This window comes from Nelumbo nucifera, chromosome 7 (genome assembly GCF_055504915.1).
Source record: "Nelumbo nucifera cultivar China Antique chromosome 7, China Antique-T2T, whole genome shotgun sequence".
In the NCBI taxonomy this organism is placed as follows: Eukaryota; Viridiplantae; Streptophyta; class Magnoliopsida; order Proteales; family Nelumbonaceae; genus Nelumbo; species Nelumbo nucifera.
Window position 1 is genome coordinate 24,151,221 of NC_142655.1, and position 72,089 is coordinate 24,223,309.

At 38.4% G+C, this 72,089-nt stretch overlaps 4 protein-coding genes and 2 pseudogenes across 7 annotated transcripts in view; 4 read left to right on the plus strand and 2 right to left on the minus strand.

Moving 5' to 3' along the window:
• The window catches only part of UBA2A (UBP1-associated protein 2A), a 9,557-nt gene extending 5,010 nt beyond the window's left edge, over window positions 1–4,547 (plus strand). For both annotated transcript variants that reach the window (XM_088891828.1, XM_088891829.1), the window contains exon 2: window positions 4,190–4,547. The gene's annotated coding sequence lies outside the window, so the exon portion shown is untranslated. The remainder of the gene's footprint in view (window positions 1–4,189) is intronic.
• An 8,940-nt stretch (window positions 4,548–13,487) lies between these two features.
• On the plus strand, window positions 13,488–15,124 carry LOC148790276 (ornithine decarboxylase-like; annotated as a pseudogene).
• A 12,669-nt stretch (window positions 15,125–27,793) lies between these two features.
• LOC104593501 (uncharacterized) lies at window positions 27,794–30,533 on the minus strand. Its single transcript, XM_088891830.1, has 2 exons — window positions 28,178–30,533; window positions 27,794–28,030 (listed from the first exon to the last, which is right to left on the minus strand). Exons 1-2 carry the CDS (start codon window positions 29,961–29,963, stop codon window positions 27,918–27,920), a joined length of 1,899 nt encoding a protein of 632 aa, XP_088747956.1. The 5' UTR covers window positions 29,964–30,533; the 3' UTR covers window positions 27,794–27,917.
• Window positions 30,534–40,473: 9,940 nt separating this feature from the next.
• On the plus strand, window positions 40,474–45,268 carry LOC104593502 (uncharacterized). Its single transcript, XM_010253378.2, has 2 exons — window positions 40,474–40,600; window positions 42,976–45,268. Exon 2 carries the CDS (start codon window positions 43,008–43,010, stop codon window positions 45,138–45,140), a length of 2,133 nt encoding a protein of 710 aa, XP_010251680.1. The 5' UTR covers window positions 40,474–40,600; window positions 42,976–43,007; the 3' UTR covers window positions 45,141–45,268.
• Window positions 45,269–61,676: 16,408 nt separating this feature from the next.
• LOC104593500 (putative disease resistance RPP13-like protein 1) lies at window positions 61,677–66,527 on the minus strand. 3 transcript variants are annotated; one of them, XR_016078224.1, is made up of 3 exons: window positions 62,868–66,527; window positions 62,606–62,753; window positions 61,677–62,130 (listed from the first exon to the last, which is right to left on the minus strand). XR_016078224.1 is itself a non-coding variant. In XM_088890914.1 (2 exons), exon 1 carries the CDS (start codon window positions 66,306–66,308, stop codon window positions 62,883–62,885), a length of 3,426 nt encoding a protein of 1,141 aa, XP_088747040.1. In that variant the 5' UTR covers window positions 66,309–66,527; the 3' UTR covers window positions 61,677–62,109; window positions 62,868–62,882. The 3 variants fall into 3 exon arrangements, 2 of the variants coding, with proteins under 2 accessions (XP_088747040.1, XP_010251678.2); XM_088890914.1 differs by lacking the exon at window positions 62,606–62,753 and having other exon boundaries at window positions 61,677–62,109; XM_010253376.3 differs by lacking the exon at window positions 62,606–62,753 and having other exon boundaries at window positions 62,868–66,526.
• Window positions 66,528–68,264: 1,737 nt separating this feature from the next.
• On the plus strand, window positions 68,265–69,473 carry LOC148790277 (ornithine decarboxylase pseudogene; annotated as a pseudogene).
• The last annotated feature ends 2,616 nt before the right edge of the window (window positions 69,474–72,089 follow it).

A 72,089-nucleotide genomic window follows, 5' to 3' on the forward strand; every position in this document is an offset into this window, starting at 1 on the left:
AAAAAATAAGAAAAAGAAAAAAATTCCAGATTTGATCTTCCATTTGTTCTTTTGCTTGAGATGGAGCAAATCTCACTTTGAACTGGATTTTTATATTTTGGAGTCAGTTCAGCCACATAAGGAATCCCTGCTAGCGCCAGATTCATGTTGGTCATTAAATTTAATTGGTGTTTTGTTGGTTGGCTAATACATGAAGTTGACAAAGGTATTATTCCCATCCTTTTCTCTTAACTTTTTTTGCTAATGATGGTCCTTAAATATGCTTCCATAACCGTCTTTGTGAGTTACCATGTGTTGTTAATGATGTCCGTTTTTGCCTAACATTCTCTGGAATATTGTTTTTATCAGTTGTTGACGTCCTTGGTCCTTGGCCAATTTTCTTTTCAAGTCTACTCTTAATTTACCCGTTTGTGAGGGTTGTGCTACAAAGTGAAGAAATCTTCCAAGTTATTGCTAGGATTTGCTTGCAGCACTATCTTCATCAAATGGTTAAGTAGGCAACTTCTGGTATGGAAGGTAATAAAGTGAACCAGTAATTCGTTTGGATGCTTTAATTGATACTGCTTTGAAGCTGTTGTCCTTGGATAGATAAACGGGACTTTGAGACGAGAGAAGTGGGACTTGGAAAAGTGCCATTTCAAGTACATATATCTTTCAAATTCTTTAGTCAGCTAGAATAAAGTTCTTTGGCAGCTAGGATGTGTTATGCAAGGTAATGTTTTGGTTGACTTATCAGTCCCACCTGAGCAAAATAAGTGCCATATACATATTATAGTACATTCAAATGGTTTTGGAGAAACTACTATTAAAGAAATAGTAGGCCTAAGGTGTGAAATTGAATGGTTAATTGTGATAGTGATGGGAATCTAATCTCTTTGATCATATGGGCCCATCCTGATCTATAATTTGTTTGGCCTGTAAGAGAATTACTTTGAAGGGACAATGGCCTGAGATATCAAAAGAAAAGTCAGTTTTGGTGGAGAGAGATATTGATATTCCTTCAATCTTTTGCCTGGTCATTGATAAAAAATGAGTTTTCAAAGTTATTGAAACCAACATATTTTCACCCCAAAATTGTGATGGTGAAGACAATTAGAAAAGTCAGTTTTGGTGGAGAGAGATATTGATATTCCTTCAATCTTTTGCCTGGTCATTGATAAAAAATGAGTTTTCAAAGTTATTGAAACCAACATATTTTCACCCCAAAATTGTGATGGTGAAGACAATTAGTTGCTTTTCCATTAATTTGGCTTCTAAATTTAGGCATGTATTGCATTTTCTTCTTGGAAACGGTTCACAGACAAGCTTGACCTTAATAGAGATTTGGACAATGTAGATTTGCTAGGATTTATCAATTTGAACAGTTAAATAACCCTGACGGGAAAAGAGAACTTTTTTATGCTGAAGGTATATGATGAGAATTGCTAGTCATTGGGATTTCAATTTGGTTATGTACCAAATGAATAATTTTCTAGTATGGTTATGTTTTCTGAGTCGAAGTTCTTTTGCTCTCATTGGACTCTTAACTAGTAAGCTGGCCATGATATAGCTTCAGTGATTTAGTGGCTAGGACTTAAGAGTCAGCCTTTTCAAATTTTCTCGAGGAATATATATGCTGAACTTCTTTCGAAATAATAATCTTAGATTGCTTCCCTTTTAATTATGATGTTATGAATTGATCTACACTAGGAAAAAGAAATTGAAACTGCATTGATGGAGCAATTTACTGTTGAAAATTAAGCTGATGAAATTTGTCTGTTGAGAGGACTGCGGAGGCTGTGCTGCTTGGAAATTTGGTTTGATGATGCCATGTTGGTTTTGTCGGGGTGTATGCTTTTTGTTAAACAGCTCGGTGGAGTGAGGGTTGGCTGTTTGTTCCTTTTTAAGAGAGTTTGGCGGGATGTATGTTTTGGTAGCTCTGCTTGTTAATTTGTTCATGAATCTAAATTGATATTTTGTTGTCTTGGTCTATCCATTGGACCCTCTGTTAGGGTATGTTGCTAGGGTAAGAATGTTAATAGAACATTTAATTTTGATTACTTGGATTGGGGTGATAATTGTTCTGTGGTAATAGTCAGCCTTCACCATTTAGTATATGTTCGTTTTTTTTTTTTGTCGTAAATATTTAACCATTTGATTTGAGCTATGAATACCGTCCAAACATTTGATTTGAGCTTTGAATACCGTCTAAACATTTGATTCAACTGTGCCTTTTTTATAAGATTTTGAACTGATTGTGGGTCCGGACAAACGGAATCTAGGGTCCTTGGACTTGTTTTGGGCCTTATAGACGTAGGCCCTCTGCACTCGGTCCCAATCTTTTGTCGGTGAGATATTTTCCCCAGATTCATCCCTCTTAACCAAGAGAGACCGAACTTTATGCTGTTTTTGTTACTAATTGAGTTTATTTGAAGGACTGTTTTGAAAATGTAATTCCTTCTGTCGATTTTCTATTAATCCATGTGATATGTTGTAATGATGATAATATTCTCCCCCCATTCTCTCCCCTAAATGTCTGTATTTGGAGACTTCTCCGTATGTATGAATTGAAGAACCTGCCTATTGGTGGGTCTTAAATGGTTTAATGTAGGATATCTGTAGGAAATCTTTGTATTTTCTATGCGTGGGTCGTGGGAGGCAGTACATTGGTCTGTAACTTCAATCAGTGGATGGGATGTGCTTATTCGAATTTATTATAAATTCTAGTTTAATTGCTGCATTTGGCATTCCTTATTTTTTTAGGACTTTATCACCTATTTGCATTAAAAAACCCAGTGTGGGTATTTTAACAACCAAAAAGTCTTTGAAATAAGGAATGCCAAATGCTACCTTAAAACACCTATTCACTCTTTCTTTTTTATACAAAGGGAAAATCACGAATCACCTACTCGCTTTACTAACAATGTCTTTTCGATACCTCCTAGAGACTTGTCCGAACGCTTTGTCTTGAACGTATCTTCTGCGTCCGTGGCTTCACACGATCCCCAATGAAACATGGATGCATCAGCTTTCGAAATAAAAATTCAGTTATGGTGGTGATATTTTGAATTTATTGGTTATTGCTAATGCTGGTTTGGGATTTTTTTTGGAGTGTTACAGGGGAGTACTGCGACCATGGTTGTAGATGTGAACTGAAAATCAAACCCTTCTTTCTGACCCTATTTTTTTTTTTTATGTTAATTAATTGCTGAAGACCCCCTCATTACAGTAAAAAACATCATTTACAACCCTTGTATTGGTTTCTTGTCTTTCCCTTCCTTTTCCCAACTTTTCCTTCAAACCAAAGATTAAACTTTTAACGGGTTTCATGTCTTGTAGTTGTAGGAAGGATCTTTACCTATTGGACTCATACCGTATGGAGCGTTATGGTATGGGGGATGGGCGACCTTGTGTATAGGGTGTAAACGTATTCAATTCAAATCGAATAAATCATAATTCAATATCTGAATGATACGCCGGATGCGCAGGTTGGGGTGTATTGGGTGAATTGATACTTTTTTCTTATTTTTGTTGAAACTGGTTAGGGGGGCTGGTTTAAGTTTCCTCCACCCCCTGAACCGGTCAGACCCCGATACACCCACTATAGGGGTGTATCTGAGGGGTTCCAGAGTGATACTTATCGGCCAATATGGGCTGATATGTGTTGATACTTTGAACCTCTGAATATCTGAGTGATATGAAAATGTAATATCTGATGAAATTGAATTTGTTTTGTGTAAATATTATCAATATCTGAATTCGATTATTATGAATCCCAAATTTGAAATCTTATTTTTGAATGCCATTGAGAACCCAAGTTTTGTAGCCCCTCTATAAAAAACTAACTCTCCCTTCACGGTTTCGTTAATCTTATGACTGAGGAATTCTGAAGTCCACATGTTCGAATAGGCTATGTGACGGCAATATTGGAATGAACTTCTGATGCCACAATGTCATTTTTTCTTGATTTAAGATGACCGAAGCAGTGGGTTGGTACTTGGTAGCCTTGTATACTCAATCCCGTTGATTAAATATTACATTAAAAAAGGGTAAAAGACTTGCCTTTAAGACCTCCCTTCCGTGAGGTAAAGAATTGGTTTCATGCAAGTTCGTGTGCCGTTAAACTTTATTGATTTTTTTTTTTCGAAAACCCAATGTTACCCCTCTAAGGCTTACTAATGGTTTGTGTTTGTAATGCTATCTGAAACAGGGCAAAGAAGGGGAGAAAGAAGAACGAAGAAGGAAAGAAAAGAGTGGAGAGGAATGAAAGGAAGAGAGAAAGAGGTGGAGGACAGGGTCACTCTGGTCTTAATCGGGAGATTGAAGAAAGTAGGTCAACAATTGTGCGCCCTGCTATGGTAATAACAACTTTTGTTGGTCAAAACTACAAAAGAACAGGTTCTGATTAAGAGGGGTAGTGATTCAATCAATGTTCTGTATGCATGTCCATTTGTCAGTAGAAGTTTTATTTTATTTTTATCCTGATTTGAGTGTCATGGAGTGTATGGGTACTTTTTACATTTTGAATGAGCATCCTTTTTTGGATAATAGTATGGAGCTTAAGTTTTCGCCACTGTTCTACAATGATGAGCTTGCTGTTGCTACAATGACTGAAGTTAAGATTTCAGGGTTTTAGAAATTGAACCTTTCAATGAAATGATTGATAGTTTAGAACAAGCCAAAACCTTAGGAAAACAATTAAGACAGATTTAGTTTCAAAGATATTTTTATAACTGTTTCTTTGCCATTGTTGTTATAGCACAAGTAGCCAAGGTTGTCTTTTGCATGGTTTCATAGGGGAAATCTAAAATTTTCATTCTCTAACAACCTCCCATCTACCGAAGGTTGTGATTTCACATCAAATTACCCCAAAATGTTCATAAGATCAACTTTGTGAATGTGTGAGCAATAATTTGAAAGAATTTATGTAAATTCAAACCCAATCAACCCACCCAAACTTGACTAACTCGACCTGGCCCAAGCCAAACTTGAACCCAACCTAAATTGTATTGGGTTAAGCTCAGGTTGGGCCTGAATTGATAAATTTGGGCTTAACATCAAGTTGGGTCAGACCTGAGCCTGAAATTTGTACTCAATCTGATCCAACCTGCCCGAATTGCACCCTAGCTCCCTAGCCACCAACTTGCAGTCACAGTTCTGAGACAGGACTAGGGGTGTCCCAAACCATACATACTTGGTGTGCTCGTAGTGAAACAATATGCACTCAATCTTCTCAACTTCTTTACTGCACATACAGAGCATAAACCATCTATCTCGAAAGACTCCGGCTGATGCTTCCTTATAGGAATCGCCCTCGCTATACCTCCCAAAAAATCATTAGACCCTTGATGGAAGCCCCTTCTGGCCCCAAATAGTCTTCCAAACTACCATGTAGCTGCAGGTTCATAGAGTTTTATTATACGAGGACTATTAGGAATGACAACAGGTGGGTTTGGAGCAAGGATCATATTCCTCCTTTCTGACTTTGGTCCATTATGAGATAAAAGTTGTCCTTCATCCCTGATTCCCAATGAAGACGGGTTATATATATATATTCGGGGTTGAGGCAGGGTGGAGACTTCATTCCGCATCCCCTACCCCGACTGGCCGACCCCAGTTGGGGATATATAGGTGCTTTTTGACTTTTTAGAGGCACTGAATAGAGAAGGTTGTTTGTATTGGACCAAACCTTCAGTATATGAAATTCTTTAATTTTACTATTTTACCCCTAAAACAGATTATTTGATAAAATTGAGTTCAATTTGTATTATTTCATAAAAAATAATTTATTAAAGTCAAAATAATATTAAAAAATATGAATAAATTATAAAAAATAAAAAAATATTTATTAAAATAAGAATAAAATTGAATTGATTTATGCTAAATACTAAGACTTCCCCTTTATTTTCAAAATTGACTAACACCTCCCCTATTGGTTGACGTCATGGGAGAAAGACCTCCCTTCAATGAGGTAAAGAATTGGTTTCATGTGAGTTCATGTGTTGTTAAACTTCATTAATTTTTTTCAAAAACCCAATATTACCCCTCTAAAGCTGACTAATGGTTTGTGTTTGTAATGCTTGCTTAAATAAGGGAAAGAAGGGGAGAAAGAGGAATGAAGAAGGAAGAGAGAGAGAGTGGTGGAGGGGTGAGATTGAAGAAAATAGATCAATAATGTTGCGCCGTGCTATGGTAATAAGTTAATAACAACTTTTGTTGGTAAAAAATACAAATGCATTGAACGACAAATGACAAAAGAACAATAAGTTCTAATTAAGAGGGGTGGTGATTCAATCTATGCTTTGATGGGATCTATAGTAACCTAGTAGAAGTTTTGTTTTTATTTTATCCAGGTTTGAGTGTCATGGAGTGTATGGGTACTTTTACATTTTCAATGAGAATCCTTTTTTGGATAATAGTATGGAGCTTATGTTTTTGCCATTGTTCTACAATGATGAGCTTGTTGCTGCTAAAATGACCAACCAATGACTTTGAAGTTAAGGTTTCAGGGTTTTAGAAATTAAACCTTTCAAGAAAGCAATCAAGTTTCAAAGATATTTTTATAAGTTTAAATTTTTAAACTATCCTTATGGTTTAGCTAATTGATTAAGTATACCCCTAATGTTTGACTATTGTCTAATGCTATCCCTACTGTTTAGGAAAATTACCATTGTTGGTAAAATATTGACGGAAGGGCTGGAATGTCTATTTTGCCCTTAAGTCAAATTGGAAAATCCTCCGGTTGTTCTTCATTTTCCTCAATCTGTCTTTGCTGTCTAAACTCAGTTTGGAAGGAGTACAAATACAAATATGTAGAGTACTCCAACCAAACTGAGCCCTAGGGACAAATCTGAGTAGTTCCATGATCTGAGATGAGGTGGGCAGCTACGGAGGAGCTTTGAAGATACAGATCTGAGCGGATCCCCCCTCTTTTCTTATGTAGCTTCTAGCTTGATAGAAGCTCATCCTCCTCCAGCATCCAAGGCCCTATCTTCAGCCCCACCTTACTACAACACGACGTCTTACTTGTACTCGACACTGCCAGTGCCGAACTTGGGTTTCTCATCTCTCTCTCTCTCAACGCACAACGATGACCCAACTCCGCTGAAGCCTGTGATATACACGCTTGTGCCTCATACCCAACGCACAGTGGTGACCCAACTCCGTCGATGCTTGTGATATACACATCCGTGCCTCCAACCCCTTCATGTCTGTGCCTATGCCTCCACCTTCAACAACCTAAACGACCCCTCCTGATTCGTCTTCTCACCACCTTTGGGTGTTTCAGATAGGGCATCTAGTCTAGCAACACACCGTCCATCTGGTACAAGCTTGAGTCATCAGACGGTAGTGGAGGCTGCTCGATGTTGATCTTGAGCGAGTTAGAATTGGTAGCAGGTTTAGTTTCGAATAGAGAGAGAGAAAGAGAGAGAGAGATGGAGGGGGCTATTGCTGTCCATTGCTGAAAGGAAGAAGATGATGAAGGAGGAGAAGAAGAAGAAGGGAGAGGGAGAGGGAGAGGGAGGCACGGAGGATGAAGGGTAAAATTGGGTTTTAAAAAAATTATATGTCGCGTGTGATGGAATATTAACGGATGCTAACGGTAAGGGTAGAATTAGTCAATTGTTAGAAATAGTAGGGGTAGCGTTAGACAATAGTCAAACAATAAAGATATATTTGATCAATTAGTGAAACTATAAGGGTAGTTTAAGAAATTTACCCTTTTTATAATTGCTTCTTTGCCATTGCTGTTCTAACACAAGTAGCCTATATTTAGTTTTTTGCATAATTTCATAGGGGAAATCTAAAATTTTCATTTTCTAACAACCTTAAATCTCTCTTGAGGCTGTGATTTCATATCAAATTACCCCAAAATGTTCATGAGATCTCAACTTTGTTGATCAACAGTTGTGAGCAGCCCTCAAAGTGACTGTACAAAGGTTGAGTCAAGCTACAACAATTATTCTTATTTCAAAATGATAAATCTGATGGTACTCTTTGAAAATTTGAAAGATAATAAAGGATAAAAAGTGTCTATTTATAATTCTGTCAAAAATAACGCATTTCATTAATAAGGGAGGTTTAAGTCCTATTAGAAATTAGAGGGGAGGTGTAAGTATTTATGGTAAACCTCAAGGGAGATTTAAGTGTTTTAGGTACCCCTAAAAAAATTGAGGTGACAACAACAGAATTATGGGAGTCAATTAAATGAAATGGGGGTTTTTGGCTTTTTTTTCTTTTAAGATGGGGTTTTAGGCCTTTTCGCCCAGAGTTTATTATTGAATTATAAATTATAAATTATAAGTTTATATAAAAGTAAGGTTTAACATGTATGTATTGAAAAGACAAATATATCTAGATATGCTTTGGATACATAGGTATGCTACAAAAGTTGAAATACCGATTGCCAACTCAGTGGATTCCAACATTGGATGCTCCGGATTTATGGCTGTAATGGCTTGTTGGGACTGTGCGTTGGGACTAAATCCGAATTTGTTCATGTGTGTTTCGATCCTAATTTTTACACTTGGAATAAAAATACAGTTACAGATTTTGCACTGTACATGTCCCAAATTAGGGCTTAGTTTTGATTTTTTGGAATCGAACCAGTACTACCGGTTTTTGGAAAACTGATAACTGGAATCGAACCAAAGTCAGTCGGTAAACCGGTTGACCGGTTTGATTAACCGTCGGTTTGGTTCGTTAGGTTTTTGGTTTTTTAGTTTTTATAATATATATTATAAATATATAATAAAAAATTATGAATATATATAAAATATTATATTTTAAATAATAATTAATATATTATAAATATATATTTATATATAATGCATTTTTATTAATTTATAATATATATATATATATATATATAATATAGAAATATATGTATACCAGTCGGTTAAGTTAACCATTGGTTTTCTATATTAGTTAACCGAAACTGAACTAGTACCTTTAGTTTTTTAAAAACACCGAACTGAAACCAAATAAATCGATTCAGTTAACTGATTTTTCGGTTCGATTTCAATTAGTTTTTTTGATTGGTTCAATTTTTTGGTTTTTTTGCTCACCCTAATAAAATCCAATAAAAAATGACTACATGAAATATATACATAAATTATTTCAAATCCAACAAACCCTAAATCCTGTTGGGATAAATGTTATCCCCGATCCGACCCAGGATCCCTTTTAATCCCCATCCCCACCCCACCAATGCGGTTGGGGAAGTCGGGTACATGACTGGGATGGGGATAATTGCCATCCTGCGAACTACCCCCACTTTTTTGTCTATCTTTTGCTTACATGCTCAACTCTGTATTCTAGGTCTTTTCCAGCACTGTCCACCGAGTCCAGATCTCTTGTCCACCAGCTCTAGCAGACTTTGTTCTTTATTTCCTCCGGGACGTCAACTCTGAAATTAGAGATGACTGTCCAGTTAGACCATTAATTATTTTTAATGACCAAAATTAATCATGATCAATTGTTTAAAATAACTTAAGTAAAAAACAAATAAAATTCTTATTTTATCCTCCTCCAACCCAAACTTGGATGAAGAGGTTGAACTCCGAAATCTCAGATAGAGGGGTAGTATAATAAATTTCACATATAATTTTCATTCATGGCAAACTCAAATGGAGGAATGGTTTAAAAAATTTACAGACCCTTCATCTTCTGGACAGATCCATTTTGAGATGTGCATGTTGGGCACACTCTGTGGGGAGTCAGTCTGAACTCTTTCACCATCCAAAAGAGTACATAATAAAGATTTTGTTTAGAGAGATTCCATTAATTTAATGTTGGATCTTAAGTTTTTATTTTTTTTCTCTTTTTTTATACAATAGTTTCATTTTTGAACTTTCAGTGGTTGATCCGACTCCTTCAAGATTTTGGTTTGTTTTTGTTTAGCGTTTTGGTTGATCTCAGGCTTAAGCATTCGAGTTCAAATCAGCCTTCCATGACATTCCACAGTACATCCCGGTCATGTATTGGAAACATCTCTTGATGATAATATCAAAATGATGATGTCATTATTGGGAGATGTTCTCAATACACAGGCGGGGATGTGTTGTGGGATGTTGTGGGGGCTGATTCGGTCTCTAAGCAATCAAACCATTTTTTGTTATTTATTATTTTATTTTTTAATAAGGAAAAATACTTAATATAACCAAAAAATTACAATTATTTAGGTCCAAAAAAGACTGAGGCCTCCAGAAAAGATTTAGCCTTACAACCTAAAGAGTGCGCTAAACTATTAAGATGACCAAAAATAAGGCTGTCAAAGGGTTAGGACCAAACAGAACCGGTTTTGTCAATTTTAGTTCCAAGTTTTGAACCATTGGGTTGGTTTCGGTTTTAAGTCCTATGTCCCAATTATTATTGGGTCGGGACTGGTTTTAGCTATACCGGATTGACTCAGACCCAAACCGATTAGATATTTACAATAATTATGATATCACATGGCTTATTATTTAATATTTATTAGAATAGATATATGAAAGTGTAATTTGGGTGGATAGAATATAAGACAACCTTTGAAAAAAGGGGTAATAGCATATAGGGGCAACTTTTAGGGTTTAATATCAATAAAAGTAATATTTTAAAAAATAAAAAAATAGGTTAGTTTTTTAACAATAATATCAATAAAGGGCAAAAATATTATTCATCATATTATTCTTGCCATTTGTTCACCAGCACCGCTGTCCGCTACCGCCTCCGGCAACATTGCCGGAAGTGGCCAGAGGCAAAGGTGGCAGTGGCAGCGCTGGTGGTCATTCCTCTGGCAACGTTGTTGGAAGCGGAGGCGGCGGCGACACCGGACGGTGGTGGCGGGTGACGATGCTGGTTAACAAATGGCAAGAAGAAGATGATGAACAGTGTTTTACCCTCTATTGATACTATTTTTAAAATGTTAACCTATTTTTAATTTTTTTTAAATGTCACTTTTATTGATATTAAACCCCTATTATCCCTTGAAAAAAAGGGAAAAATTACTCTACAATTCACTGCAGAATTTTGAATTACAGCTCCCATATTCTATTAGTAGTGCCCCCCCACCGTATCTTGTCCATAAAATTGACATCAATCCACAGGATTCATCGCCCCTGTACAGTGGGGCTAAAAAATTATGAGTGGGCTGATTAGTCATTCTCCCTTGAAAAAAACCCTCTTAAAATCAATCTCATCGTCTTCTGTAGTTATGTTCTCTGGGGGAGGCCAGGAAGCACGGAAACCAAGACAAAGAGTGAGGCCTTGCCATTTTTATCCTTTTGTTTTATAAAGCATGGCCATTTTTTATTATTTTATTTTTGGGCTTGAATATGATGCCAAAAGATATGATACTATGAAAATTTATAAACAATCAACTGGAACCGTGATCTTTTCTTTTCTTTTTGTTTTATTTTAATGTGTTTAATAAAATGTGAAAAGTAAATACCAATTCCCCTTTTCTGAAATCGGATTCAGTCGGTGCAACGCCCGTTTGAATAGCCTTTATAACATCTCCTATACATAGATGTTCTCAATGCAAGGCTATAAACCAACAGCATTCATGGGTCTTGCACTGATTGAAGCATCTCTAGCTTTGACCTATTGTATAATGAATGGAGGAAAAATCCCTTAAGATGTATTTGGTTGTGGTGCAAATTTATTTGTATCATTGTAAATGCATGGGAGTACAAATATAAAATATGCAAATTTATTTGCACCATTATAAATGAAACAAAATAAACTAAAATTTAAAACAAAAATAAATCAGAATTTACACTCAAATCATCTGCACTACTATAATTTTATATCAACATAAATTTTTTTACATTGCAATCAAACACAGCCTTAGAGTCCAAAGGCAGTCAAATGGACGGTTATCAATTAGGTGCTGCATTGAAATTAGGTGGCATTTTAACATGAAAAAATTTTAATTAGGCGTATTATATTTATAAAGCCTATAGGTGGCAGTGGTCCCACCTAATAAATGACTTACAATAGTACTTCTAGCACAATAAATGGCAGTGGTCCACAGTAAATACATGTTCATTCGTGATATGTTGGTTGTTGGGTTACCTATCACGAGTGAAAACGCTAGTGTTCAATATAAATGGGCCCAGACCGGAAACATCTCCATTATTTGGGTTGAAGATGTAAATTCCCACGTGTGTTTGGTGTGCATGATTTTGTATCTAATTCATCCCGACTAAAGGAAGGCACAACTACCAGATCTTCGGTCTTGATTTTCTCAATCTTTGGGCGCCTGAAATATCAAAATGATGTTCAAATCCAAAATTTGTAAAAAAGTCTATTTGGTTGTTGGGTTACCTATCACGAGTGAATACGTAAGTGTGTCACGGGGTGGTTTTACGGTGAAAGAAACACATGTGTGTCACGGGGTAGTTTTACAGTGAAAGAAGCACATGTAGCGTCCAGGCTAAGGTAGGACAGGACAAGCTTTTATGTGCTTAGAGGCTAGGAATTGCCTGATGGGATGGTTCTACCAAAGTCAGTAGTACTGGATCATGACCTCAAGTTCAATGGCTGGGGCACTCTGCTGGCTCAGACCGGTCCATGGGAGGCGCCGCTTACGTGCTAAAGGGGGACGACCATAATGCAAGGCGACTGTGCACCGGAGAGGTGACTGGGCACCGATGTGATGGGTCTCTTGTATGCTGATGATGACAGACACCTGTGTGCCATGATGATAGGCAACCGCTTGGGCCTAAACACACCCGTGCACTAGAGGCAACGAGGTAGCTCACTCAGCTTGGGCAAGGGGCTGGCGTGGTGAAGGGTCATGCTTGAGCCAAGCCTGCATGCCAAGCCTCCCTTGAATATCGATAGCGCAGTGCCGGTCTAACACTGTCCCCATGAGCAAGTGTGTGCCCATGAGGAACCTTGGTAGCCATGCTAGCCATTAACCAGGGCCGCCCCGCAAGGGGATGATGGTCTAGGAGTGCCAAGGTTAGGCACCCAAGGAGGTCGACCACCCCTCCTCAAAGAGTACGTTAAGCTTTTGGTGGTCTGCCTGAAGATAACATCAATTCTCCTGTAAATCTTACAGGCAAAAATGACGGTGATGTCCTTAACGTAAGCCTGACAAGCGTAGACAAAGCCAAGCCTGTGTCAGACCGTAACAGGTGTTCAGTATAAATGGGCCCAGACCGGAAACATCTCCATTATTTGGGGTGAAGATGTATATTTCCACATGTGTTTGGTGTGCATGATTTTGTATATAATTCATCCCGACTGAAGGAAGGCACAACTAGCAGATCTTCGGTCTTGATTTTCTCAATCTTTGGCCGCCTGGAATATCAAAAATGATCTTCAAATCCAAAATTTGTAAAAAAGTTATTGGCTTCTCTGCAATAACTTGTTGTACCGTATTATTTACTCAGATCTTAGGTCAAGGATGCCTGTGTTCAGCTTGATTTTAGCCTTGTCATATCATATGAAAGGGAAGAGAGAGGCCAAGTCATAAAGATTTCTTCTCGCCTGCGTTTGTTTACTGTATAAATACCAAACCGATGTTATATTACAGTCAGGTCCGATTTTAAACCTGTTTGGATGGAGTGTAATTAAACACGGAAGAATCCACGTAAAATTCCACTTGCCTCAAGTTTTACATTAACTTCAATAAAAATAAATAAACATTTATTTACATTGATAATCTTGATTTTCATTTACACATTGAAAAACAGCATAGGACAGTGATGGGTGGAGACACAACTCCACCATTCTGGAATCTATCTTGGCAGCTCCTGAGATGAAGAACAAGAGAGTGAGCAGCCTATCGAAGGGTGGTGACTTAACCGATTTCATTCAATCTGTAATTTCCGAGCAGCAACAGGTGAAGGACCCCTTCTATATACTAGACCTTGGGGTAACACTGAGCCTCATGGAAAGATGGAACTGTTGCTTCCCCAACATACGGCCTTTCTATGCTGTCAAGTGCAACCCAGATCCTTGCTTGCTTGCTACACTCGCAGCTCTCGGAGCAGGTTTCGATTGTTCCAGCCCGACTGAAATTGACGCTGTCCTCGCACTTGGTCTCTCTCCAGACCGCATTATCTACGCCAACCCGTGCAAGGCTGAGGCCAACCTTCGACTCTCTGTGCGAGCTTGACAAGATTCGAAGGTGTCATCCCAAGTCCAAACTGCTACTCCGGCTTAAACCACCAAAGGAGGATGCACAGTTCCCATTGGGATCAAAGTTTGGTGCTTTGAAGGAAGAGGTTATCCCACTTCTCAGAGCCGCCCAAGAGTCCTCTTTGGATGTAATTGGGGTAGAATTCCATGTGGGAAGTGGGGCTAGAAATCCAGAACCCTACCGTAGTGCGATTGCAGCAGCCAAACAAGTATTCGACACAGCCTTGACTCTTGGCTTGCCTCGCATGCACGTACTTGACATAGGTGGAGGCTTCAAAGCATGCACCAGAATATTTTACGACCTCGTTCATACCATCAATGGTGCTCTCAGAGATTTCTTCTCAGGTGAATCGGATTTAACCGTGATTGCCGAACCAGGGAGGTTCTTTGCGGAGACATCATTCACACTAGCAACCAACATCATTGGCAAGAGAGTGCGGAATGATTTGAGGGAGTACTGGATCGATGATGGAGCATTTGGGTCTATGAATTGCATACTAAATTCTGGTGAAACTCTGCCTGCGCCAATCGTGGTCAAGTACTGGAATAAGCATGGCGATTTGACTTGTAATGAGGAAGAAGTGATCACATACCCATCCACCGTGTTTGGACCGACCTGTGATGCCTCTGACACCATCCTTAGAGGCTGCCAACTCCCGGAGCTCCAAGTGCACGACTGGCTTGTATTCCCCAATATGGGAGCTTACAGGGCTTCTTGCGGCTCCAACTTCAATGGCTTTAATACCTCTGCAATTCCCACTCACCTTGTTTACTCAAATCCAACCACAAATATATAAGGTCGTTAGTAGGGGGGGGGGGGGGGGGTGGGTAGGTTGGTTCGTTCGGTTCCAAGGCAGAATCGATCTGGTTCTTGGTTTTTTGGAACCGGAGCCTACGGTTCTGGCCTTGGTGGTTCTCAAGGGTCAGTTCTAGGGTCTATCCAAGGTTTCTGTTCTTTAAAAAATCTTGTTCCTTGAAAAGATAATAATAATAATATGCTATATTTCTATTTTTCTCCCTTTCAAAGCATTGACTTTGGATAATAATCTATCGTGAACATCCCAAATTTCAAATCGAAGAAAATAAAATATAATCCGTAAACAACCAAAATGATTTACATTAGTTTATATTCATTAATAATAATTCAATGAAAGTTAGTTTCATATTTGAAACCTCTCTGAGGCTTGGCATCCTGATTTACATCCACATGCATGTTTTAACTCAAAACTCCTTTCTTTGACCACCCAAAGATTTCAATTCAATGTTTATGATTAAATCACACCAAAATCTATAATCAAATTAATCAGTTAATGGTTAAATCACACCCGCCACACATGGAGAATATCTCATCCTCCTACATAATATTATACACAGGAGTAGTGTGTTATGGGTAAATGTGAGTAAAATTCTTGTAGACAAGAGAATATAGTTTTTTAAATGCCATGAAAGTTTACAATGATCAATAGTTTGGGTTTTTGTAGATAGAACAGTAGTGGGCCAGGCTAGGGTCTTAGCCTTTGTCTCACAAAAGATCCTTGCAAGCCCATTTTTAATAATGGGCCATTTAATTTGTACTATACATAGATAGCCCATCTAGCTAGATTTGCTTGTTTGGTCTTGTAAGTTGCTACGCACTTAGATGGTTAATTAGGCAAATGGATAGGGTCTTTCAAGTCATATTCTTGTATGGTCTTGAAATTTCTTAGCCTCAGCACATGTGTCCCAAAATCTGATCTGCCCAATTCCTGCAATCAGCATGAAAGGACGTGATACCATAAGATATAGCATATAGTTGGATACATCTGTATAGATTTTCTTCTCCTTAATGTTCAATACTCCTATTGAGTTCCTTAGCATGTTCCTTGCCATAGTTGGGTAGTTGATGCACTTCTTTAAGTGCCAATTCACCTCTGCGAGTACTAAAGTTCTTGTATGATGTGGGAGTAATGGAATGCATCTTTAGATTGAGTTTATCAAAGTTAACACTTTATTTTAAGCTCATTAAGAAAGTTCTAAATGGGGTTTTTCAACTTTTTTATAGTATTTTCGTGTGGAAAGATGTACTTTAATCAAACGGTCTTTAGGCTATGTTTGATTCAAAGGAAAATATAAGGAAAGGTAAGGAAACCTTTACAATATTGTATAAGTTTTTCCATCTTTCTCTTCCTTTTCCTACCTTTTCCTTCAAACCAAATATAGTCTTAAAGTAAAAACTCACATCGTCTTTTATCTGTATGTCTATCGGAACATCTTTTAAAAAAGACTTACCAAACAACACCTAAAAATGGGAGAATGCAACCAAGTACATCCTAAACCAAGCTCAACCTCAATAACTTTGTAAGCTGTAGTCTAGTCTTGGTATTGGAAGTAGGATTTGCTTTCCTTCCTATCGTTAAAAGTGAGGATGAGATCTACAATTAATAAGACGGCTAAATGTTTTGAAGAAATGGAAGGATTCAGACAAAAGCTTCACATCAACAACATTCTAACAATAACTACTATTATCTCTGCATTTAAGCCTGCATTTTTCTGGGAAGTGTATTTCTCCATGAATTTGGCATAGTTGGGCCTGGATCTGGTTCAGTAACCAATGGACTCTCTAAAAGTGTCCCTGCTTGCAAGAATAAGAGCCAATGTAATGTCATACAAGATTTTTAAAATTCAATCGGACAACGAACTGGTCAGGGGTCTGGTTCCCGGGTTGAACGGTCTAACTTTCAAATTGAACGGACAGTCCGTTCTGATAAAAACATAAAAAAATAAAAATGACCAAAACCATTGAATGATTCGAACGATTCGACCACCTAAATCAACGATTTTTTGCAAAATGACGATTTTAAAGCAAAACGAACCGATCACCTAACCATTTTTTCTGGTCCGAAGAATATGAGGAAGATTTGAATGGCGAGGCTGAGAAGAACCAATGCCCTCAGCTCCCATTCGTTCCATAATCTCTTTAATGGTTCTGGAAATACTTCCATTAATTGCCCCTCTTTGCCCTTCTTTGGACCTGCAAACAGTAGCACCAATTGTATATAAGTGAAATCACACAAATCAGAAAATATACAGATAAATCTAAATAAATCAATTCGCTCAAATAGGTGAGATTAAATAAAGAGCTGAGTGCAAATATATCGAAATGATTAAACGGGTGCAAATGGAATCATCCAAATCAAGCAAAGAGATCAAAGGGAGTCAGAGTGACACTTGGGCCCCGTTTGGTTAGCAGGAATAAGGGTCTGGAATCGGAATTGGAATGGGCTATTTTGATTTCAATTCTTTGGTTGGACGGAATTGGAATCCCATTCCCGTTTTTGCTGGAATGGCATTCCCTCATTTGGGGGAATGGCCATTCCCTACTCTTCCCTTGAGAATGAAATCCCATTCCTGCTGATTCTAATTTCCATTCTCATTCCTGTTTGAACTAAACAGACTATGGGAACGGGTCATTCCGGTTCTGATTCCAACTACGAAACAAACGGACCCTTAAAAGTAATTAAAGAAATGGAACATAGAAAATAAATGTAGCTTTGAAATTATACTTACAGAAATAGCCAACTAGATGAAGATGCAAACAGCAGACATGCAAGCAGTAGGTGTAATTATATAAGAGGATTCACAAGCAGACTACAAGCAAAGCCAAAGATAAAAGAATATAATTATACAAATGGAAGGAAAAAAAAAGAATCAAAGGGTCCATTTGGTTTGCAGGAAGAAAGTCCAACCATTTGGTTGGGTGGAATTGGAATCCCATTCCTATTCCTGGTGGAATGGCCATTCCCTCCCCTCTCTTGCGAATGAGAATCCATTCCAACTGATTCTGATTTGATTCTAATTCTTGTCTGAACCAAACAGGTAGAGGGAATGGACCATTTCAATTCTGATTCCAACTGTGAATCAAACAGACCCTAAGATAACAAAAATGCAACTGAACCAAACCAAAAGGAACTATAATATATTAATACAAAGTCAAGAACAGAAATGAGAAGATAATGAAATTAAAATGATGTGGGATTGATCTGCTTGAGAAATCACTCTACTGTAACAGCAGGTTAGAAATCAGAATGTTGCAATCAAGTATAGCCAGATATGACATGAACTCAATAACAATCTAAAATATCAGCAATCTGAATAGTATGTAGGAAGTAGTAAAACAGATTTTGCATTCTTCTGAATTTTTATATATTCTGCAATAATAGAAAAAGAGAAAAGATTTGAGTTACTTTTCTAATTGTATATTCTGATGGCCAAAGAGCTATAGAACCAGAGTTAAGAATCCACAAATACCTTGCAATGAAGACATTCAACTAAGTTTAAAAATCCGGTTAACAAGTTTTATCAGCAAACATCAAAGAAAGAAAAGGGTTTGAAGCTTTCTCTTGTCTGAAGATGAGTCCCAATCTTGATGTTTGATGGGAAAAGTCGAGAGAGATAAATAAGGAAGGGGAAAGGGAGAAAAAGGAAAACAATCATAGAAAAAGGAAAAGAGAGGTGGGCTCGCAGGAGAAGTAGTAAAAAGGAAAATAGAAAAATTAAATTTGAATTTTTGCATTTTGAAATGGAAACCACGCAATATAAGCACAAACTTGTTCTAGCCCATCTGGTCCCATGTTTGTATGCTGTTTGAATTTTTGAATAAACTTTGTGAAAAGAAAAAGAAAGACGAGAAGGGACTTATCCAAGAAAAAGAAAGATGGAAAGTGAATCATAAGCTGTACATATGTATTTTGTTTGGGGCCATCAGTCTGGGCTTTTCATTTACTTTTGAGGCTCCGTTTGGAAAGAGTATAAATACAAATATGTAGAGTATAAAACTTTATATTTTGTATATTTGTATTTGCTCTTCCCAAACGGAGTCTGAAGAATAAATTAGGTTTGATACCCATTTATATAAAAGAATAAGACCTACACCATTTTTAGTGTTTAAAATAATAAGACATTAATGTGGCGCCTTGAAGGTCTCTCTCTATAACCATGGTTCCATTTGGATAACTATTTGCTTTTGACCGTTGGAATGTGGCCGGTAAGGCTGACAATGGACCAGATATTAGTTGAATGTGATCCAATCCAATACGATGAATACTTTGGATATTTCTTGACTGATGCAGTTCAATGTCTGAACCATCCAAACTATTCCAATTAAGTTTAATTTAGGTTGGGTCCAACTTAAACCTGGTCCATTAACACTCGTTCTCTTATTTAATTATCGTGTGGATATTGGTTCAATTTGACTCGGTCCAATATAAATTCATTATAAATGGATAAGGTCCAATAGACCATTAAGGTTTGACCAATCCAATTCAATATAACTTATTGGTTCATCTAATTCGTTCAAATTGATTTTGATTTGGTTGGGGTCTAACCTAAGTTTCGTCCATTGACACCTAGGATTGTAATTAGATTGGACTCAGATCGGATGTAGCAAAATCCGCATCCGATCCGATTACTGATAGCATACATCCGAATCCGATCCAAATTTCGATCGGATTTAAAGACTTGGATTCGAATCCGAATCCTAACAGATTTGGATTGGATTCGGATTTAACCCGGTTCTACTATAAATTTTCTAAAATACCAAAAAAACTAAAAAAATTATTTATTTTTTAACCTTTATATATAATAAATTAATATAAATATAACACACTAAATTTATTATATATATAAATTCACCTATAATATAATATATAGAATATATTTTTATAATTTTAAATATAATTATATAAAACTTATATATTAAAATTAATAAATATTATATTATAATCAGATTTGGATTTTAATTGGATCAGATAAGGTCAAATCCAGATCCGATCTGATTACATAAATACACTATCCAAATCTAAAATAATCGGATCGGATTTCGGATCAAGCCTTGGGTTTTCGGATAGACTATTGACACCCCTAACTGTAGGAAACAAAATTGACAAAAAGTGTTTTGAGCATTTGGTGAGAGATATTTCAAAAAACAAACTAATCCAAAGCCAAAACTTTCAATGAAAAGAAATCTAAAGCTAAAACACTTTTAAACTCTAAGATAAAACCTAAAATTGAGGCTTGTAACAGCTACACTTTCAAAGTATGAATGTCGATCTATCAGGTTAAACGGTAAACCCGCACTGAACTAATCCCATTGGATTAGGGTTGAGTTAGCCTTAATCAGGTTACAGGGGTTTTGCATGAGTTGGCCTTAATCAGGTTTCGGACCACCAGAAGCAGGAAAGTACCATGGTATCTCTACCAACTTCAAAGCCTGACCAGAGTGTCTCTCTCTACAATGGATACAATGATGGAAGGGCTAATGGAACAAATTCGCCATTGTCAAGACATTTTTGCTGTCCTCATCAATTCTACCATGGCCAGAATAAAAATTGTTGCCTCTATTGGTTTACATTTCAGACATGTTGCTGCATATATATATATATATTTCTTTTTTTTTTTTTTTGAGTTATGAGGCTGTTATCCAAGGTTTTAAAAATTAGATCGGATACGGAACTGTTTTGGCCACCAGTTCTTAGGTCGAACGGTCCGACCAAATGGAGGTCTGTTTTGATTTAAAAAATAATTAAAACAAAAAAAAGTAAAAAACTATTGTCTAGGTCAATAGTTTGACCACCCAGGTCAGTGGTTCATTGACCAAATCAACAGCTTTTGACCCAAGAACAGTTTTGGGGTGAAACAAAACTGGTTACCTGGACAGTTCTTGGGTCATCCGATCTGACCATCCAGTCTTGTCTGGTTTACGAAACCATGCTATTATCCCTATGGTTGTCAATAAACCAGTGGCACTGGCTTCTACCTACTACAAACATCAGGCTGTGTTTGGTTGTAGTGCAAATTTATTTGCACTAGTACGAATGCATGGGAGTGCAAATGTAAAAAATGCAAATTATTGTTTAATTTTGTTTTGGATTTTACCTTATTCTGCTTCATGTCTTAAATACTTCATTTGTACTGCAATCAAATAAAATAAGCTAAAATTTAAAACAAAAATAAGTTAGAATTTACACTCAAACCATTTGTGCTGCCATGATTTTGCACCAGTGCAAATTTATTTGCATTGCAACCAAATACAACCTTAGGGTTTTTATGCTAGATGTTTTTCTTTCTAAAATAATTATTCTCTCTTTTTTGTTTATATTGTACAAATTTTGAGTTTATACACTTTTTTTTTTGTATTTTAAAACAAGTAAGTTGTAACAGTATTGGGACTCAAATTCTCATTTCCTTTGGGAGTACACCCAGCTAATATCAAGGTTTTTAAAACTGATTCGGAGAACAAACCGGTTAGGGGTCTGATTCCCGGGTCGAACAATTGGCCCATTCTGACAAAAAAATAAAAAGAAATAAAAAATGGTCTAAACCATTTGAACGGTTCGAATGGTTAACCACCCGGGTCAGCGGTTTACTGACCAAAATCAATGGTTTTTGAGAACCAGTTTGGGGGAAAAATAGAACTTGACACCTGACCAGTTCCCATTTTTTCCAGTCTAACCGTCCGGTCTGGTCCGGTTTTGAAAACCATGGCTACTATATCAAATGAGCCACCACTCATTCTGAAGATTAAAATTGGTAGGCCAATGGCTTTTTCTTTTTACCAATGCATTGTCTCCTTGGCCATGGGAAAAAAAGAGCAGATCTATTAAGAAATCAAGGAACTTAAATATCTTTGGGGCTTTCTTCTCTTTACATTCTCTTTTCCTTAACCTTGTTTAAATTGAAAACAGAAGAATAAAAACCAAAATAGTGAATCCGGACCTGCTCCTCACAAAGCGCTCCTCAAATCGACTTTACAGCATGTTTCAGTCGCACATCGGGATCATTTTCTGTACTTTCATGCTATTATTCATGGGAGGTGTTTCCAATATAGAGTGGGATGAGGCTGTGAGGAGTAGATCCCAATTCCAAAATAGTGGAAATGGAGAAGTCACAAAATGCTGCGTGAATTTTCAAGATTGTAGGTAAAAGAACATTGGGTAGGCTGGATGAGGATGTGGACAACATTGCCGATGGGGGATGGTGCATGGTTGTGTAGGTTAAACGAGACAATAGGAAAGTTCAAGAGTTGTTTTTTCCTTGTGATACGATCAAAACTGGCCACCAGTTGGAAACCTTGAAGTGGCAACATGCTGGGGGCAAAGTTGTCAATTGACAAGTTGACTTGGTGTTGATGAGCTGACATGGTCTTGATGAGATAACCTGGTCCTGACAAGCTGACCTGACTTATACGAACTGGGGATGTGGACAACATTGGCTAGGTTGGATGAGTATGTGGACAACATTGCCGATGGGGGATGGTGCATGGTTGTGTAGGTTGAACGAGAGAATAGGAAAGTTCAAGAGTTGTTTTTTTCTTGTGATGCGACCAAAACTGGCCACCAGTCTGAAACCTCAAAGTGGCAGCATGTTGGGGGTAAATTTGTCAATTGACAAGTTGACTTGGTCTTGACGAGTTGACATGGTCTTGGTGAGCTAACTTGGTACTAGTGAACTAACTTGACTTATACGAACTAATCTGATACCAACTCATAACTTGTACAAGCAACACGTGGCCAAGCTGAGTGGAACATCAATGATAGGGCATTCCATGTAGGTCCATTGCTACCACATGCATAAAACGTGTACACAATGTATCAATAAGGGTGCGATAAGTGGATTGAGCTCCGACCACGTGTGAGAGACATATTGGTTCTTAGAGGAAACTCTTCTCCTATAAACAGGTGAGCCCCTCGTTCATTTGGATACAACGCAGCACTACATTACACTATTATGCACAAGACATGCTAGACACCTTGGTGCATGTTTCATGAGATCTCTAACTCGTCTCACGATCTCTCAAACTCATCTCACAGAGCTCTCTATCTCTCTTAACGAGCTCTCCACCTCTCTTGCTTATCTCTCAAGCTCATCTTCTTTTCCCTTGGTGTTATTGACTTTAATCTTCGTCCATGGCTCTGGAATATCACCCTAGGGTCTTTGATGTCTTTTCCAATTGTAGGTTCCCTTAGCAGTCGAGGTATTGAGCCGAGGTGACATCCTATTCTGACAACTTTCTATCTCTACCCTCTAGCCACTTTTAACGTAAACACTGGTTGATCAAATGTATATGTTGTAAGTTGGTGTTAGGTTGGCTTGGTGTAGGTTGATTCGACCATGTTGGCTTAACTTTCTAAGGTAAGTTTGGTCAGATTAGCTTGGCTCAATCAGGCTGATTCGGCCTTCTAAGGCGATGTGAGGTCAATTGGCTTTATCCCCAACTTATTGCCACATGTTATTTCTAATTGGTGATTTATTGTGTCCCTATGCCACTGATAGTTATTAAATTAATGGCATCAATGATATGTAAGGGATGCATTGGATTAATGTACTCAATTTTATTAGTTCAAATTTTATAAAAAAATACACTTTTTACTCTTATTTTTCTGTCCATAGCTTTAAAATAGAGTGATGAGTTATGAGTAACTTGCCCTGAAATTAGAGTGGAGCCAAGGGACCCAGGGAAACCATGGCCCCCCATGGTTTAGAAATCCCTACTTGTGATTGTAAATTTTCCCCTTCCCTTACTCCCCACCCCAATAGTTGCCCCTAGGGGTGGCAATTGTGCAGGTTGGGTTGGGTTTGAAATCCATCTAACCCGCCAACCCATTAATGACCCAGTTATATAAAATTAAATGGATTGGGTTCAACTCAAACCCGCTTTAACCCAATCCAACCCGTCCAAACCCATTAATCTTATATGTATAGAGTTAAAAAACAAACTCTCTCTATGTCTTAACAAATAGGTTGGTTGTAACTTGGTGGTTATTGTAGTTATTATTTACATAAGTGGTGAAGGTTCAAATCACAATACATGCATGTTGTTTTTACACAAGCGGCGAGGCCATTTGATTATATTCGGATTTCGGGTTTGACCGAACCACTTAGGTTCAAACCGGTTAGGCCAACTTAAACCACTTAGGTTCAAGGGTGATTGAATCGTTTAGATCTGGATCAATTCGGTCAGATTGGACTGTATCGGACCAGTTTAGTCAATGGTGGATTGACTTGGATCGGACCATATCAGGTTTGTGCATGGGTTTGGGACTAGACTGGCTGACTTGAACCGGGTCAATGTAGCTAAATTGGGTCGGTCCAGATTCGGGTTGGGTGTGTGGATATTTGCTGGATGGACTATCCAAATCGGGTAAAGCACATGGAGGCCTAATCATCCCGCCCAAAACCGTTTCGGATTCGGGTCAACCTCAGATCGACTCGTACTGGGTCGGGTCAGAGTATGTGAATATTGGTTGGATCAGATGGCCTAGATCAGACAGAGCAAGCGGCACCGAGCCATCCCACTCGGGGTCTATTTCAGATTCGGATCGACCTGGATTAGTATATGCTGAATCGGGTTAGACTACATTGAACTGGTTCGAACTTGGGTCAAATTGATTTGGATTTATATTGGATGAAGTGTATTGATTGAAGACAAAACTAAATTTAGTCAATTATTAATAGAAAATTAATACATTAATTATAAATTGTTTAATTAAAATGAAGAAAATAAAAAAAGACTAAGGAATTAATACTTATGTCTATAATGATTAACCCAATGGTTATAGGCCCCCCCCACACACACACACGGCCATTCATATTTATTCCCCCAATCCATTCCATTTCAGATTTTGGTCCTCTTCATGAAATATTTCTGGCTCTGCCCCTATCTGAAAATAGTAGCAACAAACACAATTCCAGGAATAAAACCATCTTTGTCCATGCTCTATGTCACCTAAACCTTGAAAAAATAATCATTACAAACAGAAGTCCCCGAACAATCGTCAACAAGATTATAATGAAACAAATTTAATGGTGCGATGCACAAAACTGTATTTGCATTCAAAGAAATCCACTGAATTGGCATTCTCAATCCCTTGAATCAATTGAACAAAAACCTTCCTTTGCAAACAATAAAGGAGTAGGAACACTAAACCCACCATTGTCATCAATCGAAAAAGACTGGCACACATGCAGCTGAATCTTTAGCAATCTCTAGTCTCTACCTTGTCGGTCATTTCCATCATTGATAGCAAATCAAATTTATCATACTTATTTTTTTTAATATGATAAATATATGATCAACTTTTATGTAAGTTTTTATACATATGTGTGGGGATTCATGTATGAATAGTTGAAGAAAATTCCACATTGGAAAGGAATGAGAGGTATAAGAAACTTATTATATACAAGAATGGCCTATAATCCAATAGCTTAAGCTTTTGAATTGCATGTGATGTTCCTCTCTTGTACGCAAGCCTTACATGTGCGTACATGTATGGGCCCTTGGTTTCAACAATTCCCCTTAATTCATAACAGTGGTATCAAAGCTGAAGGTTTGGCTAAGCATAGGTATTATAGATGCACATGGTGAATTCCCATGGCTTTAGGTTCCCATAGTTGTATCCCCTATGGGAACCTAAAGCAAAGGGCTTTTGGTTCGTGCATGTTAAGGGGCCATATCTAGCAACTTAGCAAGCACATTTAATGAACACTTGAAAAATAGTTTAACAACTGTGAAAAGTGGTTTTTAATCTTTTCCAAAGGGTAGGTTGAGGGTATTTTAAGGGGCAGGTGTCAAAAAATTTTTCAAGTGTTCATTTAACGTGCTTACAATGTTGTGCCTACCAGGGGTGAGCGTTGTTTGGTTAAAACCGAAAAATTGAACCAAAATTTTCAATTTCAATTTGTTTGGTTCAGTTTTTTTGGTTTGGTTAATTTGGTTAAAACCAAAAAGTCGAACTAATCAAAATTTATTATATACATAATATAATATATATTATATAATATTAATATATATATCCATTAATATAATATTAATAAAATTCAGTTTTAACCGAAATAATAAAAACTTGGTTTCAATTTTTTTTGGTTTTTCAGTAGTTCAGTTTCGATTCGGCTTTATATTTTATAAGTTCATTTTTCAAAAATTTGGTTCATCTGATTCGATTTTTAACCATATAAACCAAATGCTCACCCAGGATGCCTACCTGGTCTAGACTACATGTCAAGCTTGGCAATATGACAATGACTTCCGTTCGAGGGAGAGTATGGAATTCCCAATAGCTTAAGCTTTTGGGTTGTATATGGTGTCCCTCTCTTGTGTACAAGCCTCCGGTTTTGACGTTTCCCCTCAATTCATAACAATATGTATATAATTTAATTATATTTGTATATATAGAATTACATAGAGTATAATAATATCGAGGGAGAGTATGGAATAGCTTAATCTTTTGGGCCCCCGGTTTTGATGACTCCCCTCAATTCATAACACTATGTATATAATTTAATTATATTTGTATATATAGAATTAGATAGAGTGTAATTACTAAATTTAATATTTTACACTTATATGAATTTATTATACACACATAAGTTAGAAACTATTTAATTTTTCTTTATTTTAAACACAATAAAGCAGAATTGGATGTAGATCATCCAATTTGTTTCCAACTCAATAACAAACCTAAAGACATGGCTAGTTTTTTTTTTTTTTTTTTTTTTTTTAATTTCGTAATTTTCTCTGTATTTTTGCATAATTATCGAGCATGGACCCAATTCTTTTTATATGCAATATAGATTGATATTGTGCTCATTAATCATTCTTTAAATTAATATTTTTTGTGTATGTAATATTAAAAGTAAAAAAATTATGAACTATTTCAATAGTTTAGACTTTTTTATACACATATCCACAAATCCTTTCATAGAGTATTAGATTAATATAAAATTAAAACCGGACAAAATTAAAAATATTCGGAATGACTCAACCAAATTAATCAATCAATTAATTAACTAACTAATTTAAGATATTAACTATTAGATATCTAATCTTATATGAATATTCGTGTTTAATTTTTTGTATTAAATAATTTTTTTAATATAATAAATAGAACATTTCAATCAATGACAAATGATTTACTAATGCCTTCTGGTTATTTTTATCTTTTAAAAATAAAAAAAAATGCAGAAAAAAGAGGGGTCTAAGAGGGTGGAGAAAGGCTGCTAAGTTGGCAACTGCATTTCATATATAATATAGATACTAGTGTGACTTGGGATGGACTGATCAACGAAAAATATATCAAATGGTCTATATACATAGAGGTCAATAATATTGGCTATAAAACAACTTTTCTTAATTTATTAGGGGCTTATAGTTATTTTTGTCACTAAAAAAGGTTTTGTTTCATCTAGAGTTGTCAATTGGTCGGGATGGCCTGATTGACTGGAATTAAATTCACCCAATTATAGAGGACTTTGGTTTGTAATTGGGTTCCGATATATAGTATAAATTTTATTTTATATTAATGTATACACTAGATTTTAAATGTATTACATTAAGTGATGAAAACCTGGCTGTTCTAGGCTATAATCCTTATCATAGGTGCTGCTATACAGTTCTAAACTTGATTATCTGGAAAAAAAAAAAAAAGATTCAGAGAGTATTCAGACTGAATATCTAAGCATCAGCAATTGCTTATCAGTTATCACTATGAGATTTATGGGTTTCATGGCATGAGAAAACAGGGGAGAGCATTCAGAGATTAGAGGATTTGTTGAATTTTTCGAAATGTTTGGTTGCATCTACCCATCCAGAGTTTTATCAATTTCTAAATTGAGATTTCCTACAGAACAGGAACAGCAAACAACCATAACGAAAAAAGATCTTACTAGAGTTTTATCAATAAGCTTGCATCAGAACAACAAAACCAAAGATGAAATTAAACAAAAAAAAAAAAAGCAACTTCAAAACCATTCCAACTTCAGCTTGCGTTGTCTCACTGTTTTCTAGGACATGGTACGATTTTATAAAAAATCGGAGAATGAGAATTTGCATTAGTATTGCTTGTGCTGGCTTGGTCCAGTCCAATCCCATCTCCGGTTCCATTTTCTGCAAACGATTCGTCTATGTGAGGACAGTTGAAAATCTCAACATATTTCAGGTGTGGAAGGGAATCTCTCTTCAGGTCAGGCTTCATCATACTGAAATTCTGTAGAAATCTTAGACGGATTACCTCCACTTTGGACACCGCCTTACCTTCTATTCCGTGTAGGCTGCTCAAGCTCCCACCCCTGAAGTAGAGTTTCTTCAAGCAATCCTCCGAAGCCGTTCCGTCCTCGACCCTACGCAGTTTTGGTGCATGAATGTTTGGATAGCATCGGAGATCCAGCTTTGTAAGACTGGGAGGAAGGGATATCTCAAATGATGATATCGCTGTAGATTGTTTGGATGTCGTAGACTTCCTTGTTAGTTGTGTTGCTAATTTTTTCAGAATTCTGGTGGACCTGGAAAACTTCTGGTTCTGGTATTGTCTGCCATTCTTTTCCGCCGGGGAGGAAGCTGCTCCCCAGGTTATTGTGAGAGATTTGAGGGCTTTAATATTTCCTAGAGCTTTCAGTTCTTCTGAAGTCGTATCTGCGGCCAAGCTTAGGCTAAGCTTCCGAAGTTTCACTAGTCTCGACAGATCGCTGAGTTTGCAGGCTTCTTTCCCTCTTAAACTGCTCACTACAAATCCACCCAGGAACTGAAGATCTGAAAGGGATCCGAGACCTTTGGGCATGTATTCCAGTAGGTAGCAGTACGACACATCTAAGTGGGTCAGCTTCTTTAGGGAGGCGATCCCCGCCGGCAGTTCCTCCAGATTATGACATGCTCTGAGATCCAAGACCATCAATTCCGTCAACTCTTGGATTGAGTCCGGCAGCTTTGTGATTCTTGAAATCCCTTGTAGCCCGAGAAATCTCAGGTTTTTGAGAAGACCCAAGTGATCCAAGAAGCTGGTGTTCATCACTTCAATATGATATTTGGGCTTGTCTTTCCACCGCCCCAGTTGCAGTGTCGTTAAGTTGGTCAGCTTCTTGAAATCTTCTTCTTTACATTCCAGGAAATGCACGTCTATGTTGAACAGTGACCGGAGTTCGCTTCCCTCCTGACCGAGATCAACCTTCTCCGGTCGTCTCTCCTTGGTCGTCGCTACACAGGCGCGTCGGGGGCATTGGCAAGGAGAGCCCGAGCTCGGTTTTCCATCAGAGTCGAAGTCGAAGAACATGGTTTCCTTGGCAATGTCAATTGCCATCCACCGAATCCATGGATGCAGCTTGCAGCTGTGAGGAAATCTACTGTGGCCATCGTAGATGGGTTCGAGCAGACCGCTCTCGCATAGCTTCATGAAATATTCCTCGCCAATCTCCTCAACCTCTTGCCCACCTGAAGTCACCACGAAGTCTTCTCCTATCCACCAATAGACCAAAGATCTCTTCCCTATGATCTCATTCTCGGGGAATATGGACAAGCAAAGAAAACAGAGTTTCAATTGCGGGTCAAGAAGTTCATATATGGCCCGAGCATCAGAAACAGCTGGATGTTTCATTATCTCCTCTTTCTCGAGCCTTTGCCACTTGTTGGTTCGATCTGTTTTCTCGTCGATTTCAGGACGAGATAGAGTGGGCAGCCTCTGTAAGGGCTGCCCACCAAACTTGATTTTTCCAACCTCCCGAGCGATGCTTTTGATTTGTTTGGTGACGGGATTGTTCTGGGACTCGGCGATACTGCCGGCGGAAATGAGCAGCGTTTCTTCTTGAAGACGGTCGATGAAGTTGCCTATTGTGTTGTTGAGAGATTTGAACACTTCGTCCACAGAATTTCCCCATTTGTTAACTAACTCGAGTGATCTCTGTATATCTTTGAGATCATTGTCAATTCTCTTAATCTGTTCTTTCACCATAGCGGAATGGTTTTCGCTCCCATTGATGGCTTCGGCCGCCTTTGACCATCGATCGTGGAAACGAATGAAGCCTTCCCGCCCAGATGCTTCACTCGACATCTCCTTTCAAGAAGAACAGTGATGACTCTGAGACTGAGGGTCTGGTTCCTGAAGAGACGCCGATACTGAGGAGTGAGGAGGACGACGACGACGACTTGAGAAGTCAAGTCAATGCGATACAACACGAATTCTTTATCATAGCTAAGTCCCTCAGGCCCCACCGAAATAAACAAAAGGAGTTCTTGACTGGGCTCTTCGTTGGCCACCTCGGATGGGAAGAAATCCGGCCAGAAGGAATCAAAGCAATTAATGTAAGTTTCATGGGGGCGTTGGACATGATACTGCTGACCAGTGTGGATTAAGTTTCTGTTGTTGCTGAAACTACCCCTTAATTGCAGTCAGTCTCCCTTGAACTTTCTGATATAGACCCTCCCTTGAAGTTTCTGTTGGCCATTTCATGTCTTTGGATACACCAAAGGGGTTTTACTTGCAAATTGCAATTTTATGTGAAAGTTTAAGGGAGGTGATTGTAATTATTAAACTTCAAGCAACAATGGTCACCCGAAGGGGAGATGGTGGAATATGGATGGAATGGATGGAGTCGCCACCTAAACTTTTAAGAAATGGGAATTTAAGAAAACTTGGAAATTTTCAAGAAAAAGAAAAGTTTTTTCGGTGATTTGTTGACCAATTATAATTCTTAAATGCAACAACTATTTTTGTTGTTTCCTTTTTCTTTTTCTTTTATTATTGTCATTGACCTTTGTTGCATCAAGAGACTCTTCTAATCAAAAGCAATTTTTGTTGCTAACTCCCATTGGTATAGTATTGATTTCTTTTACATTTGGCAGCTTGCTTTCTTCATCATCCAATGTTGATGTTGCTTCTAAGGGGGTATTCCTTTTTTTTGGGCTTTGAGAGGGAGAAAGTTTGTTAATGAGATTTTGATTCCCATTGACCAAGAAACCCAGTCTCTTCATTTTGAGTTGGCTTAAAAGCACGGAATGTATTTGCACCATCGCCATCTTTGAATAAAGTATTTTTTACGGTAGCACCATGAATAGCGCATAGCAGAGTAGCACCCAATACGCCGGCAACTCCCATCATATGAAATGGGTTCAACGTCCAATTATGAAACCCTTGGAAGAAGAGGATGAATCGAAATATATAGCTGCTACACCAAAACTAGGTGCAAAGAACCAACCAGACTGACCTAGTGGATAAATCAAGAAATTGGGGGCAATATAATCCTTACGTAAAGGCCATCCTATCCAACTTTCAGGCATGGATGATTATCATAAGAGATTCCCAACATATCACAAGATTCCCGTTCTTGAAAATCTCCACTTTTCCAAATCCAGAAAACAAACTGAAATACTCATCTCCTAGGTGGGTAAATAACCTTCTCACCTGGGGAGAAAGTTGGCAACACTTAATGAGACAAAAAACCCCTTTTAATAATGAATTTTTATGATTAAAATGATCATTGTCTTATTTATATGGGAAACAAAAGAGCATGGGTAAATGCACTTGCTCCGGTAAGTGTTTCCCAAAAAAGACTTACCTAGATAAGTGCATTTACTCGGGTAAGTAACTTGCTGAAAAGAAAACGACACCCAAATGTTCATCATGTTTTGTCCTAGTAGCTTCTTCTTTAGACTCGTGCTTCACCTGTATACAGATATCATTTTCCTTGTACAAATCATTAGTAATATTATTATAAACTTCTATCATACAAAAATTCGAGTGTATGCCAAATCTCATGTGTAATATAGTGTAGGAGGCAATTTTATTAGTTTCTTTACTATGAAACCCTCCTTTTAAAAGGTTTGTGGCTTTATCATTATCTTTCTCCCCTACTGATGGGCCTTTCTCAACTACATCCCAAAGCTTATACTCAAGAGAGATGAAGTAGATTCTCATTTCCTTGGGTGGCCATTCTACTCAACTAGCTATATTAAGCTGATTCATGGTGAACTTGCTCTAATACCATTTGTCGTGAACATAGCCTAACTAAAGAAGGGGGTGAATTAGGTATTTGAAACTTCTCGTTTTTTTCTAAAGCCTTTTAACGAGATGAATGCAAGAACAATGAATGTGAAGGCAAAGTGTGTACTATGTGAATGCAGTGGAAAGATAAAGCAATCAAATAAATAATAACAAACAAGTAAAAGAAAAAATGCAAAAAAATAAACCACACAAAGATTTTTACAGAGGTTCAACCAACCCTAACCTACATCCTCTCCTTAGACACCTCTTGAAAATTTCACTAACCAAACTGAATGAGCTTCCTCGATGCCAGTCAAACTGTTACAACTAGTTGGGCTTCCGGGTGCTTGTATACTTGGATAGACTTCTTTGGTGCTATCTTTGCAAATACTTGTCTTCTCTTCTTTAAACACCTCAAATACAAATGATAATACAATGTAAACATAATACAAATAAAATGCCTCTTAATAGACAAATAATAGAAAATATAAACTAAACTAATCAAAGCAAGAGGAAGTACAATTTTATCAGCTCAAACTCATGAAAACTACATGTAGTTGATTTGTGAATGGTAACAACGTAAACATAAGCCTCAACTTTTAAAAGGTAGTCAACTTATGAATATGAGTAGTCACCTTATGAACAGTATTGACATAGAATAATTGATAAAAAGATAAATAACATCACCATCTATCGTACTTAGAGTGTTGACATTCACCATTTCTTCTTCAACAATTGATAAAACAATATGAATTTAAAAAATGATAAAAAGATAAATAACATCAAAGTTCAACAACAATTAGTAATTAGATATTTGGCTAGGCCGGGCTCAAGCCTATCTGATGGGGGCTGATTTGGCCCGGCCTAGTATGCAAGGGACACGTGCACTCTATTTGCCAGCCAAGCGACAAATCAGTGTACAAAGTCACGTCAGCAGAGTGAGGGACCTCGGACACTTGGTCACTCTAGAGCCCGGGGTACCTCGGTACCTACTTGCACCGAGGTGCCAAGTAACCGAACTCAAAACCTCAACAGTCACCTCTGAACTTCTCGGGATCACGCTACGTAATCGTAAACCTTATCCTCATCCTGCCCGAATCAAAGGGAAACAATAAACCTCATTAATTGGCACATTAGTCTCCTACCAAAGTGGAACGGATCCTAACGTCATGGGTTAAAGATTCCGGGAACGTTTCGAGAGACCTACGACATCTCAGCTATATAAGGGTATCAACCCCCAAGACTCATGTATGAGCAATTATTTGCTCACTATCACTCTAGCACTCAAGTATTTAGCTCACATCCATAATACTGTACTGACTTAAGCATCAGAGCGATTTCACCAAGTTAGCCACCCTGGGTTCTCTAATCCTCTATCTTACAGCTTGGTCCAGCTCGCCACGCGACTAGAAGAAAATATGTGTGTGCACCAAGGTGACGACCAACCTGAAGGACTCAGCCCGTCTTTCACAAGCTTCTCTTCAGACAAGAAATCCTTCAGTTGCAAGTTGAGATCGACCCAAGAGCGGATCATCACCGAAGTTTCACTATTCAGTTGGACTCTAGGGTTAGTAATGGTTGTCCTCCACTTCGTCGAGAATGGCCACCCCCGACTACAAAGACTACGAAGTATTGCTTTTTCTAGGCCGACACTTTATTGGGAAAGCCATGTAAGACTTTGTACCTCGGCCGAGGGGAAATATAATAGTTGTGCTTCTCGTCCTTAAAGACGCATGTCGAGTTCTTCTTAATGGCACAGAGCGAGTTGAACACCTCGAGAGTCAAGGGTTTATTGTACTCGTGGAACAAAGAGATGATATCGATGATGGACCGGATGGAGTTCGGGTGAAGCTGGTCTATAGTGACACTAAAAAACTGAAGGACATCTACAATGAAGGGGTGAAGTGGGAATCGGAGTCCTGTTACGAGCTGTTCCTCGTAAACAACAATCTCGTTTGACTCGTGATCCCAGGGGTACTGACATAACGGAATGTTGTACTTGTGGTTATCGGGGAATCGATAGTGGGAAACTAAGGACGGTAGCCTTTCAGCAGTCATAGTGGAAGGGCCGAAGCGATCTGTCTTCCGACTAGGACGCGAGGTGGACCCCCCTATTCGGACACCTCATGGTTTTGACCTGACATGTCCGCCCTATCCGAAGTGAAGTCCAGACCTTCAACCAAAGCATTTGCCTCGACAGGACCAAACTCCTCAACATAGGCCGAGGTGCCCACCTCGACCCCGACGGACTCATCACTCCCATCAAGAAGGCTATCTATACTATGACTAGACATATTGGACTGAAGGAAAAAAGACAACAACAAAGGCAGAGAAAGATGAACTCACCCAGAAGATCATAGGAAGCGAGATGACCTCGGACACAAGGACAACTAACACTGATTTGGAAGACTTGAATGCAACCTCAATGACTTGATCATGCAATTTACGGTGAGAAAAATGGGCCCCTTTGGTCCCTATTTATAGCCATCACGAGCGAGGTTCAATGGTCGAGATCTGCATGATCCAACAACTCCCATGAAAAATGACTACACGCCACCCAAGGTTGAAGCCAATTGAGCGCGTGTTTTGACATCCGGTTGAGCCAAGCGGCCATGCAGGTCCGACCGAAGAGCCACCCTCCGTATCATCTCGACATCGTGCCAAATCCACTTGGGCTCGTCATGAACCCCTTGCATCGGGTCAGGACCCCCGACACGGGGTGTGGGGGCAATTGATGAGGGGTGATTTAGCCCGACCTAGTATGCAAGGGACACGTGGACTCAACCTGCCAGCCAAGTGACAAATCAACGTATGAAGTCACGTCAGCAAAGCGGGGGACCTCGGACACTTGGTCACTCCGGAGCCCGGGGTACCTCGGTATCTACTTGTGCCGAGTAACCAAACTCAGAAGCTCAATAGTCATCTCCGAACTTCTTGGGATCATGTTGTGTAATCGTAAACCTTATCCACATCCCACCCGAATAAGAGGGAAATGATAAACCTCATTAATTGGCACGTTACTCTCCTACCAAAGCGGAATGGATCCCAACATCACGGGTCGAAGATTCCAGGAATGTTTCAAGAGACCTATGACATCTCAGCTATATAAGGGCATCAACCCCCAAGACTCAGGTATGCGCAATTATTTGCTCACTAGCACTCTAGAACTCAAGTATTCAACTCACATCCATAATACAGTACTGACTTAAGCATCGGAGTGACTTCACCGGGTTAGCCACCCTGGGTTCTTTGATCCTCTATCTTGTAGCTTGGTCCAGCTCGCCACGCGACTAGGGTCCATATTATCTTCCAGCTAGGAGCTTCTAGATCGTGCACTATCATTGCCCTTTGAAATAACCAGAAAAGGTAATCTTTTAATAGATCAATATCAAAGATTAGCTTACTTCAGCAAAACTCTGGCTGCAACCTTCAAAATCAAGTCTGGACCCTAATCTTGAGGGTTCTTCCTTCTGACTCTTCCTGATTGCTGGTCATCCTCTGATGCTTCACCAACAATCTCCAAGATTCAACCGATGATCCCTTTTGTTGGAAATTTTCGAACCCTAGGAAATTCTTATGCAGTCGGCCATGTCAAACTATCATAAGATTTTCTAGGTTGGCTCTGATACCATGTAGTCGTATGAGACTGCTAACAGCCCAACCTATGGTGTATAATCAACAGGAAATTAAGAAGATGAGAGGAGAAAGAGAGAAGAAGAGAAGAAGAATTTGAAGGAAGGGTTTTAGAAAAGAAGAGGATGCTTAATCTGCCGCCCCCTCTTTCTATTTATATTAATTATGAAGTAAGAATAAGACTGCTTACATGGCAAAAATAAAATCCTAACAAAAGACTAATAACTAATTGTGGACTAACTTTAATAACTAATAGTTGTATACGAGTACAATAGAAAGAGGTGGGGACCACATCAGTGGTTTCTACATGGTCCATTGATAGAAGATAATAATGTAGGTGTTAATGGACGAGGTTTGGGTTGGAACCAATCTAAATTAAAACAAACTCGAACAGATTGGGCAATCCAAACATTGAATTAGGCCACTCCAAAATGGTCCAAAGTATTCATGGGATTGGATTGGACCAGGTCCATTTGTAATGGACTCATATTGGACCAGATCAAATTAGACCAAATCTTTTCCAATTGCCCCCTAAATAAATCAATTATCATTGATTGAAATGCTTATTAATTTAGTATCAATTAAGTGTTCTATTGTTGTATTAGAAATCTTACTTAGGGGGTGTTCTTTTTTTTTGGATTTGGAGAGGGGGGAAAGTTGGTCAATGGGATTTTGGTACCCATTGACCAAGAATCCTATGTTTTTTTTCAACTTTATGTGGGGACCAGAGAAACCTTATTTTCCTAGGTATCACTTACACAGGAAAGTGATACCCATCTCCTATGTGGGTAAATAACTTTCCCACATAGGGGGAAAGTTTCCAACACTTGAATGGGGCAAAAATGCCATTTTTAATAATGGATTTCTATGGCTAAAATGGTCATTGCCTTATTTACTTGTGAAATAAAAGAACATGGGTAAATGCACTTACTTGGGTAAGTGTTTCCCAAGAAAAACTTACCCAGATAATTGCATTTACCCGAATAAGTAACTTATCGAAAAGTGAACGGGGCCTTAATACAAAAAGCTAAATATAAATATTAATATCAGATTAGATGTCTAATATATAATTAATATTTAATATAAATAAATCAATTAGTATGGTTGAGTCCTTTCTATCCTTATGTATTATTATATTAATCTTAGTTATATATATATATATATATATATATATATATATATAGGATAGGGGTGCTCTCTCCGTGCAAGAAATGGAATCTACTCGTGCGAGTAGATTCCCATGTGAGAGCAACCTAGATCCTTTAATTACTGCCATATAAATAACAGTAATTACTGATTATTACAGTAATTTAATAAATATATAATTAATGATTATAATTAAAAATTACTGTTATTATAAATACTGTTAATAACTAGATGTTTACTTTAAAATTATAAATACTGTTATTAAAAAAATACTGTTAATAAATTATTGATTATTACAGTAATTCAATAAATATATAATTAGTGATTATAATTAAGAATTACTATTATTATAAATATTATTAATAAATAGATATTTACTTTAATTTTACTTTAAATTAAAATTATAAATACTGTTAATAAATTTAGTAAGTATTGTTATCTTAAAAATAATTAAAAACGTTATTAAAAGTATTGCTATTGATTATTTAATAAAATATTATAATTATTGACTATTACTGATAAATATTGTTAATTTAATTGAATTTTGGTAATTATTAATTTAATGAATATTGTTAATAAATCCTAATCATAAATTTAATATTTACCGTTATATTAAAAATAACTAAATAATATTATTAAAACTATCATTAATGATTATTTAATTAAATAGTATAATTGCTTACTGTTATTGATAAATGTTGTTAATAGCATTCTAACAACTGACTGTTTGATCGTCTGGTTCGAACGGATGGCCCGTTCTAACAACAAAAATTACAAGCAAAAAATTACGGAACCGTTTTGGCCACTGGTTTTCGGGTCAACGATTCGACCATCCAGTTCGAACGAACAATCCGTTCTGACAACAAAAATTATAGGCAAAAAATTGAGTTTATGATGTCCATTAAGTAGTATCATACGTGTTGTGTCATTCGAGCATGTGACTCATATGACCCAAAAACGAAACCGTTCTGGCCATTGGTTTTTGAGTTGACAATTTGAACATTCGATTTGAACAGACGTCCTGTTCTGACAACAAAAAATTACAAGCAAAAAATTACAGATCCGTTATGGCCACCAATTTTCGGGTCGACGATTCGATCGTCCGGTTTGTATGGACGACCCATTCTAACAACAAAAATTACAGGCGAAAAATTGAGTGTGTGAGGTCGCTTAAGCAGACTCATATGTGTTATGTCATTCGAACGTGTGACTCATACGACCCGAAAATGGCACTGTTTTGGCCATCGGTTTTCAGGTTGACGGTTGGACCGTCTGGTTCGAACGAATGGCTTGTTCTGACAACAAAAATTAAAAAAATAAAAAACGGTCAAAAACCATTGAATGGGTTAACTGGTTAACAATTCCACCACTCGGGTTAATGAGTCATTAACTGATTCAACTGTTTTTGGCTAGGGACCAAGATTGGTTGCCTGGATGGTTCCCAATTAAAATAATAAAAAAAATGGATGACTTGTTCTAACACAAAAAATTGAGTGTGTGAGGTCAATTAAGCAGTACCATACATGTTATGTCATTCAAGCGTGTGACTCATACGACTTGAAAACGGAATTGTTTTGGCCACCGGTTTTTGGGTCGATGGTTCGACTATTCGGCTCGAACGGATGGCCCATTATGACAACAAAAATTAAAAAAAAATAAAAATGACTAAAAGCCATTGAACGGGTCAACAGTTCGACCACCTAGGTCAATGGGTCATTGACTGATTCAACAATTTTTGGTCAGGGACCGAGATTAGGATAAAATAGAACCGATTGTTTGGATGATTCCCAATTAAAAAAATAAAAAAATGGCCAAAATTCATTAAACGGGTCAATAAGTCAATGATTTGACCACTCGGATCAATGAATCATTGACTGATTCAATGATTTTTAACAAGGACCAGGTCAACGGATCCCATTCTAACCCCTGCGAAGCAAGGCCCCTCCGCTAGTTTTATATTAATCTAATACTTGTGCAAGGATTGATGGATATCTATAAGAAAGTATAAACTATTGAAGCAGTTGAATTCTTTTACGAAAATAATATCTTTTAATTCTAATATTAAATACATAAAAACAATTAATTTAAAGAAATGATTAACATAGCATCAATCTATATTACAAGCAATTCAATAACTTGGCCCATGGTGGCATGGATGGTCCATCAGTTTAACCATATGGGCCTGTGATTATGTGACATCATAAAACATAAAGTAAAAATATAAAGGAGTGGAATTTTATTTTGTTCATGAAAAGGAGTGCAATCGGATCTAGCCACATTTGAACCCACTTTATTAGGTTTAAAATAAATAAAGAGAAAAAAGTTTTAAAAAATTATTAGTTTTAATGTTATACATATATAATAAATTTATATAAATATAAAATGTTAAATTTATTAATTATAAACTTAATATATTTATATATGATATCTATATACAAGAATAATTAAATTATGTATATAAATGAAAAACAATAAATTAATGGAAAATATTAAAACACAATAAATAAAAAACAAGGATTTAATGTCTAACTTGTGACCCATTGATCAAGTCAGAAGGTTTAATTTTCAATTAGATGGATCATTGGGTCATTAGGCGCCGAATTTATTTTTAAGTTTTAGGGGCAAATACCTATATGTGTATGCTTATATAGTTAAATCTCTTTCATGCTGATTCTAATTTTTATTCTTATTCCTGTTTGAATCAAACATATTATAAAAATAGACCATTACGGTTTTAATTCAAAATAATTCAATTTCGATTCTAATTTCAATTCTGACTACATAAACAGACCCTTAATTTAAAATGTTGAGAAAATTATATATAAATTGTTATTAATTAAAGATTCTTCTGAAAGAATTTAATATATTTTATTCGAACTTGAAAAACTTTGGGCCATAGATTCCTTCATTTAATAAATCCTGTAGATCACGAGGGGCTTTGTCCAGCATTAATAGACCAAGGAAGCAAGCAAGAACATTGATACATTGATACATCTTTCCATTGATATGTCAAAATCTAATTAAATATTAAATCGTATTGTCTACAAGTTGCAAATATGTAATCTATATTCATCCACTTAATTCCCGTGCACCCAACATCGTTTTGTCTTCATGCTCTTACAAATTGTTGCTTCAAATGGGTCTCTGTCTCTCATCATGTTTCTGGCATTTTCTTCAATTCTAAAATTTGAATCGGTCATCATTTAGGGTATTCAAACTATATTATGTTTTTTTTTTTTATAAAATGGGAACCTATTACAACAATCGGAGAAAAATACAACCTATACCATCTAAACAAATAATATAATTTAAATATCTGTGAGACCAATTCTCTATTATTAATCTGATGCCTTCCATGTGGATATATACAGTTGAGATATGCTGTGGGGCACCCTCTATGGTGTGTATATGTGAATTCCTCACTATGAAATTAAGGCACATTATGAAAGTCGAGGGCTTGGATCTGCTGCTCACAACTTGTTTCCACATCTCTATCCATGACATATTATAGCTGTGTATTGAGAATATCTCTCTTATCATTCATAGAGAGATGCTCTCAATGAGTAGAGAGAGAACAATTTGTGGGTAGCAGACCTGGAATAGAAAATTGGACCCGTCATGTATAAGATGTCTGGTGTCAATTGGAAGGTGATGCATACTTTTCCTGATTAGTTAGGGTAAAGTAGTAATTTTGAATTTTTTTTTTTTTTTTTTGTATTTGTACGAAGTCAATCAAGTCAACATAATTTTACAAAAAAAAAGTGGGATAAATGTTTAATTGATAATTAGTAAGAATATTCATTTATTCATCTCTCCTTCCCTCCCCTCTCTCCAACTCTCTCGCAGTCTCTCTTGTATTGCTGTGCTGTTTCTACAACTTCTCTGCGCCTTCAATTACATTGCTATCCTGTGCCGACTGCCGAGTACAAGTAAGTTGATTTTTCTCTATTATTTTTCGTCGCAGAAATCTCTATATTCGTTTCGGAATGTTGTTGTTTTCACCAGCACTAGATTCTCGAGTTTTCTCTTAACAATTTCTGAACGTCCCAGATCTTTTATAGACTAACTGCATCCTCCAAAATTTGTCTCATTTCCTTTTTCTTTCCTGTTTCTCTTGTTAACAAAGTGCGAACAGAGAGAGAGACACAGAGATTGGTTACCAGTACTTTACTCTTTCAGTATCAGAGTTTCACAATCTCAGTTTTATTACCCTTGAGTTACGACAGAGAACAGAGCTTAATTGCTATCTTTATGGTGTTTGGTCGCATCTAAAATGAAAAAAAAAAGCTAATATTTTCCAAAAAATGAGCCCTAATAATAGGAAAAAGCAATTCGTTTATTTTTCTACAAATCACTTTTCAACACGAAAACTAATACAAGTTAGATTGGTAAAGGTTTTCCTACCTTTACCTTCCTTTCCCTTTTTTTTTTTTAAAAAAAAAAACCAAAGATAGCTTAAAAGCAAATTTGATAAATGTAAGGGCGATATACTAAACGGAGAATATTTCGGCTGGATGTCCTGCTCTCTCCATGTTTCCACGATTTTACCTTTAGTAGATTTGGGGCTAGTTGATTTTAGGTTTAAATCATGGTTTTCGAATTGTAGTTGATCCAGATGGTCGAACCATTTTTGGTTCACAACTGGTTTTATTTCATGGCCAAAAGCCATTGACTTAGTCAACAATTCACTGATTCAGTTAGTTGAATTATCAACTTTTTTCACTAGTTAATGTTTTTGACCATTTTTTAATTATTATTATTATTTTTAAATTGCAATAAGCTGTCCGTTAGAACTGAACAGTGGAATCGTTGACTTAATGGCCAAAGATTCTAAGTTTAAGCTGTCATAATGAATTCAGATAAGGAATTAAAAAAGCTGTGAACCACTGATTTTTTTATTTTCGCTTCTTTTGTTATGGCTTTTGGCAAGTTGAGGTATCCAATAGATGTTTATTTTATATTTTGCCTGTGCCTATTTAACCCCTGTTAAACTGAATTTGGCCTTGGTTAGGGTAAAGCCCATTCGAGCAGCCTTTTCAACTTTACATTGTGAATATCTCCTATTTATAGGAAATATTCTCAATACAAAGTTGCAAAAAGTGATTGAAACGGTGTGGGCATGACTTTGCCCTAACGGAAATGGATCTCAGTTAAACTGTACAGACACGTTTTTGGGATCCACAACAGTTCAACTTTTCACTGAATCCCATGTAATTTTTGACTGGTATGGAGTTATGTCGTTGGTTCTACAGCCCACTATTCAGCTAATCCAAATTCTTTTTCCCTTATTATATTATCTGAAACTCCTTCACACAGCCGTTTGATCAAAGCTGAAATTGCTGAACTGAGATGGATTTCTCCAGTCATTTTTATGTAAAAGAGACCTACCTGCTTAATAATTAAAAATTTAACCCTAACCATCCATTAAACATTATTAAATAACTTGCTATGATAAAAATACCCTTGATTCATTTCTTTGCCATTTTCTTCACTTGTTTCACAACAATCAACACTTCACTTCAAACCTTTTTTTTTTTTTATTTCTTTTTGGGTAAATTACAAATACCCTTTGTATATGGGTCAGTGACAAATGCACCCTAACTTTCATTTGCTACAAAGGCCCCCCTGAACCTTTACTTTGCGACAAATACCCCCTAACTTTCATTTGTTACAAAGGCCCCCCTGAACCTTCACTTTGCAACAAATACCCCTTAACTGTTAAATCAGATGACAGAATGCATTAAATTACCAAAATTCCCACCTAAACAGTTAAATGCCTCCATTTTCTCCAAACGAAACCATTTAAAATAAGAAGAATCATTTCACTAGCATAAATGGGCACTGACTATCAAAATGGGCTTAGATCTTCTACCTGACTCATTCTAGGCCCATTTCTTCTCCTGGTCTGCTACGCTCCGGAAAACTGTATTAAGAAGCATTGTCGTTTGGTGCTTAAAAGTGTTTTGACTCTTAGATTGCTATGTGTTTGACTATGATTCCGGAAAACATTGGAAAAAAAATTGTAATCAAATCTTTCTCGTATCATTCCTTTAGGCTCAGTTTGGAAGGAGAACAGAAATACATAATCCTTGTATTTTATATGTATTTGTACTATACATTATTTGCATTTGTACTCCTTCCATACTGTGCCTCAGGCATTTCAAAATGCAAAAAATGTTCTGGGAAACATAATGGGATGCTTCTGTCTATACGATTGGTGGTACATGTCTTTACATTTCTGCACACAAGACAAAGAGTTGAGTGTAGTCTCAAGTTCTGAATTGTTGCTCCTGTTAATTTACAGGTCCAAAGAAGAGCAAAGAGGGGCAATTAATAATGGAATTGTTTCCAGAACCGTTAAGGAGATTATGGAACAAATGGGAGCTGAGGACATTGGTTCTTCTCAGCCTCTCCATTCAAATCTTCCTCATACTCTTCGGAAGCAGCAGAAAGCGTACAGTGGCTAAATTTGTTGCTGTCACTCTTTGGTTGGGCTATTTAATGGCGGATTGGACTGCAACATTAGCCCTGGGTGTCCTAGCTAACAGTCAAGGTGATGATTGTGATGGCAATTCATCCAAAGATCACCCTTCTGATCTAAACCGTGCCCTTGTTGCTTTTTGGGCACCTTTCCTTCTTCTACATCTGGGTGGACCTGACGCCATAACTGCCTTCTCTCTAGAGGATAATGAACTCTGGTTAAGACATTTGCTTGGACTTCTCTTCCAAGCTATAGTTGCAGGTTATGTCTTCATCAGATCATTCCCAGATAAAAAAGTGTGGATTCCTGCAATTCCAATGTTTATTGCTGGAATCATCAAGTACGTGGAGAGAACATGGTCTCTTATGCTTGCAAGCCGAGAAAATTTCAGAGAGTCCATGGTTACTGAACCAGATCCAGGGCCCAACTATGCCAAATTCATGGAGGAATTCACATCCAAGAAAAATGCAGGACTAAATGCAGAGATAATCTGGGAGAGAGAACCCGATATCCAGCTGCTTAATTTTCAAGATGATAATAGCCATGATAATGGTAACAAGAAGGATGTTGAGGTTGATGTGGAGCTTCTATCTGATGCCTATCGTTTCTTCAAGACATTCAAGCGTCTTATTGTAGATCTCATCCTGACATTTCATGATAGAAACGAGAGCCAATCCTACTTCCTGAAGCAAACTTGGTCCAGAGCTTACAAAGTTATTGAGGTTGAGCTTGGTTATTTGTACGATGTGCTCTACACCAAGGCAGCTGTGATCCATACTCTCCAAGGCTGCATTCTCCGCATGTTTAGTCTTTCATCCATCCTTTCTGCTTTCTTGATCTTCCCCTTCATGGAGAAACACTGGTTCTCCAAGATCGACATAGCCATCACCTACGTGTTGCTGGGAGGGGCAATTGCTCTAGAGATCTGGTCGCTCATTCGATTGCTTTTGTCAGATTGGACCATCGTTTGGATGAAGCAGCACTCCAAATCACTATCCGACTTTCTTCTCAACGCTTCTTCCATTTACAGAAAGCCTGATAGATCAAGATGGTCTAATTCAATGGCGCAGTACAACCTTATCAACTATTGCCTCAGAGAAGAAAAGCACCCAATTTTGAAAACAATCTTGAAATTCATCAAAATTGAAGACATGGTTGACAAGTATTGGTATAGAACCTACATAGAAGTCACCGATGACCTTAAAAGGTTCATCTTTGATGACCTCAATAGGAAGTTGCATTCCATTTCTTCCACATCATACAAGCATTTTAGTACTTGCAGAGGTGAATCGGCACTCGAAGAAGTAAATCAACTACCCAACTATGATAGGGTGTTTGCCAAGGAACTCAATAGGAGTATTGAGGTGGAATTCGACGAAAGCATTCTTCGTTGGCACATTGCCACTGATATTTGCTTTTACTTGGATGAGGAAAGTAGAAACAGCCATGAAGAAACTAATTCACCTTCAGCTAAAATTATCGGCAACAAGAAGAAAATGTGTAGGGAAGTATCGAATTATATGTTATATCTTTTGATATCACGTCCATTCATGTTGACTGCAGGAATTGGGCAGATCAGATTTGGTGACACATGTGCTGAGGCCAAGAAATTTCTCCACAGACATGAGAAAGTAACCAAAGAAGCTACTGCATGCAAGAAGTTGGAGGCTGTGCCCATGGAAACTAGTGTTTCGCCCATGGACGTGAAAGGGGATAGAAGCAAATCTGCGTTGTTTGATGGATGTAGGCTTGCAAAGGCATTGCAGAAGTTGGGTGAAGAGCAGAGGTGGAAGACCGTGAGTCTGGTGTGGATGGAAATGTTGTATTATGCGGCAAGCCATTGTAGAGGATATTACCACGCCCAGAGACTTAGTGCAGGCGGAGAGCTTCTCACTGTCGTGTGGCTTTTGATGGCTCATCTCGGTATAGGAGAGCATTACCGAGTAGAAGCAGGCCATGCTCGAGCTAAGTTGATTGTTGAATTGTAATTTTATATATTCCCATAAATTCCTATGGCTCTATAATGGCTGGCAATAGAAACATTTTTAAGCCTTCATTCCCTATATTTTAACCTAGGAAAGAGCATGGGTAGGTTTGGTTCGGTTTCATGGAAAAACCTGGAACTTATCATGTGAAGGTCGGTTCTAAGGTCTGTTTTGGCTTTGGCAGTTCCAGGGTCAATTCTAAGGTCTACCCATAGAACCTATTTTTTCTTTAGTCTCCCCCTTAAAAAAATGAAACATGTCCTTTGAAAAATTGATTTTCAATAATGAAATATATAGTTTAAATCTTATATTATCTTTGTTGATTAAATTGAGTAATTTAATGTACAGGTTATTATAATATTAAAATGAAAACATATTACTAAATCATTTAAGTAACTTAATGGTCAAGTGAGACCATGGCTTTTGTAATCACGAGTGCTTGGGTTCAAATATCCACATCCTTAAAAATATTTTGATGTTTATTTCAAAGCAAGTTTGGTTCCACCAAGTTCAACTAAGGCTAGTTCATTAGGTCGGTTCAAGTAAGGTAAACCCCTAGACCCTAGAACCAACTTGGGTGGGGGTCGGTTCCAAGAATTTGGAAACAAATCCTACCCTGTAACAGATTGGGTAAGGTCAGTCCAAGGCTGATTCAAGATTGGTTCCGGGCAGAACTTACCCATTTACTCACCCCTATTTTAACCTCTCCCAAAAAAAGAAAAATTCCTAATATCTTTCAAATTACTTGATTTTTCCATGCATCGGACGGGACCCTACTAGTACTATATATATAAAGCAAGGTTGTTCATTCACCATGCCTCTCCTTGCTCCCAATAAGGAAATTGCCCATTAAGCCTATAAGGAAACAACATAGGCTAAATTATCTCTAACAACCAATAGATAAAGAAAGAGGGATTTGTTTGACACCACTACCCCCCACTTTCTTCTAAATTATCTCTAATAATTTCTATTTATCTTTTAAATCATCTCTAATTCCTATTTATTATCTCCCCCACTTTTTATCTATAACTTTCTAAAGAAAGTTTAAATTTAAAAATTTAATAATTATTTAAATATTATAATAAAATTATACAATAACTTTAAAATATTTATTAAAAACACACAAAAAAATCAGTCAATCACCCTAGATTTAATAATAATCGTACTATTAATATTATATTTTTATAAAATTAATCACGAAATTATGTACTAACAATATAATTTATAATTTTATAGATTATTCAATTTAAATGTTATTCAAATAATAAAAACATTAAAAAATAAAAAAGGAATACAAACATGGAATATTAATGGGGAGAGAGAGAGAGAGAGAGAGAGAGAAATGTTTAAGAATGGTTTTATTAGAGAGTAAATATGGATTTTATGAGAGATTCAGCGGTCTACTAGGCTCCAGTAAGACTAATCTCAACCGGTCTGGATATTTTGAACACGGTTCATTGATTGTTTAGTGTAGATATATCAACACTATATATCTTGTTAATGAATTTAGTAATCAACAAAATTAACAGAAAATATAAAATTAATAGTACATATTGTTAGTTTTCAACTATAAAGTTTAATTATCAGTAAATTATTAACAGAAAATTAAACAAATCAAAGTTATTTAAATTTATTAAATAATAACTTATTAACAGTAAATAAATTTAAATTTAATAAAATAAAATTTTTGATATTAAACAATAAATCTCAAATAATTAACAATAACTTTGATATTTAAATTTATTTACATTTATTAAGTTATCTTGATATTAATTAACACTTTATCTTTTGCTAATTAATTTAGTATTACTACTATTTTACTTCAATAATTTTGTTTTAGGAAAGAAAACACTCTGCTTCTCTTGTCATGAGTACGACCTAATAATACAATAAACTTCTTTTTTTATCACTTGCACCTTGAAAATAAAACCCCACACAATGGCCTTGAGGCCCAATCTTGCAAAAAACAGAACACTTGATCTGAAATATTTCATCAAAAGAGAAAAATACAAATACACTCACTGTAACTTGCAGCCATTAGTGGCCACTTGAGGGTGTGAGAGATGTATTTTTTATCATAAAAGGGGCGTTAGTTGCAACAGTTTGAGGGCTTCCAATTTTGATCTTAGTACAGCCGTCCCTTCCTTTTCAATTCCTTTGAGAAGCTGAAGGGGGGGGAGTCTTTTTCTTATTCTCTCCTCTATTTATAAAGGATCATCCTTAGGTGACCCACCTAGAAGATTTAAATTTAAATCAGAGGAGATATGCTCGGCCAGCCATTTATTCCTTATATTTAAGTATACTGATGATTGACATGGAGTCTGATGTAGCACGATTCGGTCACTCCTATCTGGCAGGGGTTTCGTTCCTATCTGGCAACGTACAACACCTGAGAAGGAGAAGAAAATGGGGGATTCCTGGGGTGCTCACCCGGTGGGAATACTCCGATGCATAAGTTAGAACTCTCAGGGAACTGTAGAAAATGCAGAGAGAGCTAAGAGTGCAGATAGCGCAAGATCAGTTCAGAATTATTACCCTTACTCCTTGGAAATCGAGGCTTTTAAATACTGATGTCCTGTCAAATCGGGCGTAACCGCCTCTGGCCTTCTATCGTAGTCGTTATTCGCCAGGGCTGTGCAGGTAACCGTTGCAGGGTACTGCCCAATCAGATGAAAGACACAACTCGGAAAGGACAGGCACGCCACCATTTGTCGAGGGACATGGGCATAGACCGCTGGGCTGGCAGAGACTGTGCCGTTAGTCAGGAGATGTGGGTGCAGTCTGGCGGGTACGGTCTTGTCAAGTAAGAAACTTCCTGAAAACATCACATCGCTTAATAGCGAGCTGCCTTGTAGCGAACTATCCCATAGTGAGCTGCCATGTAGCGAGTTACTAGAGGCGTCCCGAGGTGATCCCGCCTGAGGTCTTCGAGTCGGCCCTCTTGCCTAAGGATCGAAGCGAGTTGATTTTCCTATCTCGCGAGTTGGGATAGACTTAGCTTGAAGTGTTCCCTTTCAGCATACCGCCGTGCTCGAGCTCGCGCTGTAGCGAGCTTGTTCCGTTGCGAGCTGTCATGTAGCGAGCTGACCCGCGAGGGCTTCAGCGAGCTCGTTGCACCGAGTAGCCAGGCTGTCACGCTGTGCTGTCACTTATGTCGGGTCATGTTCACGTGTCGCTTGGTCAAGAGGTCGGGTCAAATCACCCTCCATCAATTGCCCCCCACTCCTCAGGCTAAGGGCCTTACTCTTAGCGCGGGGAGTTCATGAAGTGACGAGAGGATTTGACCCATAATTCAAACTAGGTTGATTGACCACATTAAATACACGCGCGGATGTCAGGCAATTTCTGGACTTTTTGGGCGCCAAAAAGCGTGCCAAGCGGCTTTCAGTTTCGGAAGATGTGCAACCGACATTACTTCAGTCCCGGAAGACGTGCAGCCAGATTGATTGCGAGCCGTCGGATTCGCCTTAATTGGAGCCGTTGGCTCTCGGGCACTGTGTCTATAAATAGCAGGGCCCCAGGCCTCATTTCCATTACGCCAACTTGCCTTACCTTCGGATTTGAGGTCGCGCCTTTGCCTAGTTTGCTCAAACTCTCTCCCGTTCACATCGTCCTTCCGGTTCAGTTCTTTTTCTAGTGAGTCCTTTGTTCCATCAACCATGTTTGGGTACCCCTACGACGGTGTTTTCCCCCGGGACAGTAACCAAGACGAAGTCCCCTCAAACTCAGGGGGAGCTTGGGGCCCCCTTGAGAGTTAACCTATGGAGGCTCGAGAAGCCTTGGGGAATCTGGCTTCTATTTCCCGAGGGCGGGAACCGGACAGATTCGGCCCTTCCTCCATGACGATGGAAAGGCTTCAGGCTCTAGTCTCTTACTTCAACCTCCCTGGGGATCTTGTTTACAGTCTTCCCTCCGGTGACTATCCCTTGGAGCATGATCACGACGAAATCGTGATCTTTGAGGAGCAGCTTGTGGCTGGTCTCCGGCTCCCTCTTCATCCTCTGATAGTGGAGATTCTTTCCCACTTTAATGTTGCTATAGACCAGCTTCACCCTAACGCAATCCGAAACGTGGTTGGGAGAATTTCTTTATGTTTTGAGTACTGTCTTCCCCTTTCTCTGGACATTTTTGCTTCCATTTTGTCCATCAAGAATGCCACCCCCGGAGCTCTTCCAGAGAGGTGCTCTTACTACTTCTGCCCCCGCCCAGGCTTTACGCTCCTTCACGAGCTGCCTAACAGGATCCCAGCCTGGAAGCGGAGCTACTTCGTGGTTCGCATCCCCGAGGGGTGGCCCTTCCTGACCTACTGAAGGGGGCCATTCAGGATCTAGGCGTTGCTTTGGACCAGAAGGTTTGGGAAACGCTGCAGTCCTAGGCGGGAGTGGGCTTCCTCTGCTCGGACTACTTGACCGAGTAGAAGCTCGCACAGGCCGGTCTGATCCCCGGTAGGTTACTTTTAGGTTGTCTTTCTCTTCTCTTCCTTTTTTTTTTTCTTTTTTTTTGCGAGCTGGACTAACACTTATGGTTTTTGCAGCCATTTCGGGTGTGGACGCTCGCCGCATCCTGTTGAGCAATCAGAAGTGCAGGGTGAAGAGGTCGCTCCCTGACCAAGCATCCACTTCTAATGGCGCTGAGTTCGAGGCTGCTATGGATCCAACCTTTGTTCTGCCACCTGAAGTCCCACCTGTGCAGTTCGAGGGGGTAGCCGCGGAAGGCGGCGAAGAAGAGGTTCCACCTCCAGAGGAGTTCGCTCCGACCGCACGACCTGATCCCACTGTCTTCCCGCGGTTCCCTACTGAGGGGAGAGAAGAGAGCGTTACCAATTTTCTTGTGGCCTCGCGGAGGAGCCGGCAGGCGGTGAACAACAAGGAAGTTGCGAGCTGGTCTGGGATGCACCCTAAGCAGCTCTTCCGGTTGGCCTTGTCTCAATGCATGGTGGTAAGTGCCTTTTCCTCCTCCCTCCCGCCCCCTTTGTTTTACTCACCTCGGCTTTATTATTGGCAGCTGAACTCCACCATCCACGCCATGGCCTGCCAGACTGTTGTCCACTCCCAGGACGCCACTAACCGTAAGATTGAAGCGCAGAAGCTTCGACGCGAGCTCGACCGGGCCTAGAGCGAGGTCCTCCAGGCTCATAAGGGGAGCGAGGCCAGGAGCTCCTCATCAAGGATCAGGAAGCGCGGATCTCCCGACTGTCTGAGGAGAGCGCCCGCTACAAGGAGTCTTCGAGGGCTGCGGCGGAGAGGGAGCTGCTTCGCCAGCAGGTCCAGAGCTTAGAGTCCATGCTCCATGATCGGACCCGAAACTTCGACGCCACGGTGGAGGAGGAGCAGGCTAAGGCGGTGGAGGACTTGAAGGAGTCCCAGTAGTTCCAGGGCCTCCAGGTCGAGTACGACTCGAGGTCTTACCATTCGGGGTTCATGCCGATGGCTGGTTCGGAAGAAGTTCTCCGGCCTCAACCTTGAAGCCATAGCAATGAAGGGTCTGGCCCCGGAGACCGCGGACGCAGCAGAGGAGGAGGAGCTTGACTCTCCAGAGAGAAACGAGGACGTGGAGGTGGTGGAACCTTGAGGCCAGTTGCTCTTATTTTTCTTGACTGGATTCTTCGAGTGGTTGTTCCCGGGTGTCAACCCGGTTATATATATATATATATGTATATATATTTTCTTCTTGATGAACTCTCTCGGGCAGTTATGCCCGGTTTTTTTTTTTTGAACCGTAGTAATGAAATGTTCACTTTTGTTTAAAAACGGTCCTTTTTTATTCAAGTTATGTATGTAGGTTACCCGAGCTGTCAAGCTGCCGAGCTGGCATCAAGCTAGGGTAATCTAAAGTAAGAATCATTTCGAATTACGCGAGCTACCCTGAACCATCAGGGGCCCGAGCTCAGTTGGCCCACACCATAGAGGCAACTAGGTCTTATAGTGTCAAGCTCTTTGTTAGCTCGACATTTTAATGCCTTAGGTTATACAGCGACTTAAAGTCCACTCCTTGAGTTCGCCCATGCCAAAGAGGCGACTGGGTCTTATAGTGCCGAGCTCTTTGTTAGCTTGGCATTTTAGCCCTTAGGCTGGGAGAAGCGACTTAAAATCCACTCCTTGGTGTTTTGGCCCTTAGGCCCGGAGAGCGACTTGTAGTCCACTCAGTTCGGTGATCACGGGTAATATTGCCTTAAATTGATAATATTCCATCTCCGAGGCACTTGTTTCCCTTCCAGGGTCTCGGTATGGTCCTTCCCAATTTGGCCCGAGCTTACCAACGTCGGGCTTAGGCACCATAATCTTACGAAGAACTAGGTCTCCGACACAGAGGTTCCGCTTCTTGACCCTGCCGTTATAGTATCGAGCTACTCTCTGCTGGTAGGCCGCAGTCCTAATATATGCAAGGTCACGTACCTCATCAAGTAGGTCGAGGTTGGTGCGTAGCTCGTCTTCATTTGCCTTGTCATCATACACTTTAGTGCCGTAAGTGAGGTTGAAGGGGGTCTCGCCTGTAGCGGTCTTCACTATGGTCTGATAAGTCCATAATACACTGGGAAGCTCGTTTGCCCATAGTCCCTTAGCTCGGTCCAGGCGTGCCTTTAGTCCGCGGAGGATGGCCCTGTTCGTGACCTCCGCTTGACCGTTTGCTTGAGGGTGTGCCACTGAGGTAAAGTTCTATTGAATCCCCATGTCTTGGCATCGGTTCTGGAATTTAATGTCCTCGAACTACTTGCCATTGTCAGAGATTAGTACCCGGGGTAGTCCGAAGTGGCACATTTCGCGTTGTGATTGTTATGAGAGGTTCAACTTCTACCCACTTAGTGAAATAATCAACTGCCACCACCAAGAACCTCCTCTGCCCTGTTGCTGGCGGAAATGGTCTGAGTATATCGATCCCCCATTGTGCGAAAGGCCATGGGCACGCTGGTTTCTATTGTAGGTTCATTAAGGACTTTTCCAAGATCTCTAGGCCTTTGTACAATCTTTTGGTGAAGGATGTCCCATTTAATTTCGATGAGGCTTGTCTTAAGGCTTTCGATTATCTGAAAGAGGCACTGACCAAAGCCCCAATCCTTCAACCTCCTGACAGGTCATTGCCCTTTGAAATAATGTGTGATGCCTCTGACTACTCCATTAGAGCAGTTTTGGGACAAAGGATGAATAAATGTCCTGTGGTAGTATATTATGCTAGCTGCACCCTATCTGTGGCTCAGTTGAATTACACTACTACCGAGAAAGAACTGTTAGATGTAGTATTTGCTTTGGAAAAATTGCACCTGTACCTATTGGGCACCAAAGTTGTTATCTACTCTAATCACTCGGCCTTAAGACATTTGTTGTCTAAGAAAGAGGCCAAACCTAGGCTCATCAGATGGATCCTTCTTTTGCAAGAATTTAACCTTAAGATTCAGGATAAAAAGGGCTCTGAAAATGTAGTAGCTGATCATCTATCCAAAATTCCAATTGAAAAGAGTGAACCTGTGCATGACTACTCTTTTCCAGATGAACACCTCTTGGCGGTTTCCCATAGTACACCCTCATGATTTCCTCATATTGTCAACTATTTAGCTGTGGGTAAAATTCCTGAGGGGTGGTCCAAGAATGAGAAGGACAAATTCTTCTAACAGCTCAAATATTATTTCTAGGAAGACCCTGAGCTATTCCAGATCTGTTCGGATCAAGTAATCCAAAGATGCGTCCCTGAGCCTGAACACCAAAGTATCCTTAATTTTTGTCACACTCTTGCTTGTGGGGGGCACTTTTTGGGGAAGAAAACGGCGGCCAAAGTACTGCAAAGTGGCTTTTATTGGAAAAGTTTATTTTGGGATGCCCATGCTTTCCATAAAAATTGTCTAAGATGCCAAGCTATTGGGAATATGTCCTGTAAAGACATGATGCCACTAAATCCCATTCTAATTGTAGAAATCTTCGATGTTTGGGGTATTGATTTCATGGGACCATTTCCGCCATCATTCGGTTACGAATACATCCTGGTGGCCATTGATTATGTGTCAAAATGGATTGAGGTGGTAGCAACCGGACCAATGACCACAAAGCTGTAATGAAATTTGTTTAAAAGAACATTTTCTCTAGGTTTGGGTGTCCGCGAGCAATCATTCATAAGATAGCAACCCCCTACCATCCCCAAATGAATGGTCAAGTGGAAGTTTCTAATCGGGAAATTAAGAGTATTCTGCAAAAATCTGTTAGGCCGGACCGAAAAGATTGGCCCGACAGATTGGACGATGCACTTTGGGCTTATCGGACGGCGTATAAAACTCCCATTGGAATGTCTCCTTATAGGCTAGTCTTCGGCAAAGCATGTCATCTTCTTGTTGAACTAGAGCATTGGGCTTATTGGGCCATCAAAAAGTTTAACTTTGATCTAACCCAAGCTGGATCCCACCAGGCTCTGCAATTAAGCAAGCTGGAAGAACTTCGCAATGAACTTTATGAAAGCTCTCGCATTTATAAAGCCAAAATGAAAGTGTTCCATGATAAAAACATTTCAAGAAAAACATTTGAACATGGTCAAAAAGTTTGTCTCTTTAATTCTAGTCTGCAGTTGTTTCCGGGTAAATTAAAGTCCAGATGGGATGGGTCATTTGTTGTTGATAAAGTGTTCGAGCATGGTGCGGTTAGAATAGTTGATCCTAAGAATGGAACCATGTTCAAGGTCAATGGTCAAAGGATTAAACCATACATAGAAGGAGTATCTGAGAGTAGAGGAGTTGAGAATTTTAGTCTGAGTGATTCAGTTGAGTCTGGCTGAAGACGCTAAACTTAGCGCTGGTTGGGAGGCAACCCAACGTAGTTTCCAGTTGTTTTTGGGATTAGAGTTTTTGGTTTTTGATTCAAGACCAGTTCGCAAACCTTGAACCCCTTTGGAAAACCCTCTTGATTGTTCCCTTTGGCCCAAGTCCTTTGTAACATTCTAGTCCTGCCATAAGGGACAATGGCACTTAAGTTGAGGGTGAGGAAAGAGAGAGAGAAAAATTGAAAAAAAAATGAAGTTAAGCCTTTAGAAATGTAGAACTAAAAATTTCACTAAAAATTTTAAAAATTCTTTCCATTAAAAGAGATTCACAGATAGAAAAAGTTAAGGAAACTGATAGAAAAATATTAAAGTTTGTAAAAATTGGTAGTAAGTGGTAGGAGTCAAAATTGGTCTTATTTGAATATTGTCGAAACCGTTTAGAAATTGGAAAATACTCCCAAGTTTGCCCCTGTAAAGATAAAAAGAGAAAGATTGAGAAATCAGACACAAAAATTCTTCAAATTATTAGAGACAGTGGACTACCTTGAATAGTGTTTCAAAAAAAAAAGAGAGAAAGAATAAAAGGTCAATGGACACCCTAGACAATCACCTAACACTTAGTAACCGGGTCTCTTCACCTAAGGCAAGCGTCGAGATTTGTGTCAAACGGTGGAAGGTAGCAATATATATATATATGTATACACCCATTTGTTAGCAATTCGCGTCAAATGGTAGAAATCCACTATCAGAAATGATAAGAACAATACCCGCCTGATTTTAAAATCAATCTCAGCTTATCGAGACAGTTTGCAAATGGAAGGGTATATAAGATTTTTAAGCCAAGTTTCTATAATATTCAAAGCATGACAGTTTTACCCCTTAAGCCCAATACCGATCTATACAAAGTTTGAGAATTCTTAAATCAGGATACTTGGCTAATTTTGTCAGGGATGATCTTGCAATGGGAATGATCTCTTTACTCAGTGTAATTTTAAAGTTGCATTACTAAGGGCATCATTTCATGGGTATTTTCGGCCTTAGAATAGTCAAAATGTCCCATTTTCCCAGTTAAATTCAATATTATGACGTCAGAGGGTCTCTATGCAAATCTTGGGGAAAACTAGAGAGTTTCAAGGATGAAATGTAGTTTTGGGAAGCTGGTGTGAAGTCCAGTTAAGAAAGGGGGTGTTTTTGTGAAAAAATTGAGCACAGGAGGGCGCCTCCTATCTACTAAACCAAGAATGGCACCCCTCCTACTATATTAGCATACTCCCCTCTCCTTAGAAAACCCTAGGGCGCCTTCCACTCATTCTTTTCATCCTTAACAAATCCTATCCGCCCCTAACTGCTAAATCCTCACCTTCCATCCCTTCTAATCTCCACCATCCATTCTAGGGCACTCTTTTTTTTAGCATTCTAACCCTAGGGAGCCGCCTAACTTCGAATCTTCACCATTCAGCCTTTAGCCATTAAATCTCAACCCTACATAATATTGGGTGCCCTCTCCTTTTCTTTTCAGGCTTAGGATCACCTTAAAACAATCCTAACCTGCCATTCTAAACCCTAGGGTGCCCATATTTATGCAAAAACCCAGTTGTTGCCTCCCATTTTCTCTCTAATCCTAGTTTTATCCACCATTCTCTATAAAAATGACCCCAAGGCTAAGGTTTCTTGAGGAGTTCAATGGTTGTAGAAGGGGAGGACGCCCAGTTCTTGTCAGGAGGGGTTCCTGCAAGCTGTTTAACCAATTTGCAACTACCGCCACTGGATCTGATAAACCAATCTTTTCTTTTCTTCATTTTCTTTTCCATTATTTTTATTTCAACAGTCTTTTAGATTTAATTCTTGTTTGTTTCTCTGTTTTGCATAATTGAATTCGTCCGGTTCAAGGCTAAGATGTCTCAAGGAGTTTGAGGGCTGAAGAGGGGAAGGACTTCCAAATCTTGTTAGGAGGGGTTCCTGCAAGCTATCCGACCAATCTGCAGCTACCGCCACTGGATCCGAATTTCGGATCAATTTTATTTATTTTTTTTGTTAATTTCAGTACTCTGTTAATTTCTGAATTTTAGTTATTGTCTTTTTTAATTCTGAACCTTTTAATTTCTTATTTTCTGCAATTCCCAATTGTATTCTCTTTCTCGGATCTAAGTACGTAACGGTTTTTCCCTTGCTTCTTTGTGGATACGACCCATTTTCACCGATTTACTATGTTTGTATTTGTTTGAGAATCGGAAAAATTTACAAATAATTAAACGGGTGTTTCGAAGTGGTTAATGACATGCTTCCTACCCCAGGTTCTCTGATCCATCGTTTTGCAGATCGGTCCAGCTTGCTGCCCAATTGGAGTTCGGGTCGCCTTCCAGTTAGGAGTAGTCGGATCGCACACCATTAGTTGTTATCCGAAAAGTCCAACTAGATAGTGAAAATCTTCAAGGGTGGCCTAGGGTAGAGGACATAGGTAGGGGTTTCTGCCAAACCTCTATAAATCTTTTGTTCCTTGTGTATTTGTGCTTTATTTTCTTTATTTTGGTTCAAGTTTTTTCAAGTTGTTTTGCTACTAACTTTACTAGTTTATTTAGTGACTACAAAAGTTTGAAGATATGTGCATCTTACAAATATTGCATTTTATATTGTTGTTTATCTCTTGATATGCAAGCTACAACTTATTAGTATAGTTCTTGTGGTACTAACCTTACTAACTTTACTAACTGCACTAACTTGGGCTTTATTGCTTGCTAGCATCTTCCAACTGCTTGTTATTTATTCTAACTTCCTTGCATTTACATTTACATATATAGTTGTTTACTTTTATTTTTCATTTATTATTTAATTTTTATTGTTCATTTGTAGTTGGGCTTTATTGTTCATTTACATTTACATTTAGCCCTTGCTTCTATGTTTAAGTATATGACAAGGATGTTACATATTAGTAGAGAGAACCCTTTTAGATACATTTAGAGAGTAACATTTCACAAGCACTTAAAAAGAAAATGCATTACTTTAGATCTCCCATGTATGATAAGAAAATGGTGAGACCAATCTTTCTCATTCCACTAGTTTTGGCCATTTTCACCAATTTAGAGGGTGTTATGTAGTGTAAATAAGAAATTAGGTGGTGTGTTTTCATCCACACCACAAGTGTGGTGTGAATGTTACATCTATTTTATTGTATTTTCTTTAATTCATTGACTAAACTATGATATCATAGGTCCCTTTGACTTGGATGGTTGAACTGTTAAACAAGCAACCTACACGAATAGAAAATCATTTTTAGTCAATTTTGAATTTTGTATCCCGCTCCCATCATTAATAAAATTAATTATTATTTATCTCACTTATTTTTGTTTAATATGATGATTATATGATTAGATATGTGCCCAAATTTTTTATATATATATTTTTATTTTTATTTAGTTTTAAAATTTTATTATTTAATTATGGCATAATGAATTAATCCATTTGACCTAATAGTTTAACCATTGTCTCACCACCCAAATGGGAAAAAGATTTTGCTTTTTGTCTAAATTTAAATTTTGTATTCCATTTCTAGTACTTCTTATTTGTCATATTTATATTTGTTGAATATGTTATGACAATAGAGATGTTTTTAGATGTTTCTTTTCATTTTTTTTACCTATAGTTTGTGTATTACTATCTATTTTTAACTTTTATTTAAGGGATATTATCTAAAATTCACCTTGACTTTTTCTCATTTATCTTAAACACACCCTGAGCTTTCAAAACCTCTACAGAGCCCCCTGTCAATGAGCTTTTATTGTCCAAAACTGATCTTTCATCATATCACTATTAATGATCATTAATAGAAGTTGTTTGCCTAAGAACTTAAATAGTTCACATGACCAAACTAAACTATCCCTATAAAAAATTATTTAAAAACGAAAACATGTAAATAATTGTTTAAAAACGTCTAAAAATATTGGTTGACGAGTCTAGAGCTCACTAGTTACAATTAGTTGTGGGTTTGCATCACAAACTTCAACAGTTCTACTCCCAGCAAAAGTTGTGTTAGCGTTTATTTGTGTTTCAATGTAGATTTTAGGCCTTTTCTTCGCCCTTGAATATGGTAACAACTTGCATTCTTTGTATAATGTGTTTTTATATTTTCTTTGAGTAAGACTAATTTCTCCCTTTTTCTAGGGCAAATTGCATTTCAAAGATTACTAGGAGAAATGCCTATCTATCTATACTATATATAAATGTGTGGATGTAATGAAAACTTTTTCTAGACTAAATTTACCCTCTATTTCTTTGTAGAGAAAGAGTATAAAAGTCATTTTATTATAACTTTAAAGCCTTTAATGACTACTAAAATGACCATATTTGTGTATTTAATCCATCTCTAATTGTAAGGGTTGAAAATGTAACTTCAATTATTTACTTTTCACCTCATTTAATCCCCTCTCATTGAGTCATATTCTTAAGGTATTAAATCCCATTTTCTCTTATTAAATCCTATATTTTTAAATTATTTTTCACCAATAAATACTATTAATTAGATCAATGTCAATATCTATAACAATATAAACCCATATATTTTAAGACTTGCTCAAAAACAAAATCATTATTTACCCAAGTGGTGGCTAAGCAATTTGACTATCTGAATCAAATTGATCAATCTAAGAAGTTAAAGTTATGTAATAAAATTTTTAAAATAGAAATCAATATAGAAAATTAAAAAAAATGTAGAAAAAAAATTAGACACATATATGATATTTTTAATAATCAAATTGAAGAATAAGTGTAATAAACAAGAATTATTTTCTTTTTTATAAAAATGAAATATAAAAATTAATAATAAATAGTTCAAATTTTGGGGCTTAAATGCGTTGACCTTTAATGTCATAAATAAATAATAAAAATTAATAAAATTTAAAAATATAAGAATGAAAAAAATACATAAATTTAGAAAAAAAAAGCATTTAGACACATGTATAATATCATATATTTTTCATATTAAACAAAAAGTATGAATACTTCTATATTTACACTACTATTAAAAATATGAATGACATTGTGGAACTTTCTTTTGACTAAAATCAGGGTTTTAAAAACCAACCCGAAAATATAACCTCGTCTCGGCTTCTAGTTTTCGGGTCAGTGGTTCAACCATCCAGTTTGAGCGAGTCAAATTGGTAAAAGTCCACTATATATACATTATTATGAGAGGAGAGTGTAATATTTTGAGAATGAGGTAACTAGTTAAAGCTGAGAAGTGAGAAAGAAGAAGAAGAAGAAGATGAGGAAGAAAAAGAAGAAGGAATCATTGGCGGTGGCTATCTCTCTCATCTCTTTAAATCTATCTTAGATCCCAGATCATTTGGTTCATTGGTGTACCTCAAATTTCTAATCTAAGATCGATGTTAAATCTCTCATTTCTTGTATCGATTTTTCAATTTCTTCTTTGGAGTTTCAATTTTTTTGTTGTTATAACTTAAAAAAATCACAAAAATTATCAAAAAGCTCAAAATCAAAATGGAAAAAATTAAAAACCCTAAGTAATTTTGGCCATTGAGAATAGTCGAATAAGATTATGAGATATGTAAGTTTCTTTTCTGAATTTTTTATTTTCTAATTTCTATTTTAAAATAAATAAAAAATTGAAATTATTTTGAAAGCAACTCGAGAACCATAACCAGGTCAAAATTTTTAATGGTTAAACCATCCGGGTTAGTGGTTCTCTGTTCATTTCAATGGTTTTTTGTAAAATAGAAATTCATGACTAGATTGGAATCGATGACCTAACCAATTCCCAGGCTAAACAATTTCGATTGGTCTGGTTCGATTTTTAAAATAGTGACTAAAATACTCATTTTTTATTCTCTATTTAATGGTAAATTGTAAATTGAATTACCACTTTTCACCTCATTCAATTTCCTCTATTTAAATCTTACATTTGTTTGATAAATGAACAAAAGAAAATAAATACACCAAAAAAATAATACACTACAAAAAAAAAAGAGTCTACACAAGTAGGTAGGCCTATCAATGATACTTGAAACTTCACAATTCGATTTGATTATCAAATATATGGATGATGCGTTTATGTAATTAGATTTGGATTTTGCAATCTGCATCTGATTAATAATAAAAAACAAAAATGAAAAATACATAAAGTTTATAGAAAATTTTGGATATATTATTACTATAATTATTATCATCTAGAATTACCATGTGCAAAGCATATCCACATTTACTAGTGTCAACAAAAGAAGAGCAATTCCGCCCTCAAGGGGGCAGCCATAGACCATGAAATATGTCTCACCCCAGTAGGGAAGGCCCTTTTGCTTTTGAAAATGTATTTTGGGGTAAGGATGGGTTTTGGGATTTTACAACCTATACAGGTACAAGTAGGGTATGGTATTATGCTAAACCCTACCCTCCTTGACCCACATATTGTTTAAAGACTTGAAATTATGTATTAGGTGTTGAATTTAAGAATGTTTTGAATTTTATGTGAAGAATAATTGATAGTTTATATGTTTTTTTTTTTCTGACAAAGATAATTTATATGTTTTTTAAATGCTTTAATCAAATAATTGGAAATTTTGATGTTTAGTCATTTTACTTGTTTATTGCTTATATTTAAAAGAAAATAATAGAAAAGTAAGTGCATTTTCATGCGTAGGGAGGGTTTGAATTTTAACCTGCTATGGAGTTTGGAGAGGGTATGGGTTAGGAGGCCTAGAGAGGCAGATAGGGTCTAGAATTTACAAAACCGTCCCCAAACCCGTTCCATTGCCATACCTACTAAGTAGGGGTGCAAATGGATCGGATCATGATCCGATTTGATCCTATTTGGTCGAATTCAAATCACCCCCTATTCGGATCGATTGGATCGAATAATATGATCCAATCAGAAATCGGTTCGGATTTGGATCACCCCCTATCCAATCTGATGTATATTATATATTTATAAATATAAATATATATAATACATATATATGTTATTTATTTATTTATAAATATATGTATATATATAAATTTGTTATAATATTTATTTTTTATAAAACACACACACATATATATATGATGAAAATAATTAAAAAATACTTGTATTTTTTGCTTTTAATTTTTTTTATTTAAATTAGTATATTTTATTTTTCTTTTAATAATTTATTATTTAAAAAAAAAACAAGTCAGATCAAATCAGATCCAAAGATCCGAATTACTTATATAATTTGAATTCAAATTGAGTCTTATCAGATCCAATCAGATCTTTAGATCGGATCGAATCTGACATGAACAATGTTGGATCGTTTTCAAATATATCCTGATTTAAATCCAATCTCATTTATTTAAATCCCTACTACTGATACGTCAACAAAAGTGGAGCTTACACCCCTAGGGGCAGTCACAGCCCATGAAATTTGTCTTCCCAAAGATTGGTTGTATCATTAAAACTTATCATCATTAATTGTTAGGTCAATTCTGAATGTTATTGGTATCACACACACTGTCTCAGAAACAAGAACTGCACCTATTTTAGAGCTGCTAGGACTCCTCAAGGTCCTGGGAACAAAATTTGAATGCAGGGAGCATTTGCTCATTTCCGTGTCCTGTCACAGTAGGGAAGAGGCAAGAGGGAAAGAGGGAGAAAGAGGGGAAAGGAGAAGAAGAAGAACGAGAGTATGGAAAATTTGATTTATTGTGAATTTAAGAGAAATGGGTTAAAATCATGGTGAGTTTTATGACATCGTGGATTGACGATAGTGGTATTTTAATGAAGAAAATGTCCCAAAATATGAGACCCCATTTGTATTTCTAATAGTAATATAGATATAAATAAAATAATATTGAACATTGGCATTTGGCAAACAATAAACTATATCGTCTGTAGAAGAAATCAGCAGCCTCTAATTGTAGAAATATAAATTACAACAAACATCAATCCCTCACAATATGCGGTACAACTCTAGATTAAGGAGGAGGAAAAAAGAAGAGAAAAGAAAAGAACGGAACTGAACTTCAATTCCATCAAGTCTACGACTGGATTTGTTTTTCTCCCTATGAATTAGGCCTACCACACTTATGAATCGGATGCCTGCTAGATCGACTTGATCATCATTTCTTTCCTTGCCCTGTTCTTCAATGCTCAAAACCATGCACAATACGGATCTTATAATTCTCTCAGTACAAAAGTTTAAATCTTTGCCATTGATGAGCTCAACAGATGAATCAGTCCCATTATAATCCCAAATGGAGCTTGGTTTGCCTTCAAGTTATAAATCCACGCCTGGAATCAAATTTTCTCACATTTCTCATGCAGGAAAAAGTAAAAACTCAAAGAAATTCATTAATTAAGGATCTGCGAGAAAAATTGATCCAACACAAGTAAACATTGGAACAATGTTTTAAAATGTGGAGGCGTGAGGTGATGTGTTCCACTAAGGCACTACCTAGAGGCATTAGGCGTAGTTCAGAACATAAGAGGCATAAGCTTCCCGAACACAAGGAGGCAAAAGAGGAAGAAGAAAGAAGAGGGAGAACTTTTTTTTTTTAATAAAATCTTTTATATTAAGAAAAACGAAGATGCATAGGTCCGGGGGCTAAGCCCCCGGCTCATTTTCTTTCTTCTTTCCTTTTCTTTCTTTTTCTTCCCCTTCCCTTTCCTTTCCTTTCCTTTCCCTTTTTTCCTTTTTCTTTTTGCTTTTTTCTCTTTTTCTATCTTTTTACATGATATGTGCATGAGTCATATACCTCTAGCATACCTCATGAAAAAAGCAAATGAGACGTATGCTTCTTGCACCTAAAGTGTACCAAGTGTTAGCGCCTCTGACATACGCCTCAGGGCGTTTTAGGGGTGTCTCGTCTGGAGGGGCACCTTCCAGGCATACCCCTCCCACGGCTTTTAAAACACTGCATTGGAATAAGGTATAGCCTCTTGTTTCATTTAAATGCAAATTACAAAAAAGAGTGGAATTTAAACAGAAAATTGGTAAATATATTACAGATCAGAATAGAAAACTGTACCTTGGGGGAGCCAATTTAGTTGTGGTTTTGGATCTTTACATGGTCGATTTCAATATCAGCTATATGGGATACTGTCGACCTATCAATTTCCTTTAGAAGTGGACAGCCAACGATACAGAGTCGATGAATCGTCATCTGATTTAGCTCTTCAGGCAATGATCTTAACTTGGGACAAAAGTGAATATCAAGTGAATTGAGTGCTTTGAGCTTGCACAAGCCCTCCGGGAAGCTCCTGAGGTCAGATGATAATGTAATTTTCAGTGATTTGAGCTCCGGAATGTTGGGCAAAGAACGCTGCTTATCATTCACCATGTAATCATTGTATTTCAGAACAAGGTGCTCCACTGATGGTAGAGGTGGATTAAGAGAAAGTGACTCGCAATTATAAATCTCTAGTTTATTCAGTTTTTTGTGGAACCTTGGAAGAGATATCAAGCTAGGACAGTCTCGGAGTATGAGTTCCTCAAATTTAGGCATATCTCCCACCTCCCTTGTGACTTCCCACCTCTCCAATTTACGCATTCTCTCAAAAACCAGGCTCAACAACTCTGGAAAGCATTCTGTGCTGCTACCCTCATCATAGAATTCATTGCCTATGCTTTTCACTTCATCCATTTCACATATGAGAAGGAATTTAAGCCTCTGCAGTTTACCAAGTTGTGGTAAATGCTCCGCCTTCAAGCACTTGACGAGCTTCAAAGAGGTAAGATTTGTGAGTGATGATGCATCTTTCATCCAAAAGGGGAATTCAGATCCGATGTAGTTCCATATTTCTAACTTTTTCAAATTGGAATGAGGTTTGATGCCTTCAAACACATCACGCATCCTTGTCATCTTCTCAATTTCATTGGATGAATTCAATTGGGTGTCCTCGTTATGGATATGGTCTAGCATAAGAGAAGCCAAATGCGTGCTGCGACCCAGTTTCCGCAAGCTGAAGTGTTTCTTAGCATCCAACACCAACCAATCTATTTGACCCTTGTTAGCAAGGTCTGCTTTTTGGGTGTCTTCAATGCTTTTAAGTCTACTCAAGTAACTAATGATTAGCTTTCCCTGGAGGAATCTTAGAGGTCGAAGTTCACAAAGCATACACCTACTTTCACCATCACTTACAATGAACTCACTCAACTTTTGGATTCTAGTTAACCTTTCTATCCCAACAGGCAAATAGTTTATAAGAGTACCTTCAATTTCCAGGTGCTTCAAGTTTACCAGCTTCCCTGTTTCTTTCGGCAATTCACCAAGTAATGTATATGAAAGCTTCAATGTCTGAAGAAACCAAAGGTCGCAAATTGATTCTGGCAGCCCTTTCACACTTGTATAAGACAAATTGAGGTATCTCAAGAGTTTCAATTTGTTAATGGAATGTGACAGTTCTTTAATGTTAGTCGAACTCAAATCTAATGCTCGAAGCAGATTCAAACGTGAGAAGAGACGATTTGGCAACTTACCATTTTTTGGATTTCCAAAACATAGCAGTGTGTGCAAATTACTGTTGGTGTTACCCAAAATCATTGTTGTATTCCCATTTTGATTTCCTGGATCTCCAAAACATAACAGTGTTTGCAAATTGCTGGCGCTAAGAGGTTTTGTACCACTCACAGTTGTAGCATCACCATCTCGCTTCTTCAGACCTCCAAAACACGAGAGTGTGGGGAAACAAAGATTTCTTCGATTCCTTGTTGAATCCACATCCCAATGCAATGACAAATGACGAGTCCTCCCAAGATGATTGAATCCTTCTTTTGCATCCTTAATTAATGTATATTCATCTCTTGAAAGTTCACGCACAAAATCATGGAATGGCTCATGGATCTTGCATCTAAAAATTTTCCCATCTTCATCTTTTTCAACATCCCTAAAGAAACAAGTTTGTGACACCAACTTTTCAAAGTAATCAATGCTGGTATCTTCCAACTCCCAACTTTTATCCTCACTTTGGGTGATACCCTCAGCCATCCATAACTGTATTAAGACATCCTTCTCAATCCAACAACCTTTGGGGAATAGCGAGCAGTACTTTAAGCACCTCTTTAGATCTCTGGGCAACCTAACATAACCCGATTTAAGTGATTGTAAAACATTTTTCCAGACATTCAACTGCGGATAAAGTTGCCACTGGCCAATCTTAGCAGCCTCCCATATCTCATTCTCAGAGAAACGCTGCCACTCTTTTTTTGTATCCCCCATAAGGAGAATGCTTCCCCACGCCTTAACAAATAGAGGAAATCCTCCACCTTTTTTAAAAATCTTCTTTCCGATATCTTCCAACGGCGAGCAATCAGGTTTTCTTCTTTCCCAGAAAGCTATACTCTCAAATAGTGACAAAGAGGCTTTATCTCCCAATGGCTGTAAATAGTACTGAAGGTGGGTCATGCTCATGCCCATTGACCGTGCAACTGCAACCTCGCTTCGAGTGGTGACCAAAACTCGGCTACCCCTTGCCCCGTTCTGTAGGAAACCCCACAGTTTTGACCAGATATCGATCCACATATCATCCAACACAATCAAAAAACGCTTCCTTCGCAAACGTTCTTTAAGTTGTTGCAAAGAATCGAGGGTGTTGTCCATATGTACCGAACTTCCAATTATCGATTCTGCAATCTTACTTACATCTGAACTAAGATCATAATCACCCATAGGTACCCAACGCATGATCTCAAAGTGGGACTTCACCTTGTCATCGTCATAGACAATTTTAGCAAGGGCCGTTTTCCCAAGACCCCCGGCACCAATAATCGAAATCAAAATCACAGAATCGCGGTATTGTTCATCTTTCTCTAGCAATAGCTCGATTATTTCTTTCTTTTCGGATTCCCTGCCGAAGATCTCTACTTCCTCGGCGGATTGTTGTGGATCTATATCATCAGAACTAAAACCAGACGAAATAGAATCGCCAGATGACTGTCGACTTATATCACCAGATCTCCTAGTAGATTCACTAGAAGAAGAATTGGAATTTGTTCTTAAATCCTCAAGCCGCTTCTCAAATGAACTTATTTTTTGGCGAAGTAGGTGAATTAGGAAGAACTTGCGTACCTTGTTATGAATTCTTGGAGATCTCCCCCTCATATGTTGAAGTTGGGAGTTGGGAGTTCCGATGTTAACTGTAGCAGCTCCATCTCTATCATTTTCCTTCCGTAATGCGAGAACTTTGGCGCTTTGCCTGTCCAAGAAGTCTTCTATGTCATAAAGCAAGGCTCTGGCATCCAAAAACCATTCAAGCATCCCCTTGGAGCCATCAGATGGGGTTACAATGAAATTGAGAGACTCCGCCTCAGCTTCCTGAACATCCGCTTGGATTCTTTGGAGTCTGATAGACAATTCCCTGAGAGCTTCGTCACTACCTCTGAGCAGCTGCTCTCCTTCTTCTGTAATAGATGTTATTATAGACTCTAGTAGCTCTTTCAGTTCATCTAAAACCTTCTTCTGCATATCCATCTCCTCTCGCTCCGTGGTGTGGTATGTATTAGCAGGTTGGAAGAACGAGTCTACAACCGAGCTCAAGCTGTGACAGGAAAAAGAATTGGAAGGGATTTTAGGAGAGCAATTTCTCAGACCACCCAGATCATCAACTGTGTTCTGTAAAATCCTCCCTGCTGCTTGTGAATTAGAGCTAGCTGCGACCAAAAAAGTCTACAGGGGAAGGGGGCTTTGACCTTCAAGTGGCGGAGATGGGATTACGCACCAATAAAATACGTTCCAACACCCTCCCAACTACGCATCCCACCTTATGTATGAGATTTGAGTCCAACCTTCTACCAACATGATCACACACCTCACATCTCCTGATACCGACCTCACAACATGTGTTAGGCCGCCGCACGTCCGAGACATATTTAGTACTTTTAATATTCATGGGGAGATGTCCCTAATAAACGATGTGACATTGGTTTGAAGAGCATTTTGTGAGAAGAAGATCCCAATAATTTATATATTTTTTTTGTGTATTTTTATAGGTGGTGTTTGGGCATTAGCTCTTAAGTTAGTCCCATTCAAATTTTGACAAATGCTAAAATTTTTCTGATTCATGATAATTGGCATTTAATATGGTTAAAATGTTTAACCTAATTAATTAATTTTTGAAATTATGAATATATATATATATATATATATAATCTAATTTTTTAATTTCATAAAATTAGATAGAAGCCATAAACCAAAATTTTAAAGTTTCTCAAACCAAATGAGACCATTTTTAATTAAGACCAGGCAAAATCAAATCGTCAAATTCTATTCAGTACAATCCCATTTGGTGCTTGGATCATATAACGAATACCCCTATTAAGAAGAGTAAATTGATCGTACTAGTGTACTAACTTGATGGTTATGTTAATTTGGTGCAAACCATGCAATAATAATTAATGCCCCCGCACCAACCATAAATCAAAGTGAGAAATTAGGTGGTTATGAGTCATATATATGCAATTTATGGGTAACGTGAAGTGTTATTATCGGTTCCACAGACAATAATATAGCTTGACCAGATTTTTTGCACAGGTTGGTTCTAAGTTTTCGGATTGCGGGTTATGGTTGGCTTCAGGTAGCTTGAGCCTGATTCAAGCCTGGTCCAAGCTAAAAAGTATATATATATATATATATTTAATTAATTATATCCTTAAATTGGGCCATAAAATCTAGGAGTGTTTACGATTCGATTAACCAAATCGTGGAGTATTTTTTGGAACCGAACTAGTATTATCGGTTTTTGGAAAATCGATAATTGGAATCGAATCATATTCAATCGGTAAACCAGTTGACCGGTTTGGTTAACCGTCGATTTGGTTCGTCAGTTTTTCAATTTTTTAGTTTTTATAATATATTATAAATATATAATAAAAAATTATAAACATATATAAAATATTATATTTTAAATAATAAATAATATATTATAAATATATATATATATATATATATATATATATATATATATATATATATAGAAATATATGTATACCAGACGGTTCAATTAACCATTGGTTTTCTATATAGGTTTACCAAAACTGAACTAGTACCTTTGGTTTTTTAAAAACACGGAAGCCAATTGGAAACATCTCCATTATTTGGAAAATTCCCACATGTGTTTGGTGTGCATGATTTTGTATATAATTCATCCCGACTGAAGGAAGGCACAACTAGCAGATCTTCGGTCTTGATTTTCTCAATCTTTGGCCGCCTGGAATATCAAAAATGATCTTCAAATCCAAAATTTGTAAAAAAGTTATTGGCTTCTCTGCAATAACTTGTTGTACCGTATTATTTACTCAGATCTTAGGTCAAGGATGCCTGTGTTCAGCTTGATTTTAGCCTTGTCATATCATATGAAAGGGAAGAGAGAGGCCAAGTCATAAAGATTTCTTCTCGCCTGCGTTTGTTTACTGTATAAATACCAAACCGATGTTATATTACAGTCAGGTCCGATTTTAAACCTGTTTGGATGGAGTGTAATTAAACACGGAAGAATCCACGTAAAATTCCACTTGCCTCAAGTTTTACATTAACTTCAATAAAAATAAATAAACATTTATTTACATTGATAATCTTGATTTTCATTTACACATTGAAAAACAGCATAGGACAGTGATGGGTGGAGACACAACTCCACCATTCTGGAATCTATCTTGGCAGCTCCTGAGATGAAGAACAAGAGAGTGAGCAGCCTATCGAAGGGTGGTGACTTAACCGATTTCATTCAATCTGTAATTTCCGAGCAGCAACAGGTGAAGGACCCCTTCTATATACTAGACCTTGGGGTAACACTGAGCCTCATGGAAAGATGGAACTGTTGCTTCCCCAACATACGGCCTTTCTATGCTGTCAAGTGCAACCCAGATCCTTGCTTGCTTGCTACACTCGCAGCTCTCGGAGCAGGTTTCGATTGTTCCAGCCCGACTGAAATTGACGCTGTCCTCGCACTTGGTCTCTCTCCAGACCGCATTATCTACGCCAACCCGTGCAAGGCTGAGGCCAACCTTCGACTCTCTGTGCGAGCTTGACAAGATTCGAAGGTGTCATCCCAAGTCCAAACTGCTACTCCGGCTTAAACCACCAAAGGAGGATGCACAGTTCCCATTGGGATCAAAGTTTGGTGCTTTGAAGGAAGAGGTTATCCCACTTCTCAGAGCCGCCCAAGAGTCCTCTTTGGATGTAATTGGGGTAGAATTCCATGTGGGAAGTGGGGCTAGAAATCCAGAACCCTACCGTAGTGCGATTGCAGCAGCCAAACAAGTATTCGACACAGCCTTGACTCTTGGCTTGCCTCCCATGCACGTACTTGACATAGGTGGAGGCTTCAAAGCATGCACCAGAATATTTTACGACCTCGTTCATACCATCAATGGTGCTCTCAGAGATTTCTTCTCAGGTGAATCGGATTTAACCGTGATTGCCGAACCAGGGAGGTTCTTTGCGGAGACATCATTCACACTAGCAACCAACATCATTGGCAAGAGAGTGCGGAATGATTTGAGGGAGTACTGGATCGATGATGGAATCCTTCAAAGGCAAGATAAACCAGATAGCGCAAAGTTAGAATCCTCATTCTTGGGGGGTAGGGAGCCTTTTATAACCACCTCGCGCACTCATTTCTAGGCTCCTGTCAGTTCGGGCATGATTATCTCTGAGCTCCTGCCAGTTCGGACGTCATCCCCTCTGGCAGGGTAGAGCCGCTACTGCTCCTTTTGTCGGAGCCGTCTCTGCGGCTAGTGACGATGGTGGCAGGTGGCGGTGGCAGGAGACCGTTTGAAGCGCGGCTATCGAGCGTCAGATCCTGAATCAGTCGGGTGCACCACCTTTGGATACGGACATCTTCGGTGTCAGGTATGTTCGGTCAGCCTGGTGTTTCGGAGGCGGAGTGCTGGAGTGGCGAGCGAGACGGAGTCTTGAGTTCGGTTTGGGGAGTGTTCCGAGTTGCCATGGGTCAGCTCGGGTCACGGCCTTTTGAGGCATAGGGCCTGAGAGTTCGGGCTCCTTGCAGGGAGCTCGGGTTCTTAGTAGGGATCTCGGGCTCCTAGTAGGGAGCTCGGGCTTCCAATAGTGACCTCGGGCTCTTAGTAGGGAGCTCGGGCTCCTAGTAGTGACCTCCGGCTTCCAGTAGTGACCTCGGGCTCTTAGTAGGGAGCTCGGGCTTCCAGTAGTGACCTCGGGCTCTTAGTAGGGAGCTCGGGCTTCCAGTAGTGACCTCGGGCTCTTAGTAGGGAGCTCGGGCTCCTAGTACTGACCTCGGGCTTCCAGTAGTGACCTCGGGCTCTTAGTAGGGAGCTCGGGCTCCTAGTAGTGACCTCGGACTTCCAGTAGTGACCTCGGGCTCTTAGTAGGGAGCTCGGGCTCCTAGTAGTGCCCCGAGCTGCTTGCTTTTGCCACGTGTCGGGCGATTGCGAGGTCGGGCCGAATTTCCCTTCATCAATTGCCCCCCACTCCCTGCGCTAAGGGTCCTGTCTTGCGCGGGGAGTTCGTAAGGTAGCAGGAGGATTTTGGCCCGTTTGAATTTTTACTCAACTGATGGCGCGCACTTTAATTTGATTTTCAAAAAGGCGTGCGTTTGGAAGACGTGACGGTAGTCTTAAATTGATGATTATATTGCTTCACCGGGTTTCGATGATCTGATGGTGGACTCCTACGGGAGGGGTTTCAAGCTAAGTGGATGATCCGGAATACGTATCCCGAGCTTGACACCAGCGCCATATCCACTTCGCGCATTACTCGAGAGATGGCCGATGCTGCGGATGCTGAACCGGGCTCCGAGGAGGAGGCAGGGCCTTCGGATGTTGTCGAAGTGGCTTCTGATGATGAAGTAGCCCCCGATTTGTAAAATGAAATCGCTTTTTTTTTTTGAATGTACACCTCATTATTTGAAATGAAATGGCTTTTTGTTAGTGTTGGTTTGTCCTGTCTTCGAGCTGTGTTTTTTGCCGAACTGACCATTTCGGTCCTTTAGTTCGTTTTTTACCTCGGCTTCGGGGTACTTGCCTTGGTGGTTCATAGGTAGTACCTTCTTAAGTTGACGATGTTCCATGCTCGGGGTACTTGTTTTCCTTCCAGGGTTTCAAGCTTGTATGCCCCCCCGAGTGCTTTCTTTACTCTGTAGGGTCCCCAATTTGGTCCAAGTTTCCCTACGCCGGGTTTGGGCACCATGACCTTACGGAGAACCAAGTCACCGATGCGGAAGTTCATTTTCTTTACTCTGGCGTTATAGTATCGAGCTACCCTTTGCTGGTAGGCCGCAGTTCGGATGTGCGCGAGGTCTCTCACCTCATCCAGTAGGTCGAGGTTGGTGCGTAACTCGCCCTCGTTTGTCTGTTCGTCGTATGCTTCTAGTCGCAGCGTAGGTACTTCGATTTCCACCGGGATCACCACCTCGGTGCCGTAGGTGAGGTTAAAGGGGGTCTCTCCTGTGGCGGTTTTTTCCGTGGTTCGGTGAGCCCATAGAACACTTGGTAGTTTGTCTGCCCACAACCCTTTGGCTCGGTCTAGTCGTGCTTTCAGTCCGCGGAGGATGGCTCTGTTCATTACTTCTGTTTGGCCATTTGCCTGCGGGTGCACGAGCGAAGTGAAGTTCTAACTAATTCCCATACTTTGGCACCATTCTTGGAACTTGATATCCTCGAACTGTTTGCCGTTGTCGGAGATCAGTACCCGAGGTAGCCCGAAGCGACATACAATGTTCTTCCAAAAGAAGTTCTGCATGTTTCGGGCTGTAACTGTTGCCAGGGGTTCAGCTTCTATCCATTTTGTGAAATAATCTACTGCTACCACTAGGAATTTCCTCCCACCTGTTGCTGGCGGGAATGGCCCCAGGAGGTCGATGCCCCATTGCGCGAAGGGCCATGGACTGGTGAGGTACTTGAGCTCGGCGGCGGGCTGATGGTGGATGTTGGCATGCTTCTGACACTTGTCGCATTTTTTGACGAGCTCGATAGCCTCTGCCTTCATTGTTGGCCAGTAGTATCCTTGTCGAAGTGCCTTTTGTGCGAGGGCTTTGCCCCCCAGGTGTCCGCCACACAGACCTTCATGAGTGTCGCGGAGTATGAGCTCGGCTTCGGCAGGTTGCAAGCAACGCAGGTAGGGGAGTGTATAGGACCGTCGGTACAACCGTTCGTCTATTATGACGTATTTGGCTGCTTGGCGCTGCACCCTCCTGGCTGCATTGCGGTCCGCAGGGAGGGTTCCGTCAAACAAGAAGCTTGCGAGTGGGTCGATCCAACTCGGCTCTGCTTCACGGAC

Excerpts from the sequence above, each read along its gene's own strand:
- LOC104593502 (XM_010253378.2), top strand. The coding sequence starts at position 43,008 with ATGGAATTGTTTCCAGAACCGTTAAGGAGATTATGGAACAAATGGGAG.
- LOC104593500 (XM_088890914.1), bottom strand. The coding sequence starts at position 66,308 with ATGGATATGCAGAAGAAGGTTTTAGATGAACTGAAAGAGCTACTAGAG.
- LOC104593501 (XM_088891830.1), bottom strand. The coding sequence starts at position 29,963 with ATGTCGAGTGAAGCATCTGGGCGGGAAGGCTTCATTCGTTTCCACGAT. Across the intron at positions 28,031-28,177 it reads CAGCCTACACGGAATAGAAG|AAAATGGAACCGGAGATGGG; the intron begins GTAAGGCGGTGT and ends AATCGTTTGCAG.